This window comes from Benincasa hispida, chromosome 1 (genome assembly GCF_027475165.1).
Source record: "Benincasa hispida cultivar pf3 chromosome 1, pf3_genome.v1.1, whole genome shotgun sequence".
Classification (NCBI taxonomy): domain Eukaryota; kingdom Viridiplantae; phylum Streptophyta; class Magnoliopsida; order Cucurbitales; family Cucurbitaceae; genus Benincasa; species Benincasa hispida.
The window spans coordinates 98,055,396-98,127,484 of NC_143478.1; the positions used below are offsets into that span (position 1 = coordinate 98,055,396).

Sequence of the window (72,089 nt, forward strand, 5' to 3'; positions counted from 1 at the left end):
CGAGTATGGTACTAAGGATTTGATCCTTACTAGATACACTGACTCTGATTTTCAAACCGATAAAGATGCTAGAAAGTCTACATCTGGATCAGTGTTCACTCTTAACGGAGGAGCAGTAGTGTGGAGAAGTGTGAAGCAAAACTGTATTGCGGACTTCACAATGGAAACTGAATACGTAGCTGCTTGTGAAGCAACAAAGGAAACAGTATGGTTGAGGAAATTCTAGACAGATTTGGAAGTCGTTCCAAATATGCATCTGCCTATCACCCTCTATTGTGATAATAGTGGTGCAGTTTCAAATTCAAGAGAACCAAGAAGCCACAAGTGCGGCAAGCATATTGAGCGCAAATACCATCTAATCCGGGAGATTGTACACCGTGGAGACGTTGTAGTGACCTAGATATCTTCTGAGCAAAACATTGATGATCCTTTTACAAAGGCCCTTACGGCTTAAGTGTTTGAAGGTCACCTACAGAGTCTAGGTCTACGAAGTTTGTAAACTAGGACAAGCGGGAGAACTTTTGGGTATATACCCTAGTTTTTTGTATTCATATGTTTATTGTACTCATATGTTTCTCACTTAAATTCAACATTGTGATACTCCACTAGGAGTTTTAGTCCAAGTGGGAGTTTGTTGGATTTTATGTCTTAAAACACGTAGTTTGTAAATTAATGAACATATTCTGTTTTGTTTTTCGATAAAGTTGTTATTGAAATTGTAATCTTGAATCCAATAAACTAAGGTCCTAGGGCTATTTAATGTAGTTTGAACTTTATGTAGTGACATAAATGTGGATCAAGTTCTAATATATAGCCAAAATGGTCTATAGTATATGAATAAGGTTGGGCGCCTTATTCTGGGGACACTAAGGATGCGGCCCACTTTGTAGTTAGTACAAACGATGTGATCCTAAATCGTTCATATAGAGATATGTGCGTGGGGGCATCCTATGCAATGAGTTTACATAAGATTGAACCATGAAATAGTCCCTTTTTACGTTCTAAATGTCGTTTTATGTATAAAACTGACTCTTTCGTTAATTGATGACCTAGGTAACTTAATCTTAATCCTGAGCTAACTATGAACTCCTGTTCATTTGGAATTATCCTTAGATCTGCATAGGTGAGGTCAGCTCAATATCGCTGGCCCAATAAGCCTCCCATTTCAGGGGTAAGATCGGGTGGATAGCTGGAAACATAGGGTGCAAGACGGAATTCACTCCTACCCATTATAGGGATAGTAGATAGGTTGTTTCTTTTAGTACTGAATCCAGGTTTTGAACAAGGGGCCCCACCCTCTCCTTGGCCCGAGAGGGATTCGGTTTATAGGTTGGACCTTAAACCAATTGTTCATTAGAGGATTAGTGGAACTTAAGGAACAAGATGTAGTCTTGGGGGTAAAACGGTTTTTATGACCCAACCGAAATTACGAACACCTGTGAAGGATTAGCTTACTAATCATGGTTATATCAAATGGACACAAATATATTTATAGTGAGGGGAGTGCAACTACGGGACTCTAGTGGAATGACCCGTTAGTTAACGAATGTTGATTAGCTCCGTCTAAAGAGTTTAGCCAGCTAATCTTGGATCGTTAGAGCCCATGATCTATAGGTCCATTAGGTTCCCCTACTAGCTCATATGGAATAAACTTAAAATAGTATGATAGAATAAGTCGAATTGTTCGAATTAGGTGAAGAGAGAGAAACCAACAAGTATATGTGATATAGTGGTCGGGTTTTTCAGTTTAGAGATACAACTTTAATATTTAAATGTGATTTAAATATCAAGAATATGAATACGCTCATATTCAGAAGCTTGGAAATGATGGAAATGGTCAAAGATGTAAAAAGTCAAAGAGTCGACTTTTGACTTTGAAAAGTCAAACTTTGACCGACCTTATATTCAATGTGATTTGAATTTCGAGAAAATGAATGCGGATTCATGCTCGGGAGGTCAAAATTAGTCAACACGGATAAAATCATAAAAAGTCAAAATGTTGACTTTTTGGTCAAAATTTGACTTTGACCAAATGACTATTTTGCCCTTTGACTATAGTTAGTGGGAAAATCCAAACTTTTGTTGGATAATTCCACTAACAAAATAGTGGGCTAGGTGTTGGCTTATAGTGGAGACATTAAGCCCACTAAGATAGTTGATTATAGGTGTTGGGTTTTTATGGATTTGGTTCATGTAATTGTTGTATGGTTTTTTCTATAAAATGGGCTTTTGAATTTAAATTAAAAACTTTTGACAATTTGCCAATTTTGGTTTTCAAAATTGGGCTGGAAAAACAAACCCAAACCCTACCCAAATTCCATCTTATTTTCCATCTCTTTTCTCTCTCTTGGTTTTCTTCATTCCACCGGGTCCCACAACTCGGTTCTGAGTCTAGAGGATAGTAGGTCAACTCTAGTGGTGGTCTGAAAGAGTTCAGGTCAAGATTCAACGAGGGAAAGTGGTGTTCGGGAGCTACAAAGGTTGTATCCCATCCCTTTTAATTCACTTTTTTTTCCTTCAAATGCATGCTATTTTCTTTAAGTTAAAAGCAACTAAAGTGTAATTAGATCCTAATTCCACTGCTTATGTCTCGAGTTCCATCAAGCAGGTCAACTCAATCGATCAAACGAGCGCAAGTTGTGCCATTTGTGGAGAAAGCTATCCAATGGAAGAAAATTAAGAAAATGCGCTGATGAGCATCTCGAGGACAATAAAAAAGGATCGATTGAACTTCAATGCAGAATCAACCCTGTGATGAAGAAGGTCGTGAAGAAGAAAATAATCAAATGTTTGGACGTAGAGATTATCTATCCAATCGCCGACAGCACGTGGGTCAGCCCCGTACAATGTGTGCCAAAGAAAGGAGGGATGACGGTAGTCCCAAATGCAAATAATGAACTAATACCGATGAGGACCATCACTGGCGTGCGGATCTGCATGGACTACCACAAACTTAATGTGGCGACAAAGAATGATCATTTCCCCTTGCCTTTTATTGACTAGATGCTAGACCGCCTAGTAAGAAATGATTACTACTGCTTCTTGGATGGATATGCCGGTTATAACCAAATCATGATTGCTCTTGAAGATCAAGAGAAAACCACATTCACCTGCCCCTATGGAACATTTACATTTTGACACATGCTGTTCGGCCTATGAAATGCACTGAGCACATACCAGAGGTGTATGATGGACGTCTTTTCTGAGTATCTTGAAGATTTTGTAGAAATTTTCATGGACGACTTCTCGGTGTATGGGCAAACATATGAAGTCTGTCTCAATAATCTAGAGAAGATACTGAGGAGATGTGAAGAGACGAACCTTGTGCTTAATTGGGAGAAGTGCCACTTCATGGTGAAGGAAGGTATTGTGCTCAGGCACAAAGTCTCCAAGGATGGGCTGGAGGTAGATAAGGTAAAGATTGAGGCGATTGAAAAGCTCCCACCTCCAGCGAACGTAAAGGCTGTCAGGAGCTTCTTAGGACATGCAAGCTTTTATCGACATTTTGTGAAGGAATTTTCAAAGATTGTGTGACCATTGAGTGCGTTGTCGGAGGTAGAAAGAACTTTTGACTTTGATGACCAATGCCTCAATGCATTCAAGATACTGAAGAACGCATTAAGAACTGCACCTGTGTTGATCGCACCGGACTAGACATAACCCTTTGAACTATTGTGCGATGCAAGCAGTTATGCGATGGGGGCGGTGTTGGCGCAAAAGAAGAAAACAATACTACACCCCATCGCATATGAGAGTGGAACCTTGAACCCTGCCCAAACAAATTACACTACCACAGAAAAAGAACTGCTTGCAGTGATCTTTGCGTTGGAGAAATTCCGAGCTTACTTGCTGGAATCCAAAGTGATCGTTCACACTGACCACTCGACAATCAAATATTTGATGACAAAGAAAGATGCAAAGTCGAGATTGATTCGATGGGTTCTCCTCCTTCAAGAATTCAACATGGAAATCATTGATCGCAAAGAGACAGAGAACCAGGGTGCAGACCATTTATCAAGATTAGAAAAGCCAAAAGTCGACCATAACTTGTTGGAGGTGAACGCAACTTTCCCAGATGAGCAACTATTTAAAATTGAAGAATTACCATGGTATGTGGACGTGGTCAATTTTCTAGCTTGCGAACAATTTCCTGAGGACTACACAACCCTTCAAAAGAGGTGGCTCAGACATGAATGTAAATCATATTATTGGGATGAGCCAAATCTTTATAAGAGGGGATCAGACCAGATTTTGCACCTATGCGTACCAGATGTTGCTCACCAGCGCATACTATCACAATGTCATGACACGCCATATGGAGGACACTTTGGAGCCCAATGCACAACAGCAAAGGTGTTACAAAGTGGTTATTTCTGGCCAACATTATTCAATGACGCAAGAGACTATGCAATGAAATGCGACCGATGCCAACACACAGGAAATATTTCATGGAAGCATACGATGCCCATGAACATCATCTTAGAATTGGAACTATTCGACGTCTGGGGCATAGACTTCATGAGACCATTTCCACCAACAAATGGTCACAAATACATTCTATTGGCCGTCGACTACGTTTTCAAATGGGTAGAAGTGGTATCATGTTCGCAAGCGATGCGAAGGTAGTCTCCAAGTTCTTGAAGAAAAATATTTTCACTCGTTTTGGCACTCCACGTGCCATAAGAAGTGATGAAGACTCCCATTTTGTTAATCACATCATGAACAAATTGTTGCTCAAGTATAATATCCTTCATAAGGTGGCCACCACATACCATCCACAAACAAATGGTCAAGCTGAAGTGTCCAACAGGGAAATCAAGCTGATATTAGAGAAGGTGGTAAAACCTTCACGCAAAGATTGGGCAATGAAGCTGGACGATGTCTTGTGGACATACAGGACCTCCTATAAGACACCTATAGGCATGTCCCCATATGCGCTAGTGTTTGGAAAGGCATGCCATTTACCGCTTGAGTTGAAGCATAAAGTAATGTGGGCAGTGAAAAAACTCAATTTTGACTTAAAGGCCACAGGGGAAGCAAGGAAACTTCAGTTGGTCGAGCTTGATGAATGAGGAACTCACGCATATGAGAATGCCAAAATCTACAAGGAGCACGCAAAACGTTGGCATGAAAAACAACTATGTGAGAAGAATCTCCAAGTCGGACAAAAGGTCTTGTTGTACAATTCTCGGCTACGGCTCTTTCTCGGCAAGTTAAAATCATGATGGTTTGGTCCTTTCATAATCAGAGAGGTATTCCCGCATGGAGCGGTTGAGTTATCGAATGAGGACGGGACCAATGCATTCAAAGTAAACGGGTAAAGAGTCAAAATGTATCATGGAGAAGACTTGCATCGGTAGAACACCTCTGTGTATCTGAACAATTTCGACTAAAGACGAAGATGGTGGTCCCTCACAATCATGCGACTCAAATCTATTAGGGATGCAATTTTTTTGAAGTATCCTTTGAAATCTTCATGAACTCAATTCTACTTTTTTATATCCGTTATCATTTTTTTTCCGTTATTTGCATCTCTGAAAAAAAAAAAGAAAATTTAACTCTGTCGTTTATATTTTTGACCCTCTCAATGTTTTTTGCAACAATTGTGGTGAATGATTGTGGGAGAGCTACATGATAATTGAAAGACGTGACTAGTTTGGTCAGCTACCGCAATCAAAGCAATCGGCTCGCTGCAAAGAAGGATGCGATCACAAATGATGCGGGCAACAGAGAAAATTTGGTGGTTGTATCTATCCTTTGACTTTATTTGTTCCAAATTTTGCATTCTCGCATCTCATTTTTAACTTTAATAATTTTATCATTGCATCATTTTTAGTCGGCGCAATCATGAAATATTATTTACTTTAGTAAGTCACCGCATTGTTTTTCTATGCCAATTATGATTTCAATGATGAATCTCTACTTCTCATCGCATGTACTAGAATCAACTTAATTTTAGGACAGTCAATTCATGAAATATTTCTAGTAGATAGTGGTCCACTAGCTTTCTTTCAAACTAACTTTTACGAAACCTCCTAAGAGCATCGCAATGAGGACATTCCTGCGTTTAAAATTTGGGGGTGCGGTATTCATTTTCAACCTTACTACCTTGAGGCTTTCTGCAAAAAAAAAAAAAAAAAAAAAAAAAAAATCATAACGTTGTGATCAGATCCTACTTGTAGTTGGATGTCTGCATGACACACGTGAGGGAAAGCCAAAAGAAGGTAGGAATCGTGATCAACGCATAAATAAAATGATCGCAACTCCACTACCAAATGGCCATGAGTTTAGACTGAGAAAAAGTACCATGGTCGTAGTTGGATGTCCGTATGGCACACGTGGGGGCAAGCCAAAATGAAGGATAGGAACTTGGATCAGCGCAAGGTCATAGAAAGGATATCTAAACTACGCAAGGATAAAATTCATTTGAAAACTCCCCAGTTGAAAAATTTTTTTTATGAAATATTGCAATGCCCTGGAAACAAGTAAAGTTTTTTTGAAGGTTAAACTTGCGATCCCTAAATTTTAGAAATATTTTAAGAAGAGACCTGGATAGGAATTAAGGAGATTTTGGTACATAGGATTTGAATAAGGTAACCTTGAGAAATCTAGGAAAGAAGAAGGTGGCAAACTTTCTAGAGAAAATCTTTAGTTTATGCTTGAGGACAAGCATTGTTTTAAATTTGGGGGTGTGATGACGGGCAAAAATGCACGTTATTACAACACAAAGATATAAAACAATGTAGGATTGCGACGGTAAACATATGTAAAATCGTGTCCAAAAGCATTAAGTTAAGAACATTGCGATCGCATGCGTCCATCACATTAAAGAAGCTAATTTACGTATTTTGTGCAGGAAAATGCATTGGCACAAGGCAGAATCGCGATCCAAGGAATTCAGCGTCCAAGCACATTAAGAGATTGCGACAGCAAGGCTATGCGATCATATGCGTTCGTGAAGATCTACTTAAGAAGGTGACCGCATAGAGACGACACATCGAGGTGAAAGCTTAATAAATCACGATGGGATAGAAAGCTGATGATAGTCGAATCCGAATTTAGTTGACAAGCCGTTAACGACACACTGTAGCAAGTACACTCAACTTTTTCGTGACAATTAATCGGCATATCAGACAGAGATTTAATGACATCCCATCAGTGGAATCATTTAAGAGAAAAGCTTCTTCTCCTTGATCTCTATAAATACCGAAGGCCACTGTTATGTTGATTTCGTGATTTGAGCTTAGGAGTGTATTGTATAAAATAATTTGGAAAAATAAGTATGAATGATGTGTTGATGCGTTGATGCGTTAGTAACGTGTTGATGCATTAGAGATTTGCAGCAGGATGCATGACACTCCTCTACTGACGTTCAAGTTTTCCTAAATCAGATCCAAGTATAAATCCAATTTAGATTTCTGGTAAGTCTAGGGTCAAACTCAGGGATTTAGATTTAAAGCTAACGCAGACAATGTGTTGTAACTGTTGTAGGGATATCCTAAGTGTATGGAGAAATGAGTTATTTACACTAAGGTGTTGTGTGTGTGTGCAAGAAGATACAAAAGGGTCGAGTTGAGAATGATGGGTCGTGTGAAAATGGATTTTGATGCAAGTGATATGCGTCGATCTAAGTTGGATGTACACGAACAAGAATATGATGCGAATGAGATGATTTGTTTCTCCGTTTATGCGTTAGACTCTATTCGACACTTCTCAATGCGAATATCATACAATACCTATCTCTAGGATGTATGCGTCGAACACATGATGCAATAAAACACCAATGAGTCTCTCTCTAGATGTACTAGGCATTCTAACTTGATGCTGGCTTACTTATTCTCTCGAATAGTTTAAGCTAAAGATGCTTTTACCAATTGATTTAGTTGGCTGAAATTTTGCTTGAAGTATAGATACATCTAACATAAACAAGAAATAAACAATGGCAAAGTATGATAGATCAAATATATGAATTTATAAAGAAACCGATTGTTTTTACAAAACCAATACTTAATCAGATGAAAGGATGAAAGTGATAAGTAAGATGAAATGAAATGAGTCAAGCCGTAGAGTACAATCTCTTGTCCTCTTTGGCTCAATTTTAGTTGTGTACAACCACTTGTGTAAGAAATGGAAGAAGTGTCTCTTTCAAGCTCGGCTTCCTCTGCTCCTTGATCGGCGATGGTGGTGGTTCTCGTCCCTCTTGCTCTTCTCGACACCACAGCACAGCTCTAAAGATCTAAAACTAAGACTAAGCTAACACTGAGACTAAAACTGAGAGTTGAGAACTTGAACTTCTGAACCTTTAACTCTGGTGGGATTTCTTCTATTTATAGGCGTTGGTCTTCTCCAGCTTGATGATGGCAGCATTAAATTCCATACCCTGGTTTGTTGTCTGACACCCAAATGCTTTTCAGACGCCTTCGCTGCAGGTGCCCATGCTTACAAGTTGTGATTTAACACAAACAGCCCGAATAAATGAATCTTCCTTGCGTTAAATCCCTTCGATGCATGGCCCATGCGTTAGTCTTTGCTTGCAACGCTTTTCTTAATCATACGTTAGCCTCTTGTTGAAATCCCGCAATATCATGCGTTATTGCCGCAGTACTTTAGCAATAAACATTCTTTTGCATGAGTTTGATAATGTTCGAGTAATTCCATGCGTTTCTTTTAAAAATGATGAGATTTTATCATTATAGATCCTAATTGTTCCAACTTATGAGCCACAATAACTTGTATTTCTACAAGTTTTCGCACCCCCAAATTTGAACAATGCTTGTCCTCAAGCATTCCATAAATAATTCAGATCCTAATTGTTCCAACTTATGAGCCACAATAACTTGTATTTCTACAAGTTATCGCACCCCCTAAATTTGAACAATGCTTGTCCTAAAGCATTCCATAAATAATTCTTTGTTATCTCCCTTGTCTTTAGTGTGCAGTGTTCACCTCTCATCATATTCACTTATAAGCTTGAGACTGGAGTTTCGAAAAATGTAACGCAGATTGATTCTTTTCTAAAAGGAATGATGTTTTATTTCAGGTGCAGCAAGCTTTTCGTCAATAACTCCTTTCGTTCCTCAAAACATTCCCCTTTTTTTCTAAACCATCAATGCGTTAGATGCTTTTTAAAATAGATGCCGGTTAAAAAGAAAAAGTATAAATTTTCAATTACCCATGCGTTTTTCCAGGTGTCCCACTTTCGTTTTGGCTTGCCCCCACGGGTGTCATGCGAGCATCCAACTATGGATGAGAGCCCTTCACAACTAAACTCATTTCTAGCATTCATGCGTTTCAAGATATAGCTTCTTTAAACTAGATAGAGGAGTTTTTGGGACCATTGGCCTAGGAGACTTAACTTCATTTTGGCTTGCCCCAACGGGTGTCATGCGAGCATCCAACTATAGCTAAGTGCCTGTTCCAATTTTTCAACTCATGCCAATTTAAGGTTTTTCTTTTAGAGAAATGACAGAGGAGTTGCGTTTAACATTTTTCTATTTTGTTTCATTTCTTTTTGATGTACTCGATTAATGCATCTTAACTTGGATTTCCCTCATCCCCAAATTTGGAGATCAGCTAAATCCTCATTGCTAAAAGAGAAAAAAAAAATTGAAAAGGCTTTGAGAGTTTCAAAAGAAGTTTTGATTTAAAACTTGAATGCATTAGAAAGAAAACATGTAGTCTTTTTAGAGAAGTTCAGGCTTTGTTGATTTTCCTAACGCCTACTCTGTACTTATAAATTTCATATTGCTAATATCATTGAGGTAAAGCAATGCATAAGACTAGAAAAATAGCTAAAGAACAAAAAAAGTATGCTAAGGTTAAAGCAAGGAAAAATGATAGAAATTTTCATTCATTTTCATTGGATAACTAATGGAATAAACAAACAAAGCAAACGAATACAAAAGATTATCAAATAAAACAAAGTACAAAATAACCAAAACCCCGAAACTTATTGTGCTAGCACGTCATCCCTACATTCTTCTGCAGGGTCTTCATCCATAAATCGTAGAGGGTTCCTAAGGTGAGCAGGTAGCGGTGGCAGGGCAAACATTCCGACCAAGACCTGATTAATATACTGCGTTGTGTAGACAAACTGGTCTTGCATTCTTCTTGTTTGCTGCTGCAATTAATCCCTTAGAAGCCTATTTTTTTGTTGAAGACTTTCAATGGACGCGACCAGTGGTTTATGTTGATCACCAATGAAAGTTTTCAACTCGTCAATATCAGTGCGTTGTTGTGGCGATGCTGGCTCTTCACTTCTTTCAACTGGGTCTTCAATATTTCCTGCATTGACCCTAACCCAGTTGGTTAAGAAATGACTGAAGAAGGCACAACAGTTGGAATTGGAATTGGTGAGGGCGAAGGAAGGGGACTAGGGATTTCTTGATCTACATTGGTGGGCTCTTGGTGCATTGGGTCAAGACTCCCTTCTTGCGGGGCCAATGATGAGTTTGGGATAGGAATGTTTCGGTCTGGCCGCGCTTCTTCATCAGTAAATGCATACTCTGCTTCGTAATCTTCATTCTCCGAAGCTTCATCGCTACGTTCAATCACCAGGACGTATCTTCTTTTGGGGGCGCGTTTGGAGGGTCGAGGCCTGGCTGCCGCTTCTTTGCGAGGTAGGGCAAGCGGGTGCGACGAACCGCGAAGCAAACGTCTGATCAACTTGATGTCCATTAGACCATCGATTTCCTCGTAGTCATTCCCCAGAGGGATGCCCCCACGTTCTGATAACTTGTAGAAATACAAGTTATTTACGCCACCTTATCTAGATATTGTAGCCAAAAGTTAGTAATTATGCACCAATTGTATGATAATTAGCATGTTATTGCAATAATTATAAATGTTTGCGATTACACCTACTAACACGAAAAAGATGGAAGGTAAGCCGAACTTTACTCTATTTTGCAGGAGACTAAGTCACCGCTTGTGTTCAAGGCTCACGAGAGACTAATCAACGCATCTTTGTCACATTGCGCCCGTCAATCAACAATGAAGAGACGATTACCGCAATGGCAGCATAATGCGATAGTATATCCGAGGGCCATGCTTCAACCACATGCGGTAATAAAAACAGACATCACATGCGAACCTATGATCGAAAGATGCAGTTAAGCAATGCAAAAGCGGAGGATTGAGACACGTGTACAACTAACGGTTGTGCAGAATTGATGGTCTGATTGCATAACAGAAGGAATAATATCCCTCCATCTTCGAAATTACCATAACCATGAGTGGGGACCATAGGGCCGGAGTTAAAGATCTACACCTATACATACCCCATTGATTTAAGAAAAAAAGCATACTACTTGATACAGGGCTAAGTGCTGCTAGATTGTAGAGAAAATACTGAGCTGAGTGCTTGAGTGAAGAAATCCGAGAAGAAGACGAGATAAGGCCAAGAGGTGAATCTTAGATCCAACCTGCCAAACACCCGATCGAAAGCTCTGTGCAAAGATCCTTGCTACCGGTAGAGCAAGCCTGAGAGGGAAGCTCTTCCTACCATTAAATCCATCCTATCCGGCAAGCAGATCTCTATCGAATCAGTGCCAAGACATTGGCACTTGTTTGTATCTGTTCTATCTGCCTTTCATTGTGTATTTCATGTTTTCTTTATCTCTTCATTCACACACCATGTATCAAACACTTAGTAGAAATATTAAATGTTTCGATAAATTCCATTTACCATTCTCTGTCTATTTTCGTTCACCCACCAATCACTTTCTCCATGATGTCTCTTAACCCCCTGATGAGCAATATGAATCACTAAGAACTTAATCTGTATTAAAAATATAAAATACGTTTAGCTAAAGCATGCTAGACGACATCTTCATCTGTGAGAGCAGAAGTGAAGGTGTCATTCTGATCTATCGAGAGAAGGTCAGAAGAATGCGTTAACTAAAGCGAGTAGTACTTCCAGACATGGAAGCAACCTTGCATTCACTACGTTAGTCTCTGTTTCACCACAAACATGTGAGAGCACGACCGATCACTGAGAGGTGTACGCCAAGAGAAGAGCGGAACAGTATTTGTATCTTCAATCCAATTAAGAACTTGCGTTATTTGTATTATTTTTCTTTCTCTTTCTATTATTTTCATAAGACTTGTCGCCGCATCCAATGTCTTTGCATAACTTTCATAGCCAGGCTTAATCCCAACATCTTGTACATGAAGTCTGTATCTTATATCATCTAGCTTAGGTTTACTGTATTTTTATATTTTTATCGCATCTTTACTACTTTCCTTATTTTATTGCAATTTATATACTTATACAAACTCATTTTTAAAGATTGAAAACTTTGTCGCATATATCATGAACGTACCACAATAACCTAAACCAGTCCCCGTGTTCGACCTCGGATCACACCGAGAAACTTGCGGTGGAATTACACTTGGTTCCATCGTAAGGAAACTTGTGACAACGCATGGCATACTACATAAACATCCATAATTAATGCATAACTAGAAGTAGTATCATATCATTGTGAGCAATTTATATCATCAATCCAAACGCATTATATGTTCACACAGCGTGCAGATCAACCAAGGGAAATAAAGTTGTCCTTGTGGTTTGGCTTAAATGGCTTTGATCTGGTCTCTTATTATCTTCCCTACATCTAGAGGAATGCGCTGCATGATACAGTAAGTGGCCAGGACACGTTCTCTTGACAATGTCTCATCATGCATTGTAGGCATGATGATTTTCTTAATTAGATAATACCACAAGTTCGAGTCTGGCTTCAGGTTCCTGGAAGCTAATATCTTTACTCCATTTCTTGACGTTTTCCATTCGCTTCTAGGCTTGGCCACTACTCTTAATGCATCTTCTACTTGGCTCGGAGTCAGATGTTCCAAGATGCAGGTGCCTTTTGCATTTGAGTTACTTGTTATATCGAACACTTCATTAATCTTATCAGCTGAGAAGCGCACCAAAACACCATCAATAAATGTCGTACTTTTCTCCATATCGATCTCACTACTGTAAAATTGGCGGATAAGGTTGGGCCAAATTCTTGTATGCCCAACGCATAGCTGACCCCAGCCCATTGCTTCCACAGTTTCGGTTATGTATGCTGACAATGGGTTGTGTTCGGGGAAAAAGCTCTTCTCTTTAAGAATGTCACTAAACTGGCGCTTCCTTCCCATGGTCTTTTTAGGTAACCCGTCAGTTACCTTGCGCTTGCCTACCTCATGTGCCTTGGCTTCCCACGCCAACTCCCTTAATTCATTTTCCAATTCTTTTTAGAGAGCTGGCTTTTTTCGCCCTTGCCTTGCAGGCTGATATTGTTCCAATTCCTTCTCTAACACGATATGCCTTGAGCAGCTCTCATGCGTTGCACCTCAGGACTGGATGCGAACTACTTTTCTTCTTCCTCCAAAATTAATTTTCTTTTTCTCATCACTCTCTTTGCTTTCGATGGCCCTTCATTCGCGTCAGATTGGCAAGGTTGTGACACATCAGGGCCAACTTCCATTTCTTCATCATCTTCTTCTTCTTCTTCCAACTCAGCTTCAAGAATCATTGCATAGTCCTCCGCTTCATTGATTTCAAGTGATGCGTTGGTTGGGTCAGGACGCATCACTTGTTCCTCTTCTTGGCCCTGATTCAAACTTGCCAAGATTGCTCCGAAGACTTCTTGTCCGTCTCTCTGAGCCAATTTCGCTAGTTCCTTGATGTTTCGCTCTGACACAAGACTATCAGAGTTGGGCCTTGGTGGAGTGATTGGTGGGGTGCCGGATGGGGTATGCGGCGACCTAGGTGATGAAATGATAATGGATGAACGCGGCGGAAGGGGTTGGCTGGTTACTTCTACTTCAATCGGGTAAATGGTGGCTAAGGGTTGGATGGATAGTGGGGGAGGTGATGCACTGCGGGCGATGGCGCGTTATGGAGATAAGCAGGGATAGGGTCATGCGTTGCACCCACCGGAGTAATATTTGGAATGAACGGTGGTGGGGCAGGTTTGGTATAAGGTTTCTTGGCAGCCGTGGAGGAAGAAGGGCACTGTTGCCTTGGTTTTGAGGGAGTTTTGGGTTTTTGGGTGGTTTTGATGGGTTTCGACCGCGATGGTCGCTGGGAAGTAGAAGAGGGCCCGCCATGTGTCACAATCGCTCTTTCGGAAGCTTCTCTTAGCGATTGTTTGGCACTTGTTCCCACTCACAAACAAGTCAGCCAACTCGAATACGGACTGCCGATGGCACACCGAGTGCCTCTCGCAACCTCCACCCCCATTTTAGGGAAAACGGTTTTAGAAAACGGGTTTAGAGAAAAGGTTTTCGTAAGAAGTTTTGTGAGTGTGAATAAAGAAAGAAAGATTGTAGTGGACTAGAAAGCAATAAGCAACAACAACAACTTTATAGAGTACTACTCCGGGTATGAGGAAGTGATGGTTAGTCTTATCCCCATATAGTGCATTCTGAATAAAAAGCCAACTGGCGCCCTTGCATATGCAAAAGGGTGAGTGGTCACTTACAATGAAAATGTAAAGAAAGCAAGCTAACTAAGCTAATACAATACAAGATATGAAAGTATGCTAGAAGGGGGTCGGATCGGGCATGCGGCCATGGGCAACAAGCCCTGGACAAGCATGACCGTGACATTCTCCCCCACTTAATTAGTTGACGTCCCCGTCAACTGACCTTGTTCAAAATGTACGATGGCTGGAGCTGCATTCTTCAAATCTTCGGCCCGCTCCCAACTGATCTCTTCGTCTGGGAGATCCTTCCATTTCACTAAGAACTCTGTCAATTCTCGTCTGGGTCTTCCAATACGGCGCGTACGTTTATCCAGGATTTGTGTAACTTCTTTCTCAGCAGAACTCTTCATTGTGACTGGTGGGCGCCTTAGCATGTTTCTTTGTTCATCCTCGGGATCGGGATGATAGGGCTTCAGGATACTCACATGGATGACAGGATGAATCTTCATCCATGAAGGTAACTGAACCTTATATGAGGTTCTCCCGACCTTCTCAATTATTTCCACTGGACCTTCATATTTCCTTACTAGCCGTTGGTCTCTCTGGCCTCGGAAACGAAACCGTTCTGGTCGTAGCTTGATCAGGACCTTGTCCCCGGCTTGAAACTCGAGGGCCCTCCACTTCTTATCAGCCCACTTTTTCATCCTTCTTGATGCTCTTTCTAGGTAGGCGCGAGCTATCTCAGAGGTTTTGCTCCACTCTTTAGTGAAGTTATGTGCCTGAGGACTTTTCCCTGCATAAGGGTGGTCCACCAAGTGTGGCATGAGTGGCTGTCTGCCGCACACCACTTCGAAGGGCGTTTTTCCGGTCGCGGAACTCTGTTGGCTATTGAAGCTGAACTGAGCCACATCTAACAACTGGACCCAGTTCTTCTGCCTAGCGTCGATAAAGTGATGCAGATATTCCTCGAGCATACTGTTGAAGCGTTCCGTCTGGTCGTCAGTTTGGGGATGATAGCTAGAGGAGATATTCAGTGTTGACCCCAATATTTTGAACAATTCGGTCCAGAATGTCCCAGTGAATCTTCCGTCTCGATCGCTAACAATGCTCGCGGGGACACCCCATAATTTCACGATGTGTTTGAAGAACAGCTGGGCAGTCATCACGGCTGTGCACATTTTCGGCGTTGGGACGAAAGTGGCATATTTTGAGAACCGATCGATGATAACAAGGATCGATTCGAACTCTCCTACCTTAGGCAAATGGGTGATGAAGTCGAGAGACACGCTCTCCCATGTCTAGAGGGCACAGGTAGGGGTTCCAGAAGACCCGCTAATTTCGCCCTTTCGACCTTATCTTGTTGGCAGACAAGGCAAGCCTTGGTAAATTGCATGACATCGTCCCTAAGGCTTGGCCAATAGTAGCCTTGTTTCAGAAGGGCATAAGTCCTCTGCCAACCATTATGTCCTGCCCACAGTGTGTCGTGGCACTCCTTCATCAGTGACCTTCGTAACTCCCTGGATCTGGGGATGTAGAGGCGATTGCCCTTGGTGTATAGTAGGTCATCTTCCACCCAGAACTGGCGTGTTTTCCCCTCTCTGGCCAACTGTAGGATGGCCTGTGCCGCTGTGTCGTTTGTCAAGTGAGTTTTGACAGTTTCTCGTACTGTTGCACTCAACGTACTTGCTTGTAGGCGGGCGAACATGCACAGGGCCGCATGTTCGCTCTTTCGGCTAAGAGCATCGGCCGCTTGGTTACTTTTCCCCGATCTATGTTCAAATTGGAAGTCGAACTCCGCTGGACACTCCTGCCACCGTGCCTGTTTCGACGACAACTTCGGTTGGTTGAAGAAGTGACAAATGGAGTTGTTGTCGGTCTTGACCACGAACTTGGCCCCCAAGAGATACTGTCTCCAGACCCTCAAGCAGTGAACTACTGCTAACATCTCTTTCTCGGAGGCGGCATACCTCCGTTCGGCATCATTTAGTTTCCTACTCTCATACGCGATGGGGTGTCCGTCTTGGAGGAGGACACCGCCCAATGCGAAGTCAGAAGCATCAGTCTCTACTTCAAATGGCTTGGTCACGTCGGCAATTCTGAGGACCGGCCCCTCAATCATCACTTTCTTCAAGCCCTCAAAGGCGGCTTGACATTCAGGAGTCCAGCTCCATTGGTTATCCTTCTTCAACAGTTCGGTTAATGGCCCTGTTCTTCTCGAGAATCCTTCTACGAACCGCCTATAGTAGTTGGCTAGTCCGAGGAAGGATCGTAGTTCGGTCACGGATGATGGTACCCTCCAGTCTCTATCGCGGCTACCTTGCTCTCTTCCATACCAATCCGACCACACTCAATCACGTGGCCGAGGAAATTTATGCGCTCTTGGGCAAAGAAGCACTTCTCTCTCTTTACATACAACTGATTTCTCCTTAGCTTTTCAAAGACTAGTTGGAGGTGATGTCGATGGTCCTCCAGCAAGGCACTATAGACCACAATGTCATCAAGATACACTATGATGAATTTGTCGAGGTATTCGTGAAACACTTGATTCATTAAGGTACAGAACGTTGCTGGAGCATTGGTGAGGCCAAAGGGCATCACGAGGAATTCGAAGGCTCCATATCTCGTGACACAGGTCGTCTTAGGTTCGTCTTCTTCAGCAATTCGAACCTGATAATATCCAGACCGTAGGTCCAGCTTCGAGAAATACTTAGCACCGTGAAGCTGATCAAATAAGTCAGTAATGATAGGAAGGGGATATTTGTTGCAGACTGTGAGCTTATTCAAGGCCCGATAGTCGATGCACAACCGGAGGCTCCCATCCTTCTTCTTCTGGAACAGTACTGGGGCTCCGTAAGGGGCCTTCGCCGGTCTGATAAATCCTGCATCTAACAACTCGTCTAACTGTTTTCGGAGCTCAGCCAATTCTGGCGGGGCCATACGATATGCATTCTTGGCAGGCGGCTTTGCCCCTGGTAACAACTCAATCTCATGGTCAATCCCCCTTCATGGGGGTAAGGACTTGGGCAAGCTTTTCGGCATGACATCCCGATACTCTTCCAAGACAAATAGAATGTCTTGGGGGATCTCTTCTTCAGCGGACTCAACTGATTCTATCGGGATGGCCATGAACGTGGGTTCGTCGTGGGCCAGGCCTCTCTTCAATTGAAGGGCTGAGATCATTCTCACCCCATTTGGCTGCTTGATACTGGCTTAGACTACGGTGGGTGTAGATCCGGTAATGACTAAGCATTTGGCGAGGGGCATTGGTATGACTTTATGTTCAAGTAGGAATTCCATCCCCAGTACCACATCGAAATCATCCATCTTGACAATCACGAAGTCAACGAAGCCCTTCCAGTCTCCTAACTTCAACGGAGTTCTCTTCGCTATCCCCGTAATCGGTAGGGCTGCGAAATTCACAGCTTTTATCTTCCCTGCATCTCTTTCCCAAATCAAGTTCAGGTGGCGAGCTTCCGTTTCAGCCATGAAGTTATGGGTAGCCCCAGAGTCAACCATAGTGGTTTTGGTCGATCTTTGGTTGATCCAAGCATCCACATACATGAGACCTTTCTCTAGTGGCTCCGTCGCCTTTCCCATATTCTTCTGGAGTGCAGATAAGAATTTCAATGCCCCCATTCTGGGATTCTCAATTTCTACAGCTGGCTCGGTTACTGTCTCCTCTAGTTCAGCCTTGTCTTCGGAGGTAGAGGCTAACGTGGCTTGAAAAGCATTGAACGCGGTTCGATTTGGACATTTGCCCGCCCTGTGTGGCCCTCTACATATGAAACAAGACAGGGGGCGATTGTAATTGTTATGCTGTTGCGGCAGCCCCCGCCAGTTGTTTTCTGATCTCGGTTGGGATGATTTACGGTCCCCCCCCTATGTTCTTGTCTCCTCCCCCAGGTCTGGGAGGACTGGAACGGCTGTTTCTGTTTCTCCCATTTGAGGAAGTTGATTGCTTCCTCACATCCTGTGAGTCAGTGCTAAGGTCGTATAGTCGTTCAGCTGCCGCATAGGCAGAGGGGAGATCCTGTACTCTCTGTTCATATAGTTTTGATTTCGCCCACGGTTTCAGCCCTTCTACAAAGCAAAAGACCTTGTCTTTTTCAGACATATCTCATATGTCCAACATGAGTTCTGCAAACTGTTTTACGTAGTCCCTGATGTTATCTGCTTGCTTTAGCTCTCGGAGTTTTCGTCGAGCCAAGATTTCGACATTTTCAGGGAAGAACTGCGAACGGAGTTCTTGTTTCAATCTATCCCAAGTATCAATAGTGCAGCGTCCTTCCTGTATGTCTGTAAATCGTGATCTCCACCACAATTTCGCATCTTCAGCTAGATGCATCGATGCTAGTGTGACTTTCGACTCTTCAGTCACTGTGTTCGTCGCCTTGAAGTATTGCTCAAGGTCGAAGATAAAATTTTCCAGGGCTTTCGCTTCTCGCACCCCACAGAAGGGTTTCGGTTCTGGGATTTTTATTCTGCTCACTGCCATTGCTCCCCCAGAGGGGGCTTGGTTTCCTACCGCTCAGATGGTGAGATTCACCCTAGCACTCACATCCGCTATCTCGGCTCTGACGACATCAAGGGCCGACCGAAAGTCTTCAGACAAATCGGTTACCATCTGAAGTATTTCTTTTTGGGAGCTGTCCAGCTCTTCGACACGCTCCTCTATGTGGGCAACAGAGCCCGAGGAGCTATCGCCTCGTTCAAAGCTGCCGGACCGTACTGTTTTGGTCTCGAGGGTCTCTACCCTCATCATCAATTCTCTGACGGGTAATCCGTCTAGGCGACCTACCACTGCATCAATTCCATCGGCTTTCTCAGCAACTTCTTGTAGCCGAGTCTCTAGGAAACGGAAATTATCTGGGACCTCTCTCAGGTAGAGCATTTGCTCTTCCATCTCTACCAATCTGTCCACATGGGACTTGTTTAGGTTCTTCGTCGCCGACATGATCATTGATCTTCCCTCTATAAGCCAACCTGGCTCTGATACCAACTGTCACAATCGCTCTTTCGGAAGCTTCTCTTAGCGATTGTGCGGCACTTGTTCCCGCTCACAAACAAGTCAGCCAACTCGAATACGGACTGCCGATGGCACACCGAGTGCCTCTCGCAACCTCCACCCCCGTTTTAGGGAAAACGGTTTTAGAAAACGGGTTTAGAGAAAAGGTTTTCGTAAGAAGTTTTGTGAGTGTGAATAAAGAAAGAAATATTGTAGTAGACTAGAAAGCAATAAGCAACAACAATAGCTTTATAGAGTACTACTCCGGGTATGAGGAAGTGATGGTTAGTCTTATCCCCATATAGTGCATTCTGAACAAAAAGCCAACTGGCGCCCTTGCATATGCAAAAGGGCGAGTGGTCACTTACAATGAAAATGTAAAGAAAGCAAGCTAACTAAGCTAATACAATACAAGATATGAAAGTATGCTAGAAGGGGGTCGGATCGGGCATGCGGCCATGGGCAATAGGCTCTGGACAAGCATGACCGTGACACCATGCAGGTTCTTGGTCGGAACGGAGTTTTTGAAGTTTGGCGATGGTTTGGAGGAGGTGACATTGAAGCAGACGAAGAAGAGAAGGAGCTTACCGGCGACTTCGTAGCTCATCGATTGGTTTTGGTTTTGGATGCTGAAGGCATTGCTACCGAAAAGTGACTAAAGAAACAAGCTTGATCGAGCGGCGGTGAAGGCTTCAACCGCTAGTTTTTTTTTTTCTTTCGAAGAGAGTTGTGAAGGCGATGGAAGAAGAGAGAAAATGAAGGGTTGCGCACTTTATAGGTCTGGGGAGAGAGAGTGGTGACGTCAGGCAGCGCCTGATGTCCGCATTTATTGCGAAGTCGAAAAGATGTGCCTAGGGCTTCCAAGCACTCGAGTGTTTTGCGTTTTCGAGATGCGTCCTTTCGATTTGGTTCATGCATTAGACTTTAGTTCAACACGTCAGTTTATTCCCAACCTAAGCTTCTTCCGATTGTACACAACATTTTTTTTATTTAAAATAAAATTAAATAATACTCTTAAACTAGAAAGTAATAACATTCATTAATCAACTTAAAACGTAGAGACAAGCAACAATGAGTAAACACAAACGCAGTGCTAAAATACATAATGCAAAAGAAATGAAGATAGAAGAAGCGTCCCTAGAATATGTGTCGATGTGAATGTAGGGATGCTTCGACGCAAGCCTCAATTGGCTTCGCGTAATACGAGGGATGAATTTTGTCGTTCTACACCATCTTCAAAGTATGGCTTCACTCCTCGCCCATTTACCTTGAGCGTACTTATGCCATCCTCCCGCGTCAGCTCTACTGCTCCTTTGGTATTCCTCGAGGTTTCCCTGCTGCTGAGCAAGACTCTAGGCTGCCGATTCTTCAATTCACTCAAAATCTGCCCCACTTGTATCTCCAGAGTTCTGATGGAAGACGTCTGACTTTTTAGCAATGTGTCGTTTGGGCGATATACTCCTTTAAGAAGTTCTTAAGCGGAGATCTTGAACTCGACGCATAGCCTCCTCGATTAAAGGGTTGTTGGTGCGACTGTTGCATTGGCTGGAATCCAGGCGACGGTCCTTGCCTCTGCTGCTGGTTTACCCCTGAGTGGTGTGGCTCATGTTGATTACCTGCCCAAGAAAAATTTGGATGGTTCCTCCATCTTGGATTGTATGTGTTTGAGAATGGGTTATTTTTAATGAAGCATACCGATTGCGGATTTTGTGGGCAATCAGAATAGGAATGGGGATCTTCATAGCCCACACAGCTAACAATGGGTTATGTGAATGTTTCTACCTGATTTACCTTTTGCTGATTTGATGCATTCCCTAGTGACATATTCTGCAAAAGGTTTGTCGTAGTAGCCATTTGTGCAAAGAGTGTGGCTATTGCGTTAGAATCTATAGAATTCACATTCTGAGATCGCCTCTTCCTTTCTACTCTTGCATCGTAAGTGTCATCCACCCATTCCATATTATGCTTGGCAATGTGGTCCAATATTTCCTTAGCTTCAGTATTATATTTGTCCATGATACCACCAGCTGCAGCTGCCTCGGCTGCCATCTAAGATGCTCTGTTTAATCCGCCATAAAAAGTCTCCATCTGGATGGTTAACGGTAATCCATGATTGGGGCAATTCTTGACTAATCCTTTGAAACGCTCCCATGCGGCGCTCAAGGTTTCAGCTTCTTCTTGCTCAAAGTTCATGATCTCTCTCCACCTCCTTGTGTTGGTGGTGGTGGGAAGTATTTCTACACGAATTTCTCCACCAACTTTTCCCAGGTTGTGATCTCACCAGGCTCCAAAGAACTTACCAATTTCTTTGCGTTGTCACGTAGAGAATATGGGAATAAAGATAGCCTGATAGCTTCTGGGGTGATTCTAGGAATCACAAATGAGTTGCACGTTTCCAGGAAACGTTTCATGTGGGCATGAGGGTCTTCTCCCTGAGCACCCCTAAATTGTCCAGCTATTTGGAGCATTTGTAACATCACAGATTTCATCTCAAATCTTGTCCCATCTAGCGTTGGATATATGATCCCGGGTGAGAAATCATACAACACAGGAGATGCATACTCCTTCATGGGACGCGTGCTACTGTTGGCCATTATGATAGGATTTTGCGAAGCGTGGGCTAGTTGTTGAGCTAAGTTTTGATTTTCTTGTTTGTCAACCATTTTTTGTTGCCTGGTTTGTTGTCTGAGCAGTTGTTGCCTTAACCTACAATGACGATTAGATCAATTTCTTCGTCGGAAGGTCCTTTCAACTTCGGGGTCTTATACAAGTTCAAGAGTGCTCTCTTGGCTCATAAACGTTTACAAGCTTTGGCTTAGCTCATAATACTCCCTCAGTTGAAGTGTTCCTACAAAAGATACAAGAAAAATTTCAAGTTAGTTTTGTTGCTGAATCCCCGGCAACGGTACCAAAAACTTGTTCCATTGATTTCATGATTCAAGCATAAGAGTGTATTGTATAAAATAATTTGGAAAAATAAGTATGAATGATGCATTGATGCGTTGATGCGTTGATGTGTTGATGCGTTAGTAATGTGTTGATGCATTAGAGATTTAGATTTAAAGCTAACACAGACAATGCGTTGTAACTATTGTAGAGATATCCTAAGTGTATGGAGAAATGAGTTATTTACACTAAGGTGCTATGTGTGTGTGCAAGAAGATACAAAAGTGTCGAGTAGAGAATGATGGGTCCTGTGAAAATGGATTTTGATGTAAGTGATATGCGTCGATCTAAGTTGGATGTACACGAACAAGAATATGATGCGAATGAGATGATTTGTTTCTCCGTTTATGTGTTAGACTCTATTCGACACTTCTCAATGCGAATATTATACAATACCTATCTCTTGGATGTATGCGTTGAACACAAGATGCAATAAAACACCATGAGTCTATCTCTAGATGTACTAGGCGTTCTAACTTGATGTTGGCTTACTTATTCTCTCGAATAGTTTAAGCTAAAGATTCTTTTACCAATTGATTTAGTTGGCTTAAGCGTTTGAAATGAAATTTTGCATGAAGTATAGATGCATCCAACATAAACAAGAAATAAACAATGGCAAAGTATGATAGATCAAATATATGAATTTATAAAGAAATCGATTGTTTTTACAAAACCAATACTTAATTAGATGAAAGGATGAAAGCGATAGGTAAGATGAAATGAAATGAGTCAAGCCGCAGAGTACAATCTCTTGTCCTCTTTGGCTCAATTTTAGTTGTGTACAACCACTTGTGTAAGAAATGGAAGAAGTGTCTCTCTCGCGCTTGGCTTCCTCCACTCCTTGATCAGCGATGGTGGTAGTTCTCTTCCCTCTTGCTCTTCTCGACACCACAGCACAGCTCTAAAGATCTAAAACCAAGACTAAGCTAACACTGATACTAAAACTGAGAGTTGAGAACTTGAACTTCTGAACCTTTAACTCTGGTGGGATTTCTTCTATTTATAGGCATTGGTCTTCTCCAGCTTGATGATAGGCAACATTAAATTCCATACCCTGGTCAGCCGTCTGACACTTAGACGCTTTTCAGACGCCGCCCGCTGCAGGTGCCCATGCTTGCAAGTGTTGATTTGACACAAACAACTTGAATCAATGAATCTTCCTTGGGTTGAATCCCTCTGACGCATGGCCCATGTGTTAGATTTTACCTGCGACACTTTTCTTAATCATGCGTTAGCCTCTTATTGAAATCCTGCAATATCATGCGTTAGTGCCACAGTACTTTAGCAATAAACATTCTTTTGCATGAGTTTGATGATGTTCGAGTAATTCCATGCATTTCTTCTAAAAATGATGAGATTTTATCATTAAAGATCCTAATTGTTCCAACTTATGAGCCACAATAACTTATTTCTACAAGTTTCCAGCCACCATAGAAAAAGGAGCTTAGCCATATAAAGAGTTCACCATACAGAAGATAGTTAGTCGTTGTTCATAGTTTTCTTACACTTAGAAGGCGAAGGTGAGTGAAGAGAGAAGACGACGGAGGATCGTTCCTAGTCAGCTCGAGAGAGTGCCAGGAAGCGTCCAGAATGGAGAGAGGGTCAACTCTTGCAAAAACAAGATTATTCTTTTGGGCAGAGTAGAGAAAAATGCAATGTAAAAACCTTGGGAAGCAAGACATTGCTACCAGGCTCCCTATCCCTACTTCCCATTGTTATTTTGTATTTTGATTTCATTTGTAAAATGGAAATTGCATCTCTTATCTGTTCACTCTCTTTACATTTCGTATGAGTAACTCCGGATGGGTTGAGAAAGCACATAGCTAGCATGACCTAAGATCTTCATTGTATGCGATCATCTTGTCTTATGTATGCATCCATCACCCCTTTAGAGCTCATCAAGAGAGAGTCTAAAGAAAGAATCTAGGCTTGAGAGAGCTAAGTTAGAATCTAGGCTTGAGAAAGTTAGATAGAACCACATAAGCAAGAGATTAAATCTTAGAGATAAGTTCTGTTTGCTAACATGCATCGCATGCACCGTAGAAATAGGTTATGGTAGTATGCGGTTGCCTTGTGTATGTGTGTGTCATTCATCATTGCATAGACAAGAATAAAGGCTTATACGTAAGTCCTATAGACATCATCACATACATCGCATGCATCTTGAAACTAGGAGTTGTAACATTTTCATTGAGAAATGATTTACTGTTGTATGTGTGTAGCATGATTGCATAACGTGAACGCAATCTTAGGAAGTGTTAGCTAAATCCCTTCTCAACCCGTTCCCTTGCATACTCATTGTAACTTTCATTCTTATTAACTCATTCTCAATTCCGCTGCATGGAGTCTATATCTTAAACAAACATACCAACCAACTCATTGTTTTATTTGTCACCGCAAAGAAAATCTGAAATCACCTTCGCATACTATCTCTATAGTCCCTGTGTTCGACCCTGGGCTTACCAGGCAACTTAGTAGGATTTATACTTGGATCTTGCTAGGAAAACTTGCATGCACAACGCATACACCACCAACGGAATATACACCATTATTTCATCATATTCACAACGCATCTATCTATAGGGTGCATGAATTGTGTATTAGCAAATAGAACTTATGTCTAAGCTTCTATTCTTGCTTATGCGATTCAATCTGACTTTCTCAAGCCTAGATTTAGTTTTTAGACTACTCTCTCGAGTATGTTCAAATGATGAATGATGCAGTCATTAGACAAGGTAATCACATAAAACATGGTTGACATAAGATTATTCCTATCTCTAGGAACACTGCTTACTTCGCTTAGTGAGTTCCATTAGTTACCCTCTCGGGCAGTTAGTCGCCACTGATCATCTCATAAGCAAGCATTGTGATCACTCATAGACAAGTGTTGCTTCAGCCTCACAATAAGCAAATAGGATTTTCTCAGAATACCCGTGCAACGCACACCTCTCTGTGGTTTGCTACATGCTTCATATGTCTATGCCGCATGATTAAGTATGCGATACTCTAGCAATCTTACTTAGTCATTGCAATGAAAGTAAAGGATGATAAGAAGAGGTAAATGAAGATGGAATCGAAGGAGATAAAGAAATGCATTGAATGATTGAAGGTCTCACGATGCAAACCAATGAAGGAGACCGTATGATATGTTAACACATATCTCTCTCCCACTTACTATAAATACTCTCTATATTCACCTTGATATTAACTCATGCAAAACCATCCGAAGGGGGACGCTCCCAAAGGCACCTCAAGGCCAAGCACGAGTCTCACAGTATGAACATTAAGGGAAAAACATGAGTGGAAAAATTGACATATCAAATACACCTTTATCCTCCCACTCAGTATTTTTAAACCTAGGATTTCTTTCTTAGATAAATTTGGCTAATTAATTTATCTAAGTGATTGTTCACGTTGTCCAACATAACTCTTACATTCGATAGTGAATAATAATGATTCTTGTTTATTAAAAAATTTAATAAATCCTAGTCATTCATTGAATACTTATAACAAATTTATCTAGTTCACCTTCCAGGCCAGTTCCCAGGTAGGGATGTTCCATTTCTATCAACTTAAAAATCTCATCCTAGTCAAAACCTTCCTTAAACAAAGTTTCCTTATTGATAAATTTGTTATAAATTTAATCTTTTATTTAATCTAATTTAATCCTATTAAATAGAATTAAAAGATTAAACATATTTCTAATCGTATTAGAAAATTGATTAACATAGGTCTAATGGTGAAATCAATTTTAAACTATTTAAAACTGACATTTAAATGGATATATTTATGTGTCCATTGGATATAACTAATCAACAATTGTTGACCCTTCATAAATTGCTTGTATGTACATTTGGATCAAAATTATCGTTTTTCCATTGTAATTACCTATAACTCCTTAACTATCACTCATCCCTCTAATAAATAATAAGTTAGAGTTTAACTATAAACAAACCCCTCTCTGATCAGGAGAGGATGTGGTGCCACATTGTTCAAGCCCCAGAATCAACCCCTAAGGGAGCAACTTCTCTACTTACTCTATCAATAGGGAAAGAGTGAATTTCTTCTTGTGTAGCTGCATTCTTAGCTCCCCAATCAAATGAATCCCCAAAATGGTAGGCATATTGAGTCGGCAAAATTAGCCACTCTCACTCATGCAAAACAAAGGACCATTTTCATATACAGGAGTTCATAACTTACTCAGGATGTAGTCAAGTCACCCATGGTCATCCTATGAAATCTATGTCTCTTCTAGCGACAGTGTTATAAAAAGAGACTATTCATTTTGTGGTCTGGTCTTATACAAACTCTTTGTATAGGATACCCCCGCTCGCATGTCTCCACATGAATGATCAGTGATAACTATTAGAAATGCAAGTTATTGTAGCCTTTTACTTAGAATAATGAGATTAGAAAAGCAGAATATGCATTAATCTTAATAGGAATTCATGCTTAAAAGGATACTTGCATTAAATACATTCAAAATCCCTACTGACCAGTTATCATGAGTTAACATGCGCCGAAGTCTATATTTTGAAGTTATCGCAGGAGTTGATCACATGTGCTGATCTTGATGAAGAAAAGCTGATCGTATGCCTTGGGATCTCTGACACTGACTTAGTGGATATTCTGCCTTAGCTTCAGAAGGTTGACCATGATGACATCGCTGACATTCTCACCTATCTTATCAGTGATGGTGACTTTCTAAGAGTAGTATTGCCAAAGTAATCTGTGGATGGCTCTATATAGAGCCTTGATGCGCGAGACAAAGGCTCCGGATTTTGCCTGAGCTCTCCACTTAAGATAAATTTATATGATCACAAATGAAAAAAAAAGAGAGATTATTTTCTGAGAGTCCTTCATCTCCACCATTCCCTCTAAGTGTCAGCCGAAATCTCGCTGGACTAGAGCTTAAGAGAGCCTCTCCACTTCATTCTGCCATCAAACACCAATAGCCTTGACAATCACCTATTTGAAGCAAGAGATTGTTGATAACACCTTTTCATTCATTTTGTTTCTCATCTTTATCAATTGCATTACATTTCGAACTAAAAAATTATTTCATTTGTAATCGACACTTCTAGTTATATATATATATATATATATATACTTCATATATTTCTACACATCATGACTACATCTATTGTCTTTTTTCTTTTTGCCATCTTCTCCTTTATTGCCATGAGTAACTAATTCTCTATGGGGTAAAGGGGAAATTCAATATCATGAGCTAAGTTGAGAGTTCCAAAAGTTAATCTTGTTTTCTTATTGTGAGGCTATGAAAATGCTTGCCTATGATTATTCATATAATCAAGTAGCTATAACTAACTACCCGAGAGGGTAAGTAGTTGTGGAACTCACTAAACAATGTAAGAAGTAGTTCTAGAGATAGAAATAACCTTACGACTAATGCAACATCATCCATGCATCATAGAGAAATGACAAATGTGGCTGACCACTAAGAGGTGTGCGATGGACGGATGACGTAGTCCTGAATTACTTTTGATGTCAACTTAGGGACTTGATATTGGCTTCCACCAAACCCTATCTTCTCCATTCATTTTTACACACGTCAAAAGCTACTGACTATCGCAACATTCTCATATCTAGTTTCTATCTACTCTTAGTTTGTTTAGATAATAATAGCATAGTCTTTATCGCATGATTTCTCCCTTTATGGTACATTGTTAGTTTTCGACCAGGGATCATTCTGAGAAACTTGTGACCTTGTTATACTTGGCAAGTCACAAGAAAACTTGTGATAGGAATGCATACTTGCATACATTAGCGCATTGTCCGTTGAGCTTAAATGTACACAAAATCACATAATTACAACAAGTTTAGCACAACGAGATTTTTAAAAGCAACAACCAGGATCAGATTATTTGTAGCACTTTATAACACTTGTAAGAACTACAAAATGGGTCATATCCGTAGACTAGGATAAGGTACCCAACCTTATCTATCTACTATAGACCATTTAGGTTTTATTTAAACATGATCCACCTGTATGTCTCTACATACATGTCTAAATTGCATAAAATAACCTAGGATCTTAGTTTATTGGATTGAGTGAATGCACATTAATTAAGTTGTGTTAATCAAAATATTTTAGGTTAATCAACGCATGTGTTACTGCCAAAGAAGCATAGGAGATTCTGTTGTGGCTTATAAGGGAACATCGAAAGTAAAAATGTCAAAGTTGCAGATTTTGACAATGAAATTTGAATCTCTCAAAATACATGATGATGAGAGTGTGTCTGAGTTTAATGTTCGTCTTCTTAATATCACGAATGAATCCTTTGCTTTTGGTGAAAAATTTTCTATAAAGAAACTGGTTTGTAAAGTTCTTTGCTCTCACTCCAAAAGGTTTGATATGAAAGTTACTACAATGAAAATTGATGAGTTGTTCGGGTCTCTACAAACATTTGAAATTACCTTAGGTGAAAAAATAGAAAATAAGGTCAAGGGAATTGCACTCAAATCCTCTAAAAATGATGACAACTCAGCATGTAAGTCCAAAGATTCTGATGAGAATCTTGTGGAATCCATATCTCTTCTGGAAAAGCAGTTTGGTAAGGCACTTAGAGATTGGGACAAGCGTACCTCTTCTCGAGGTCCTTATGCTCCTCCACATGCCAAAGACATGAGTAACACCATCATTAATAATGTTCCAAGGCCTAGTAATCAGATGAACAAGAAAAACGAAAATGATAAAGGAGGCAGTAGTGGTCAAGGTTCTTGTGAAAGAAACTTTATATGTCGGGAGTGTGAAGGGTTTAGACACTTTCAGGCAGAATGCCCCAATTTTCTTAGAAGACAGAAAAAGGGATTCTCAGCTATCTTGTCTAATGAGGAAACTGACTCAAGCAGTGACTCAAACGAAGAAGTTTGTGCTCTTGTAGGGAGTCTCCCCATTGATTGTCTTAAAGATTCTATCACACTATTAATTCTGATGATCTTAATTCGAGGCCTTTATTGGTCTTAACTTTCTCGATTCAAGGCAAGCTTCCCTATGAGGAAGTCTATCAAATGTGGATTAAAGACTCTAAAATCTTTAACTATAAAAAAAGAAAGAATTGATAAATTTACTGATGATAACTATCGCCTACTTAGCACCATTTCTGATCTTAAGAAAGAGCTACAAGTCACCAAGAAAGACCTTGACAATATGTCAAACTCAGTTTGAATGCTCAAATCTGGCACAGATAATTTGAATAAAATTCTTTCCTCTGGGAAAAACATTACTAACAAACAAGACATTGGTTTCAAAAAGACTGAAAAGCAAACCTTCAAAGGAGAAACATCTCATTAAAATATTTGTTCCAGCCAAGGATACTATGATATCTGATCCTTTGGCTGAGTTAACCAAGAGACCCTTATATGCTCACGATCAGTTTGTTAAAAAATGGTGGATCTGTCACCATTGTGGGAAAGAAGGTCATATTCGACCTTTTTGTTACAAATTATTGAGATGTCAGAGTTACTTACCTTGGTAGAATTGTTCATGGATCCTTTCTTCATGGAGGCATCATTAAAAGGCTAAATTGATGTGGAGAGTTAAACGATGTCCGGATCGCTCTGATGCAAAATTTCATGTTGTTTTTACTTCTCTTCGAGCCTCATCTAAAGAAAATTGGTACTTCGATAGTGGGTGCTCAAGACATATGACAAGTGAAAGATCATTTATTAAGAATATTCAAACTTGTGGGTTTGGTCATGTTAATTTTGGGGATGGAGCAATCAGTAAACTCCTAGGTAAAGGGCAACTTTCCTACTCAGGTCTTCCCTCTTTAGAAGACATGTTCCTTGTTGAAGGATTGACTGCATACTTAATAAGCATAAGCCAATTTTGTGATTAGGGTCTTTTTGTAGAATTCTCTAAAGATCAATGTCTTGTAGTATCTCCAAATGACAAGACCATTATGACAGGAACTCATTCATCTAATAACTGCTACCTCTGGTCTCCTAATGTTGGAACCAAAGTCTATCGTATTGTGAGAAGCAATGATGCTGATATTTGGCATAAGTGGTTAGGGCATGTTAGTCTCTATTCTATCAGAAAGTCTATTGCTAGAGAAGCTATTTTAGGGATACCTTCCTTGTCTGAAGATGGTGATGTTATTTGTACTTGAGCTTCTTCACATGGATCTAATGGGACCCATGCAGGTCAAAAGTCTAAGAGGTAAACAATATGTTTTTGTTTGTGTTAATGATTTTTGTCGTGTGACCTAGGTACAATTTATATGTGATAAATCCAACACTTTTCAAGTCTATTAGACTCTTTGTCGTCAACTTCAACGAGACCAAGGGTTACAAATTTTACAAATCTAATCTGATCGTGGAAAAGAGTTTGAGAATTCTCAATTTGAGATTTTATGCCATACTAAAGGTATTCAACATGAATTTTCATCCCCCACAACTCCTCAGCAAAATGGAGTTGTTGAAAGAAAGAATAAAACTCTACAAGAAATGGCCAAGAACTATGTTACATGCAAAGAACTTGCCTCTACACTTTTGGGTTGAAGCCCTAAATACAACATGTCATATTCATACTCACATCTCTATTCGTCTTGGCACCATAAGCATGAATTATGAAATTTGAAAAGGGTGCAAACCAAATGTAAAGTATTTCCATGTTTTTGGAAGTCTGTATTATATTCTTCCTGCTAGAAACTTGAGAAAAAAATGGGATTCGAAGTCTGACAAAGGCATCTTTTTGGACTATTCCTCAAACAGTCGTGTGTATCGAGTGTTCAATAAACGCACTTGAAGTGTGATGGAATCTATAAATGTAATTATTAATGATATGCAAAATTTAGAGGGTTCTCGCGAAAAAGATGAAGATCAATGTGACATGATGCATGATATCACTGTTGTCAATGACATTGTGTCCCCTAAGATTCCTTGTAATGACCTTAATGGAAACAATGATCCAATTATGTTTGACAATGAAGTCGTTCCAATTTCCAGTCACATCCAAAAAAATCATCTACTAAGCAACGTAATTGGGGACCTTGATACTAGTGTCAGTACTCGCAAAAAGGAGAAAATTGATTACCTTAAGATGATAGGGAATACGTGTTTTACATCTCCCATTGAGCCCAAGAATGTTAATGAGGCTCTGAAAGATGAATTTTTGATGAATGTCATGCAAGAAGAGTTAAATCAATTTCAACAAAATGAAGTATGGGAATTGGTCCCGCATCTAAAGTGTCACAATCGCAATTTCGGAAGCTTCTCTTAGCGATTGTGTGGCACTTGTTCCTGCTCACGAACAAGTCATCCAATCCGATTACGAAACATTGATGGTACACTGGTGCCTCTCACAACCTTTACCCCTATTTTGGGGAAAAGGTTTTAGAAAACGAGTTTGGAGAAAAAGGTTTTCACAAGCATTTTTTAGTATATGAATAGAGAAGAGAAAGATTGTAGTAAGCTAGAAAGCAATGAGCAACAACATCAGCTTTATAATGTACTACTTCTTGTATGGGGAAGTGATGTTAGTCTTATCTCCATATAGTACATTCTGAAAAAAAGTTCAACTGGCATCCTTGCATATGCAAAAGGATGAGCGGTCACTTATAACAAAAATATAAGGAAAGAAAGCTAACTTAACTAATGCAATACATGACATGAAAATATGATAAAGGGGGGTTGGATTGGGCATGCGGCCATGGGTAACAGGCCCTGGACAAGCATAACCGTGACATTCTCCCCCACTTAATTGGTTGACATCCCTATTAACCGACCTTGTTCAAACTCGATGATCGTTGGAGCAACATTCTTCAAGTCCTCCGTGTGCTCCCAACTGATTTCTTTGTCGGGGATGTCCTTTCACTTCACCAAGAACTCTGTCAGTTCTTGTCTTGGTTCTCCAATACAACAAGTACATCTATCCAGAATTTGTGTGACTTCCTTCTCAGCTGAATTCTTCATCGTGACAGGTGGGTGCATCAACATATTCCGCTGCTCGTTATCAGGATCGGGGTGATAGGGCTTCAGAATACTCACTTGGATGACAGGATGGATCTTCATCCACGAGGGTAGCTGAACCCTATACGAGGTTTTCCCTACCTTCTCAATCACTTCCACTGGCCCTTTATAATTTCATACGGGACATTGGTCTCTCTGGCCTCGAAAACGGAATTGTTCTGGTTGCAACTTGATCGGCACTTTGTCCCCAGCTTGGATCTCGAGGGGCCTACGCTTCTAATCAACCCACTTCTTCATTCTTCTTAACATTTTTTCTAGACAGGCGCGTGCTATCTCAGAGGTTTGACTCCACTCCTTGGTGAAGTTATATGCTTGAGGGCTTTTGCCTGCATAGGGATGGTCCACCAGATGTGGCATGAGTGGCTGTTTGCCACATACTATCTCAAAGGGCATCTTTCCAGTTGCGGAGCTTTGCTGACTGTTAAAGCTGAACTGAGCAACATCTAACAATTGGACCTAGTTCTTCTGTTTAAAATCGATAAAATGATGCAGATATTCTTCGAGCATGCTGTTAAAATGTTTAGTCTGGCCATCTGTTTCGGGATGGTAGCTGGAGGAAATATTCAGCATAGATCCCAATATCTTGAACAATTATGTCCAAAAGGTCCCAGTGAATCTTTCGTCCCGATCACTAACAATACTCGCGGGGACACCCCATAATTTCACGATGTGTTTGAAGAATAGTTGGGCAGTCATCACAACTATACACATCTTCGGCGTTGGGATGAATGTGGCATATTTTTAGAACCGGTCAATGATAAAAAGGATCGATTCAAACTCTCTAACCTTAGGCAAGTGGGTGATGAAGTCGAGGGACACACTCTCCCAAGGTCTAGAGGGAACAGGTAGGGGTTCCAACAGACCTGCTAATTTTGCCCTTTCGACTTTATCTTGTTGGAAGACAAGGAAAGTCTTGGTAAATTGCATGACATTGTCTCGAAGGCCCGACCAATAGTAACCTTATTTTAAGAGCACATAAGTTCTCTGCCAATCATTATGTCTTGCCCATGGTGTGTTGTGACACTCTTTCATTAGCGATCTTCGTAGCTACCCAGATTAGGGAATGTAGAGGTGGTTGCCCTTGGTGTACAATAGGTCATCTTCCACCCAAAATTGGCGTGTCTTCCCCTTCTTGGCCAACTGCATAATAGCCTCAGCTGATGTGTCATTTGCCAAGCATGCCTTGACAGTTTCGTGCACTGTTCCATTCAACATACTTTCTTTTAGGTGTGCAAGCATGCATAGGGCAACATGCTCACTCTTTCGGCTAAGGGCATCAGTTGCTTGATTGCATTTCCCTGACCTATGGTCAAATCAGAAATCAAACTCTGCTACAGACTCCTGCCATCATGCCTGCTTTGACGATAACTTTGGCTAATTAAAAAAGTGGCAAATGGAGCCGTTTTCTTTCTTAACTTAGAATTTGGCCCCTAAGAGATACTGTCTCCAGGCCCTCAAGCAATGAACTACTGCCAACATCTCTTTCCCGGAGGCAACATACCTCCATTCTGCATCATTCAATTTTCTACTCTCATATGCAATGGGGTGTCTATCTTGGAGGAGAACACCACCTAACACAAAGTCAGAAGCATCAGTCTCAACTTCAAAAGGTTTGGACACATCGGAAATTCTGAGGACTGGTCCTTCAATCATCATTTTCTTTAAGCCCTCGAAGACGACTTGACATTCGGGTGTCCAACTCCAGTGGTTATCTTTCTTCAACAGCTCGGTCAATGGTCATGCTCTTTTGGAGAATCCTTCTACAAACCTCACATAGTAGTTGGCTAGTCCGAAGAAGGATCGTAATTCTGCCACGGATGTCGGCGCCTTCCAATCTCTTATAGTAGACATCTTACCCTCTTCCATGTCTATATGACCACATTCAATCACGTGGCCGAGGAAATTTATGCGCTCTTGAGCAAAGGAGCATTTCTCTCTCTTTACGTATAGCTAGTTTTTTCTCAGTTTTTCGAAGACTAGTTGGAGGTGGTACCGATGGTCTTCCATTGAGGCACTATAGACCACAATATCGTCCAGATATACTATGACAAATTTATCAAGGTATTTGTGAAACACCTGATTCATCAGAGTACAGAAGGTTGTCGGAGCATTGGTGAGGCCAAAGGTCATTACGAGAAATTCGAAGGCTCCATACCTCGTAATGCAGGTCATCTTTGTTGGGGTTTGTGCCCTAGAGTCTCGTGTTCTGTAGTTTGTAAACAAATTTGTACGAACACTTGTGATGTATAATATATATGATATTTATTTCACTTCTTAACTTTGCACTTTTAGATGTTTTTATTTTACCACAAACCAATAAACTTAATATCCTTGGTTGTCTTTATATAACTTAAGCATGTATGTAGTGACAAACAAGTGGATCATGTCTTAAGTGACAACCAAAATGGTCTGTAGAATATGGATATAGGTGGGAAACTTTATCCTGGTAACACTACGGAACCAGCCCACTTTGTGGAATAGTTACAAGTGTTGTGGCTTGTCACAGATGGTCTGATCCTGATCATTTGTGTAGGGGACATGCGAGCAGGGACATCCTATACAAAGAGTTTGTATAAGACATGACTCGAAGTGTTAACGTCTCATCATATAACTCTGTTCATGACAGAGACTTCACTTCACTAGGATGACCATAGGAAACATGACCTCAATCCTTAATGAGTTGGGAACTCTTGCCATTGAGGGCTATACTTTGATTTGTATGGGTGCGAGTGGCTAGAACGCCGACTCAAACCTACCACTTTGGGGATTCGTTTGATTTGGGAGTTGGAAATTCAGCTTCACAAGATGGAGTTCACTCTTTCCCCGAAGAAGGGGTAATTAGATAGATTGATCTCTTAAGGGTTGATCTCGGGACTTGAACGATGTGGCACCACACAGCTTCTCATGGCTCGAGAGGTGTTTGCACATAGTAGGACTATGTTGTATTGTTCATTAGAGGGATCAGTGGTACTTATGGAGTAAGATGTAACTACAGGGGCAAAATGGTAAATTGGTCAGCTGTACTTACGAGCATCTGTGATGGGTCATCGTACTGATGATTGGTTATATCCAATGGACATAGAAATATCTATGGTAAGAAGAGTTCAACTGTCGATCTTTAGTGGAATGCCTGGCAGTTAACGGATGGTGGATATCGTGGCTAAAGAGTTTAGTCAACTATTCACGTACTGTTGGAGCTTCAAGCCATAGGTCCATAAAGTCCCCTTGGTAGCTTGGATACAAGTTAAGAGTCATTTTTTGGGTCATTTTGAAATGTTCAAATTGACAAGAGAGAGTTTGATTATATATGATATAATTTAACTAGTTAATTATATATGATATAATTAACTTTATGTATGAGATACATTAATTTAGAGGAAATTGGATATGAATATGATTTATATCTAGTGGAGGAAAAATACTATGATTAATATATGATATTAATTCATAGGTTATGAATATGTTGTGATGATATTCATTGTCTATTAATTGGATGGTTAAAGGGGTAATAGGACGACGTCTCTTCTGTTTTCATAACGGATGAGTAAGTTGAAAAATCACTTTGAGACACTTAAATAGCTCACGGTGTGTTAAGCATTGTATGCACGGACATTGTGTTGAAGAGTGTCATCACTTAGCAAAACCTGTGCCTATATGATAGTGCTTGAATGATTGCTTACCTAAACGATAATGCTGAGCGATCGCTTAATGATTACACCCGCGTGTGATATTTACTAAACGATCGTTTACCTTTTCCTAAGCGATTGTTTAGCCCCCGATATTTACTAAACGATCGTATAGACAATCACTTAGCTTTTCTTAGATGATCGCTTACCTTTTCCTGCATGATCGTATATCTCAACTAAACGATCAAGCATTTTTGTCTATACAATAGACGAGCCTATCTCCCACTTGCTTGATCGTTGTATACGATCTCCTTTCCTCCTTCCCTTTAACAAATCCGAACAAAGCCCACCCTTTGGATTCTCACTCCAAGAATACTGAGGGCTCTGAGGGTTGGTGTCATCCTCATTTCCTTCTGTTCGTGTGGAGACTGTTCGAGGTAGACGATTTTTTTTTGTTGAGCGATTGCTTATCGTCTTAGCAAAAGCGAGTTTTGTTGTGAAGAATAAGTCTTCAACTGGTATGATCTCTCGAACTCTTATTTATTATTCTTTTGAGCATGTTAATAATTTAGCATTATGAATGCACATTAGTATGTTTGAATGTATATGTGGAAATTCTGTCACAATGAATTGGAAAGATCCACTTCCTCTTGTAGGTACTCTTGAATAAGAGTTCCTTCAATCTTTGGTTCGTCTTCTTCAACAATTCGAACTTGATAGTACCCTGATTGTAGGTCCAGTTTCAAGAAACATATAACGCCATGAAGCTGATCAAATAAGTTCGTGATGACGGGAAGGGAGTACTTATTACGAACTGTGAGCTTGTTCAAAGCTCAATAGTCGATGCATAGCCGAAGGCTTCCTTCTTTCTTATTTAGAAACAACACTGGGGCCCCATAGAGGGCCTTTGCTTGTCTAATAAACCTTGCATCCACTTTCGGAGTTCGGCCAACTCTGGTGGGGCCATATGATATGCATTCTTGGTGGGTGGCTTCGCCCCTGGTAGCAGCTCGATTTCATGGTCGATCCCCCTTCATGGAGGCAAGGACTTGGGCAAACTATCGAGCATGATATCTCGATACTCTTCCAAGATATATAGGATATCTCGGGGTACTTCTTCTTCTGCAATCTCGACTAATTCAATCAGAATGGCCATGAACATGGGCTCATCGTGGGCAAGGCCTCTTTTCAGTTGGAGGGTTGAGATCATTCTTACCCCGTTCAGCTGTTTGATACTGGCTTGAACCACGACGGGTGTAGATCCAACAATCACTAAGCATTTAGCGAGGGGCATCAGTATAACTTTGTGTTCGAGTAGGAATTCCATCCCCAACACTACATCAAAATCGACCATCTTAATAATTACGAAGTCAACGAGGCCTTTCCAATCCCCTAACTTCACTGGCAATCTCTTCGTTATTCCCATAATGGGTAGGGTTGCAGAGTTCAAGGCTTTCATCTTCCCTGCATCTCTTTCTCAGGTTAAGTTCAGACGACGGGCTTCTGTTTTAGTCATGAAGTCATGGGTTGCCTCAGAGTCGACCATGGTGCTCTTAGCCGATCTCTGGTTGACCCAAGCATCCACATACATGAGTCCTTTTTCCAACGGCTCCTTCGTCTCTCCCATCTTCTTTTGGAGTGCAGATAAGAATTTCAATGCCCTCATCTTGGGGTGTTCACTCTCTGCGGTTAGCTTAATTTCAGGTTCGCATTTTTCAGCCTTGTCTTCTAAGCTTGAGGCCAACGTGGCTTGAAATGCATTAAAAGCAGTTCGATTCGGACACTTGCCTGCTCTGTGTGATTCTCTACATATGAAGCAAGACAGTGGACGATTGTAGTTGTTATACTGTTGTGGAAGCCCTCGCCAATTGTTCCCTGATCTCGGTTAGGAGGACTTATGGTTCCCTCCAGTGTTCTTGTCTCCTCCCCCAAGTCTGAGAGGGCTTGAACGACTGTTTCTATTCCTACCATTTGAGGAAGTTGGTTGTTTCCTTGCATCTTGAAAGTCTGTGCTAAGGTCATATAACTGTTCCACTATCGCATAGGCAGAGGGGAGATCTTGTACTCTCTATTCATACAGCTTCGACTTTGCCCACAGTTTCAACCCTTCGACAAAACAAAACACTTTTTCTTTCTCGAACATGTCACGTATGTCTAATATAAGTCCCCCAAATTGCTTCACATAGTCCCTAATGTTGACCATTTGTTTCAACTCTCAGAGTTTTCATTGGCCAAAATCTCGACATTCTCAGGAAAGAACTACAAACGAAGCTCTTATTTCAACTTATTCCATGTATCTATCGTACAACACCCTTTGTTTATGTCTGCAAATCGTGATCTCCACCACAACTTTGCATCCTCAGCTAGATGCATGGTCGCTAGTGTGACTTTCAACTCCTCTGTCACGGTGTTCATCGCCTTCAAGTATTGCTCAAGGTCGAAGATAAAGTTCTCTAAAGCCTTTGCTTCCCGCACCCCACAGAAAGGTTTCGGTTGCGGGATTTTTATCCATCTCACTTGCATTGCTCCCCCAAATGGGGCCTGGTTTCCTACAGCTCAAATGGTAAGATTCACCATCATGCTCACATCTGCAATCTCGGCTATGACGACGTCAAGGGCCGATCGAAAATCTTCTGACAAATCAGTTACCATCTGAATTATTGCTTTCTAGAAGCCGTCCAACTCTTCAACACGCTCTTCTATGTGGGCAACAGAGCCCATTGAGCTATCCCCACGTTCAAAATTGCTGGATCGTGCAACCTTTTTCTCTAGGGTCTCCACCCTCATCATTAGTTCTCTGACGGGTAACCCGTCTAGGCGGCTAACTACCGCATCAATTCCATAAGCTTTCTTGGCAACTTCTTGCAACCGTCCAAGAAACGAATACTATCAAGGACTTCCCTCAAGTAGAGAATTTGCTCTTCCATCTTTACCAGTTTGTCCACATGGGACTTGTTCAAGTTCTTTGTCGCCGACATGTTTACTGATTTTTCCCTATTTGAGCTGACTTGGCTCTGATACCAACTGTCACAATCGCACTTTCGGAAGATTATGCGGCACTTATTCCCACTTAAGAACAAGTCAGCCAATCCGAATACGGAACGTTGATGCCACACTTAGTGCCTCTCGCAACCTCCACCCCCTATTTTTGGGAAAACGGTTTTAGAAAACGGGTTTGGAGAAAAAGGTTTTCGCAAGAATTTTTTAGTACATGAGTAGAGAAGAGAAAGATTGTAGTAGGCTAAAAAGCAATGAGCAACAACAACGACTTTATAACATACTATTCCTTGTATGGGAAGTGATGATTAGTCTTATCCCCATATAGTGCATTCTGAACAAAAAGCCAACTGGCACCCTTGCATATGCAAAAGGACGAGCAGTCACTTACAACAAAAATACAAGGAAAGCAAGCTAACTTAACTAATGCAATACATGACATGGAAACATGATTAAAGTGGGTTGGATTTGGCATGCGGCCATCGACAACAGGCCTTGTACAAGCATGACCATGATATAAATCATGCCAATGTTATTGGGACTAAATGGATCTTAAAAAATAAATCAGATGAACATGAAGTTGTCACGTGTAATAAAGCTAGGTTGGTTGCTTGTTGGTAGGAAAAGAAGGAGAGGAAAATATGTTTGTCTTATGCTATGCGTTAATCTTCATGCATCGACGGTCATGCGTTGGACTGAAAAATATGCAATATGCGTTAAGCTCGTATGCAATGACCATGCATTCCTATCACAAGTTTTCTTACGTTCTCGCCAAGTATAGCAAGAATGCAAGTTTCTCGGGATGATCCGAGGTCGAACACAGGGACTTGTAACTAAATAATGTTTGTGAAGTAATATGTTTGAGGTGATGAATAAAAGTAAAAAGAAGAAAGTTAAAGGATTATGCGCTACTCCTACTCCTAACTAAACAGATTGAGCAATGGAAGTTTAAATATGAGAATTGGTAGAGATGCAGCAACTGCTAATGCATAATAAGGTTCATTATGTTAGGTCGCTCGAATAATCCCAACTCGCCACCCTAACGCATCGCACACCTCTTGGTGGCTAGTCGCATGCTTATATCTCTATAATGCATGGTTGCGTCGAGCATAAGATTGTTCCTATCTCTAGCAACAAAGCTTACCTTACTTTAGTGTGTTCTACTACTTACCCTCACAGGCAGTTAGTTACAGCTATTCAACTCATAGACAAGCATTGCTACAGCCTTACACCAAACGAAGAGGATTAACTCAATATACTCATGCAATGTACACCTCTCGGTGGGTTGCTACATGCGTCCTATCTTTCGGCTGCATGACTGAGTATACGGTTATCTTCGATTCTTGACTAAATGATGAATGTAAACGATGAAAAAGAAAAAGAAGATGATGAAGATGATGCTGAAGGAACTAAGCGATGCATTGATTACAAAATGTATTAATGTCTTAAGCTAAAATGTAATATAATACAAAGATAAGAGGAGAGGTGGAAGGCTAGATGTAAGCAATCTCTTTCTTTTCATCCGAAATGCGTCAAGGCTGTCGGTGGTGCTATGGATAGATGGTGAAGAAGTCTTTCTCGAGCTTTATCTCCAGCAAAACTCCGATCGTCACTCAGAAGGGGCTGTGGAGGTGAAGAATCCTTAAAGAGTGTCTTGTTCATGCTCTCATCGTGATCACAAGAATTTGCCTTAAGGCAGAAACTCGGATGATTTGAAATGCAGATCCGAGGTGCTATTTATAAAGCTCAAACGCCGACAACATTGATGATTGCGTTTTGACTCACTGCTACCTTTGTCACGGTATGGGAAATGTTAGCATCACCTTATCTTGTTGATACTCCCAAGGTATGCGTTCAAGCTTGTTTCTTTTGAAGTGTCAACGCATTCCACCCACTTGGCGATCAATCTTCCATTACGATTATCACTCTGTGGACGTAACATTCCATGCAGCGAACTAGTCTTTATGAACCTTTGCATACAGTTACTTTTGTGGCGGTCTGAGGTCGACGCATGTGGTCAATTCCTGCAATGGCTGCAAAAATAGACGCTTTGATGCATAATAACGCATGATATAAGGTTAGTGAGGATTTATAGTGCTGGTCGACGCAAGCTTACATTTCCACATCAATTCTTGGTATTATTAATGCATATTTTGCTTATTAGCTCTAATAATTCTAAGTAAAATGCTACAATAGCTTGTATTTCTACAAGCTATCACACCCCCAAATTTAGAATCGTGCTTGTCCTAAAGCATGTCTTATACTTAGGAAATTCAAAATATAATTCACTCGGTAGCAACACTCTCCTCAACTTTGGCTACTTCTTCTAAGAGATATTTTCTAAGTTTAAATCTGGTAGGCCTCTGTTAAAAAACCTTTTACTCATTTTAGGCAACTTTGCTTTTAACTTTTTACAATGCATTTGTTTAATATGATTCACAGCTTCGGGATACATTATTGTATTAGGGCATTGAACCTGGTTACGCTCTTCGTTTTGGCATTCTCCCATGGGTGTCATGCGGGCATCCAACTTCAGTTGCATGTCATATTCAACTCAACTCTTGTATTAGCTTATTTGGGTTGAGTCATATAGAGGAGTTGTTATTATGCGTTGATTTTGGTCACCTACCTTCGTTCTGGCTTACCTGCACGGGTATCATACAAAGTATCCAACTTCGAATAAGTGCCTTTCACAACTTTAACTCTTATCAGCTTGGGTCTCCCCTTTACGCTGATAGTGAAGCTCTTATTATGAACTTTTTTTTTTAAATAAACATCGCAATGCTTAGACTGGACACATTTGCCCGGACCACTGCCATCCCTAAATTTAGAGAGTGGTAAGGGCCTTGCCAAAAAGCTAAAAACAAACTCGTTCAGGAATGCGGTAAAAGATGTTTGAGCAGAGGTTTACACATAATAAAACTTAGACGTCAAACCTCAAAGAAATTACTAAATTAAAGTGAGCCCTGCGACGTTTAGTTAGTTGATGTAGTGAGTTATAAGTATCATCATGGATGCGAATCTATCAACCCAAAGGAAAGTAAGTAGACAAAAGAGAATTTCAGAAGGACAATTGTTTATTAAAAATTTGGAAGCATATATGATGCATGTCTTAGGCTATGCATATGTTCTCATGCATCGGTGGTCATGCGTTGGAATGGAAAGTATGCGTTAGTCTCGTACGCAATGACCATGTGTTCCTATCACAAGTTTTCTTGCTCTCTCGCCAAGTATAACGAGATCGCAAGTTTCTCGAGTGATTCGAGGTCGAATCAGGGACTTGTAACTTGTGTTTGTGAAACAATGCATTTGAGGTGATGAATAAAAGTAAAAATAAGAAGTTAATGGATTACACATTCCTCCTCCTAAATAATCAGATTAAGCAATGGAAGACTTGCAATGAGAATTGGTAGATATGCAATAACTATTAACGCATAGTAATGTTCATTATCTTAAGTGGCTCGAGTAATCCCAGCTTGCCACACTAACGCATCACACACCTTTCGATGGCCAGCCGCATGCCTATATCTCTATAGTGCATGGTTGCGTTGAGCATAAGACCGTGCCTATCTCTAGGAACAATACGTACTCTGCTTTAGTGCATTTAATCTCTTACCTTCTTAGGCAGTTAGATGCGGCTAGTTAGCTCATCGACAAGCATTGCAACAGCCCATAGATAAGCATTGGTACAGCCTCACACCAAGTAAAGAGGATTAACTCACTATACTCACACAACACACACCTCTCAGTGGGTTGCTACATGCATCTTGTCTCTAGGCTACACGATTGAGTATGCGATTGCCTTTGATAATTAAACGATGAAGGTAGACAATGATAACGATAAAGAAGATGAAGAAGATGGCATTGAAGGAATTAAGATATGCATTGATTACAAATGTCTTAATATCTTAAGCTAAAATGTAATACAACAAAGAGATCAGAGAAGAAATGAAAGACTCTGCGTCAAGGCTGCTGGTGGTGCCATGGATGGATGGTTGAGACGTCTCTCTTAAGCTCTATCTATGGCGAAAGCTCCAGTCTTCACTCAGAATGGTTTATGGAGATGAAAAATCCTCATAGAAAATCTCACTCATGCTCTCATCTGTGATCGCAACGCATTCCATCTACCTTACGAGCAGACTTCTATCGATCTGTGGACGCAACATCCCATGCGACGAACTTAATCAACTCATGCGTTCAACCTTGCAGTGGTTGGGACCGACGCATACGATCAACTCTTGTAATATCTGCAAAAATGAACACTTTGGCTCGAACCATAATGCACGGTATAGGGTTAGTGAGGATTTTTGGTGCTGTTTGACTCAAGCTCACTTTGCACATGAATTCTTAGAATTACAACACATATTCTTGCTTATTGGCCCTTATAATTCTAAGTAAGAGGCTGCAAAAGCTTGCATTTCTACGAGCTATCAATAATGCATAAAAGATAACAAGAAAAGAAACCTACGAGCAGACTATCAATTGTGTTAATACTTTAGAATTCATGCGGAGGAAATAGTCATGTGTTGAATGATTGAGAGGATTCTTCCTTTGAAACAATGCACCGAGAGGAATTATTATCGCACCCACAAGGAGCGAACGCACACCACATCCAAGAAAGCAGCCGCAAATGCAAAATGGCAATAATCAAATAAATAAACTCAAGTTAACTAGGAAAGCAAAGTAAAGATAGAGTAGAAAACGTCCCTGGAGAAATTGGAGTGAAACAACCGCAAGGAGTCTTCCATGCAGGAGATTGAACTCGACTGCTTAGGTCAAGGAATTCATTGTCCTGACCATCGAAGCTTCCAGCATTTTTGGCCGCATGTTGGTTAACATGCTCCTAAGACTGCTTCCAGCTTGTACGACAGATAGCCTTTCTATCTCGGGGTCAATATTGACTTTCGGCGCATCACCTTCACTCAAATATCGTTTACAACTTGGTTGCACAAGCTACAATATGCCCAAGACTAAAAAGGGTGCCTGCGAAAACACAAAACTTAACAAACTATTTGTTGCCAAGTCCCCGACAATGGTGCCAAAAACTTGTTGGTAGGAAAAGACGGAGAGGAAAATATACTTGTCTCATGCTATGCATTAATCTTCATGTGTTGATGGTCATGCCTTGGACTGGAAAATTTGCAATATGCGTTAAGCTCATATGTAATGACCATGCGTTCCTGTCACAAGTTTTCTTACGTTTTCGTCAAGTATAGCAAGAATGCAAGTTTCTCGGGATGATCTGAGGTCAAACACAGGGATTTGTAACTAAATAATGTTTGTGAAGTAATTGATGCATGGTTAATGTGATAAAATAATGGTGTAGAATACGATGGTGGAATATGCGTTGTGCAAACAAGTTTTATTAGCATGATCCAAGTATAAATCCTACTAAGTCGCCTGGTAAGCCCATGGTTGAACACATGAACTATGGAACAGTATGCGACAGTGATTTCTGATGACTTTGTGATGACAAATGAAACAATGCATTGGTTGGTATGTTTGTTTAATGTATAAAGTCTATGCGGCGGAATTGAGAAAAGAGTCAATAATAACGAAAGTGCAATGAGCATGTGGAGGAACAGGTTGAGAAGGCCTTTAGCTAGCACTTCCTGAGATTGCGTTCAAACTATGCGATCATGCTACACACATGCAATAGCAATTCATTTTCCAATGCAAATGCGATAACTCCTAGTTTTAGGACGCATGCGATATATGCGATGATGTCTATAGGACTTATTCCTAAGTCTCTATTTCTTGTATATGCGATGATGAATGATGCACACAGATACAAGGTGACTGCATACCATCATATCCTATCTCTAGGGTTCATGTGATATGTTAATAGCAAACAGAGCTTATTCCTAAGTTTTTATCTCTTGATTATGCAGTTCTAATCTGACTCTCTTGAGCCTAGATTCTAATCTGACTTTTCCGAGCCTAGATTCTATCCTTAGACCCCCCCCCCCCCCCCCAAGTATCTCTAATGGATGAATAACGCATACAAAATACAAAATGATCGCATAGAATGAAGATCTCAAGTTATGCTAGCTAAATGCTTCTCAACCCATTTGACAGTTTAGTTACTCATGCATAATGTAAAGAGAGTGAACAAATATAGATATGCAAATTCCATTTTATAAATAAGTTCAGAATACAAAACGGAAATGGAAAATAAGGATAGAGAGCCTGGTAGAAATATCTTGCTTCCAAAGGCTTTTACACTAAGTTTTCTCTACTCTACCCAAAAGATATTCTTGCTTTTACAAGAGTCGGCCCTCTCTCTATTCTCAATGCTAACACTCTTCCGAGTTAACCAGGATGATTTCTCGGTGTATTCTCCCTTTACTCGCCTCCGCCTTCTAAGTATATAAAATTACAGACTACGGCTATCTATGATGAAGAAAAACTCTAAATTCTGAATAGCGGAACCGAACTCTTTTAACGAAGGTGGCCTTCAAAATTTATAGACCTTCAGGGTGAAGAGATTTTTCTCTCAAATGATTGCACTGATGGAATGTCATTAATTCTCTGTCTGATGCGCTGAATATTTGTCAATGAAAAGTTGAGTGTACTTGCTACAGTGTGTCATTAAAAACTTGTCAACTAAATTCGGATTCGACTGTCATCAGCTTTCTGTCCCATCATGATTTATCAAGCTTTCACCTTGATGCGCCAGCTCTATGTGGCCACCTTCTTGAGTAGATTTTCGCGAATGCATATGATCGCATAGCCTTGCGGTCGCATCCTCTTAATACACTTGGACGCTAAATTCTTTGGATCGTAATTCCGCCTTGCGCCAACGCATTTTCCTGCATAAAATACATAAGTTAGCTGTTTTAATACGATGGACGCATGCGATCGCAATGTTCTAAACTTAATGCTTTTGGACGCAATTTTATATATTTTTACCGTCGCAATCCTTCATTGTTTTATAACTTTGCACTGTAATAACGTGCATTTCTGCCCGTTATCACACTCCCAAATTTAAAACAATGCTTGTCCTCAAGCATAAACTAAAGATTTTCTCTAGAAAGTCGACCGCCTTCTTCTTTCCTAAATTTCTCAAGGTTGCCTTATTCAAATCCTTTGTACCAACATCTCCTTAATTATTATCTGGGTCTCTTCTTAAAATATTTCTAAAATTTAGGGACCGCAAGTTTAATCTTAAAAAAGACTTTACTAGTTTCCAGGGCATTGTATGATTTATTTCATAAAAAAAAACTTTTCAACTGGGGTGTTTTCAACTGTCCTTGTGTAGTTTAGACATATATTTTGTCTATGACCTTGCGTTGATCCGAGTGCCTAGCTTTCGTTTTGGCTTGCCCCCACAGGTGTCATGCGAGCATCCAACTACGAGCAAGGCGCTCTTTCTCAGTCTAAACTCATGCCTATTTGGTAGCGGAGTTACGATCATTTTATTTATGCATTGATCACGATTCCTACCTTCGTTTTGGCTTGCCCCCACGGGTGTCAAGTGGGATCCGATCGCAACGTTATGATTTTTTTTTATAGATACCTAAAAAAATAGCAAGTTTGAAAATGAATACCGCACCCCTAAATTTAAATGCAGCAATGTCCTCATTGCTAAAAGATTGAAAGAAGTCATGCGATGCTCTTAGGAAGTTTCGTAAAAGTCAGTTTGAAAGAAAACTGGTAGACCACTAACTTCTAAAAATATTTCATAAGTTGACTTGTCCTAAAATTAAGTTGACTCTAATACATGTGATGAAAAATAGAGGCATGCATTTCATTATTGAAATCATAATTGGCAAAGAGAAATAATGTAGTGACTTACTAAATTAATCAATGTGTAATGATTGCGCCGACTAAAGAGGATGCGATGATAAAATTATCAAAGTTGAAATGCGATGCGAGAGTGCAAAATTTGGAATAGACAAAGTCAAGGAAAGATACAACCCCCAAATTTGCTTTGTCGCCTGCATTATTTGTGATCCCATCCTTCTTTGCAGCGAACTGCTTTCTTTAATTGTGGTGGCGGAATAAACTAGTTGCGTCTTTCGTGTAGCTCCTCCGCAATCGTTCACCACGATCGTTGCAAAGAAAACATTGAGAGGGTCAAATAAAAGATAGAGTTAGCAAAAATATATTTTTTTTAGAGATAAAGAGAAAAGACAAATAAACGATAACCGATATAAAAGAAGAGTAGTGAGAGTTCATTAATCAATGGTAGGAAAAGGATACTTCCAAAAGACTTGCAACCCTGATGATTTTTTGCCGCATAACAAAGCAAGGGCCACTCGATTTTTCTTCATTCAAGATTTCTCAAGTCCATAGAGGTATTTTTCCGATGAAAATCACCTCTGCGATATCTCTTGACTCTTTGCTCGTTAACCTTGAATGCGGGGGTCCCTTCCTCATTATCAACTCGACCGCATCATGCGAGTATACTTCTTTGATTATAAAGGGTCCGGACCAGCGTGACTTTAATTTATCGGGAAAGAGTTGTAGCCGCGAATTGAATAATAGGACCTTTTGTCTGACGTGGAGCTTCTTCTCGCATAGCTGTTTGTCATGCCATCGTTTAGCGTGCTCTTTGTAAATTTTGGCATTCTCGTAAGCTTGTGTTCTCTATTCATCAAGCTCGACCAACTGAAGTTTCCTTGCTTCCTCTACGGCCTTTGAGTCGAAATTAAGATTTTTCACCACCCACATTGCTTTATGCTCAGCTCAAGCGGTAAATGACATGCCTTTTCAAACACCAGTGCATACGGGGACATGCCTATAGGTGTCTTATAGGCGGTCCTGTATGCCCACAAGACATCGTCTAGGTTCATTGCCCAATCTTTTCGTGAAGGTTTTACCACCTTCTCTAGTATCAGCTTGATTTCTCTATTGGACACTTTAGCTTGCCCATTTTTTTGTTGGATGGTATGCGGTGGCCACTTTATGGAGGATATTATAGTTGAGCAGCAAATGGTATGCGGTGGGAGCCTTCATCACTTATTATGGCACGTGGAGTACCAAAACGAGGGAAAATATTTTTCTTTAAGAACTTGGAGACTACTGCCGCATCGCTTGCGACGCACGATACCACTTCTACCCATTTGAAAACGTAGTTGATGGCCAATAGAATGTATTTGTGACCATTTGATGGTGGAAATGGTCCTATGAAGTCTATGCCTCAGACATCGAACAATTCTAATTCTAAGATGATGTTCATGGGCATCACATGCTTCCATGAAATGTTTCCCGTGCGTTGGCACCAGTCGCATTTCATTAAATAGTCTCTTGCGTCCTTGAATAATGTTGACCAAAAATAACCACTTTGTAACACCTTTACTGCTATGCGTTGGCCTCCAAAGTGTCCTCCATATGGCGAGTCATGACATTGTGATAATATGCGTTGGTGAGCAGCACGAGTATGCATAGGCGCAAAATCTGGTATGATCCCCTTTTATAGAGATTTGGCTCATCCCAATAATATGATTTGCATTCATGTCTGAGTCACCTCATTTGGTGGGCTGTATAGTCTTCAGGAAATTGTTCGCAAACCAGAAAATTGACAACATCCGCATACCATGGTAATTCTTCAATTTTCAATAGCTGCTCGTCTGGGAAAGTTTCGTTCACCTCTGACTGGTTGCGGTCAACTTTTGGATTTTATAATCTGGATAAATGGTCCACAACCTAGTTCTCCATCCCCTTGCGATCAATGATTTCCATATTGAATTCCTGGAGGAGGAGAACCCATCTAATCAATCTCGGCTTCGCATCTTTCTTTGTCATCAAATATTTTATTGCCAAGTGGTCAGTGTGAATGATTACTTTACTTCCCAGCAAATAAGCTCTGAACTTTTCCAATGCAAATATCACCACAAACAATTCTTTTTCTGTGGTCATGTAATTTGTTTGAGCAGGGTTCAAAGTTTTACTCGAATATTGATGCGTTATTTTATATGATGAAATTATGGAATGAGATGTGGTGATGGAAATGCGTTGAGCAACAAGTTTTCTCGATGGAATCCAAGTATAAACCCCGCTGAGTTTCCTAGTAAGTCCAGGGTCGAACTCAGGGACAAGGGAAAACAGTATGCAATGATAATTTCTTAGAAGACTTTGCAGTAACCAAAGAAATCAAAGTTGTTTGGGTTGTTGTTTACGGTATAAAAAAAATGTATGCGGCAGATTTGAGAAAAGTTCGATTATGCAGTAGATACACTGAGTATGCAGAGGAACGGGTTGAGAAGGTCTTTAGCTAGCGTTTCCTGGGAATGCGTCAAAGTATGTGATCAGGCTACACTCATGCAATAGCAAATCATTTTCCAATGCAAATGCGATGCTCTTAGTTCTAGGATGCATGTGTTGAATGCAACAATGTCCATAGAGCTTATTCCTAAGTCTCTACTCTTTTCCTTATGTGATGATGCAAGATGCACACAAAGACAAGGTGACTGCACATAATCGTATCTTATCTCTAGGATGCATGCGATGTGTTTATAGCAAACAGTGCTTATTCCTAAGCTCCTTTTTCTTGATTATGCGTTCTAATCTGACTCTCCCGAGCCTAGATTCTAACCTGACTTTTCCAATCCTAGATCTTGTCCTTAGACTACCCTCCCGAATATCTTTAACGGACGAATGAAGCATACATAATATAAGATAATCGCACAGAGTGAAGATCCCCAGTTATGCTAGCTAAGTGCTTCTCAACCCATTCAATAGATTTAGCTACTCATGTGTAATAAACAGAGAGTGAAAAAATATAGAGAAGTAAATTCCCTTTTTATAAATAAGTTTGAGTACAAAATGACAATGGAAGATTATGATAGAGAGCCTGGTAGCAATCCCTTGCTTCCCAAGGCCTTTACACTATTAACTCTATTATGTTCAAAAGATATTCCTGCTTCCGCAGGAGCTGGCCCTCTCTTTGATCTTGAAGCTTCTGGCACTCTCCCAAGTTCACCGGAATGATCTATCGGCACAATCTCGCTTCTCTCTCTTCCGCCTTGAAATAAAAGAAAATCTAAGAACAAGGCTAAACTATCTAAGGGAAAATTCTCTAACTCTCCGAACTTGTTGAACTAGCTGAACCCCTTTTTTGAAGGTTGCCTTCGGTATTTATAGAGCTTCAGGGTGAAAGGTGACTTCTCTCTTATGATTGCACAGATGGGATGGGTTTAATTCTCTGACTGATGCGCCGAATATTTTTCACCGAAAAACTGAGTGTACTTGTTATCGTTAGCGGCTTGTCAACTTAATTTAGATTCGACCGTCATCAGCTTTCTGTCCCATCATGATTAATTATGCTTTTCACCTAGATGCGACCACCAAGTTGTGCCGGCTCTATGCGGCAATCCTTCTTGAGCAGAAGTTTGTGAGCACAAATCACCGCAAAACCTTGCGGTAACGCTATGCTCGTCCATTGATTTCTTGTGATCGCACTTTCTGCCTTGCGTCAACGCATATTCTGCATAAAAATACAAAAGCTAATTGTTCTTTTGCGATGAACGCATGCGACCACAATGTTATGAACTTAATGCTTTTTGGACACAATCTAACATATTTTATCGATGCAAACTTGCATTGTTTAATAACTTAGCACTGTAATAACGTACATTTCTGCCCGTTATCACACCTCCAAATTTAAACAATGCTTGTTCTGAAGCATAAGCTAAAGATTTCCTTTAGAAAGTCATCCGTAATCTCTTTTCCTAAAGGATACTTCATTCAAATCCTAAACACCAAAATTTCCTTAAGTCTTATTCAAGTCTCTTCTTAAAATATTTCTAAGACCTAGGGACTGCAAGTTTAACCTTCAAAAGGACTTTATTAGATTCCAAGACATCGCATGATTTATTTCAAAAAGAACTTTTTTCACTGGAGTGTTAAATGATTTTTATCCTTTCATATTTTTTACATTGTTATTTTCCTCTGACCTTGTGCTGATCCAAGTGCCTCGCCTTCGTTTTGGCTTGCCCCACACGTGTGTCATGCGGACATCCAACTACGAGCAAGGCGCTCTTTCTCAGACTAAACTCATACCTACTTGACAACGGAGTTGCGGTCATTTATTTATGCGTTGATCCTGGCGACTTACTTTCGTTTTGGCTTGCCCCCACGTGTGTCATGCGAACATCCAACTACGGGTAAGTGCCCTTCACAACATAACTCTTATCAATATGGGTTTCCCCATTATGTTGACAGTAGAGTTGTTATTCTCAAAATTTTCCTCTTTTTTTTTATTTTTTTTATAGAGCTAAAAATAGCAAGGTCGAAAATAAATACCTCACCCCCAAATTTAAAATGCGGCAATGTTCTCATTTCCCAAAGATTTAAAGAAGTCATGCGATGTTCTTAGGAAGTTTGGTAAAGAGTCAGTTGAAAGAAAGCTAGCAGACCACTAACTTCTAGAAAAATTTCATGAGGTGTCTGTCCTAAAATTAAGTTGACTCTAGTATATACGAAAAAATAGAAGCATGTGTTTCATCATTGAAATCATAATTGGCAAAGAGATAGCATGCGGTGACTTACTAAATTTATCAATGTTAAATGATTGCAGTAATCAAAGAGAATGCAGTGATAAAACTTTCAAAATTAAAATGCGACGCGATAGTGCAGAATTTGGAATAAAGTGAAGGAAAAATACAACCCCCAAATTTGCGTTGTCACCCGCATTGTTTGTTGACGCATCCTGCTTTGTGGCGATCAACTGCCTTTGGATTGCGGTGACGGAATAAAGTAGTTGCATCTTCGTGTAGCACCTCCGCAATCGTTCACCTCGATCGTTGCAAGAAAAACATCAAGAGGGTTAAATATTATAAAAAAAAATAAAGTTAACAAAATCCTCACTGCAATCGTTTAGCGCGATTGTTTTTTTTTTTTTTTTTTAGAAGAAAGAACAGAAGTAGATATGCGATGATAGATAATAACAAGATGATGAAATTTCATGAAGTATTGATGCAGGAAAAAGGATATTCAAAAGGATTGCATCCCTGATGAGGTTGAGTCATATATTAACTCAGGGACCACTTATTCCAAGCTAGGCTTTTCACATCCACGACGGATTTTTCTTCCTTTCTTTGTCCTCTAGAATCTTGACAGCCTTAATCTAGAGCTTTTCCCCGTTAATGTTCATCACAATCTTCTCCTTGCGCACATCAATTTGAGCGCGACCGGTCGAAAGGAAAGGTCGTCCCAATATGGTGGGCGCATCTTCGTCCACTTTATAATCCAAAATGAGGAAGTCTGCTGGCAAGATGAATTTATCAATTGAGATTGCGGAATTTTTCAACTGTCCTTAAGTATATATTCGAGATCTGTCCGTAAGTAGGAGAGTCTCTGTCGTGGGTGTGAGTGTGCCAATATTTAGCTATTGGAAGATTGATAGCGGCATTATGTTTATACTCGCCCCAAGATCACATAGCGCTTGGCCACTGTAGACCCCTCCAATGGAGCATGGTATCGTGAAGATTTCTGGGTCGCACATTTTTGGTGGGATGATAGTATTTTGCGTTACTGCCACTGTTGTGATCTTGTCTTCATCATTTTGTTTCTCTTTCAATCTTTGGGGAGCTGGTGGTAGCTAGACTTCTTCTGTCTCATGTTCTGAAGGCTTGAGGGTGGACGCAACTTCAGGGTTCATCTTCTCGGGATTTTCCGAATTATAAGTCAACGGGTCCTCGGTTGTCACCGCATTCAAGTTGGTCACGATGGGCTCTTCCCTTACTTCCACAGTCATTTTGTCACTTAGCAAGGAGACTGCTAAGCATTGTTCCTTCCCGGTACCACTAGCGTTGCGAGGGAGCTCAGTTGAGCTCAGCAACGCTCCTTGCGGTCTATTTTTTAGCTCGCCCATAATTTGTCCCAGCTGAATTTCGAGATTTTGAAGGATGTTGCTTGATTCTGAAGCACTGATTCATTCTTCTAAATGTACTGCTTCAACAAGCTCTCTAAGGACGATGATTGCGGTGGTTGCGAACTACTGGCTTGACTATGTGTTGGACCATTTGTTTGTGGGAAAAATCTAGGTGGCTCTTCTTTTTGCACCACTGGTTGAAGGCTATGTTGTTGATTTTTCCACGCAAAATTTGGGTGGTTTCTCCACCCGGGGTTGTATGTATCAGAATAGGGATTATTCTTTATGAATGACTATGGATTTTCTGGGCATTCCTCCATCGAATGAGCGTCTCTGTAAATGACACAACTTGCGGTCGATTAAGCAATTGCGTTAACCTGTCCTTTCTTCGCTCCCATGTTTTTAATTGCGATGCCTTGAATCAAACTCATCATCGCAGTCATTTGATTTTGCAGGGATGCGATGGCCCCTTGTTTGTGTCATTATCTTTTATTCTTAACCTTTGATCGCTCTCTCTCTAGTCCTCATGATTTTTAGAGATGCGATCGAGGATATTCTTAGCCTCCTCATATGTTTTGTCAAGCAGACCACCAGCTGCTGCCGCATTGGCAACAGTCTGTGAAGCAAGGTTCAGTCCTTGATAAAAGATCTCCATTTGCAAGCAGCCTGGTAATCCATTGTGTGGACAGTCTCTTACCAACCTCTTCAACCTTGCCCAGGCATCGCTGAGCGATTCATCAGCTTCTTGTTCAAAAATTGTTATTAATTTTCTTCTCCTGGCATTCTTGGTTGGTGGGAAATACTTCTTCATAAACTTTTCCACCACTTGTTCCCACGAAGTTATCTCTCCCGGTTCGAGAGAATATGCCCATTTCCTTACCTGATCAAACAAAGAAAACAGAAATAGAGTTAGTCGAACTTCTTCGATAGAGATATTCGGGAACACAAAAGTGTTGCAGATTTCTATGAAGCTCTGGAGGTGGGCGTGCAGGTCTTCGCCATGCCTCCCTCCAAACTGCCTAGCAGCTTGGATCATTTGCAGCATTACTGGCTTCATTTCAAATCTCGATCTGTCTAACGCTGGCCTCATGATTCGTAGAGAGAAATTGTAGAGGTTGGGCGACGCATATTTTTGAATGGGTTTATTGCGGTCATTCGCCAGAAGGATAGGGTTGGCCATTATATTGTTTGCATTTGTGGCCCTTTCTTCTGGTTGTTTCGCCATTCTTCGGGTTAGCTTTTTGTTGGCGGTTGTCTTTTAATCTTCGTCTGAACATCCTCTCAATCTCTGGGTCGTAATTCTCTAGAGATTGAGAGTGAAAAGAAATCAGAAAAACTACCGTTAGCACACTAATTTTCCAAAGTCCCCATTGTCATGGTCATGCTTGTCCAGGGCCTGCTGCCCATGGCCGTATGCCCAATCCAACCCCCTTCTAGCATACTTTCATATCATGTATTGTATTAGCTTAGTTAGCTTGCTTTATTTATATTTTCATTGTAAGTGACCACTCGCCCTTTTGCATATGCAAGGGTGCCAGTTGGCTTTTTGTTCAGAATGCACTATATGGGGATAAGACTAATCATCACTTCCCCATACCCGGAGTAGTACTCTATAAAGCTGTTGTTGTTGCTTATTGCTTTCTAGCCTACTACAATCTTTCTTTCTTTATTCGCACTCACAAAAACTACTAACGAAAACCTTTTCTCTAAACCCGTTTTCTAAAACCGTTTTCCCTAAAACGGGGGTGGAGGTTGTGAGAGGCACTCGGTGTGCTACCGGCAGTCTGTATTCAAGTTGGCTGACTTGTTCATGAGCAGGAATAAGTGCCGCATAATCGCTAAGAGAAGCTCCCAAAAGAGCGATTGTGACACCCGCCAACAATGCCAAAAACTTGATGTGTTATTTTATGTGATGAAATTATGGAATGAGATGCGGTGATGGAAATGCATTGAACAACAAGTTTTCTCGACGGAATCCAAGTATAAACCCCGCGAGTTTTCTAGTAAGTCCAAGGTCGAACTCAGGAACTCGAGAAAACAGTATGCGGTGATAATTTCTTAGAAGACTTTGCGGTGACCAAAGAAATCGAAGTTGTTTGGGTTGTTGTTTACGATATAAAAATAAATGTATGCGGCAGATTTGAGAAAAGTTCGATTATGCAGTAGATACACTGAGTATGCGAAGGAACGGGTTGAGAAGGTCTTTAGCTAGCGTTTCCTGGGAATTCGTCAAACTATGCGATCATGCTACACTCATGCAACAACAAATCATTTTCCAATGCAAATGCGGTGCTCTTAGTTCTAGGACGCATGTGTTGAATGCAACAATGTCCATACAGCTTATTCCTAAGTCTCTACTCTTTTCCTTATGCGATGATGCAAGATGCACACAAAGAAAAGGTGACTGCATACAATCATATCCTATCTCTAGGATGCATGCGATGCGTTAATAGCAAACAATGCTTATTCTTAAGCTCATTTCTCTTGATTATGCATTCTAATCTGACTCTCCCCAGCCTAGATTCTAACCTGACTTTTCCAAGCCTAGATCCTATCCTTAGACTACCCTCCCGAGTATCTCTAATGAACAAATGAAGCATACATAATACAAGATAATTGCATAGAGTGAAGATCCTCAGTTATGCTAGCTAAGTGCTTCTCAACCCATTCAATAGATTTAGCTACTCATGCATAATAAACAGAGAGTGAACAAATATAGAGAAGTAAATTCCATTTCTCTAGATAAGTTTGAGTACAAAATGACAAAGATAAAGATAGAGAGCCTGGTAGCAATCCCTTGCTTCTCAAGGCCTTTACACTGTCAACTCTATTCTGTTTAAAAGATATTCCTGTTTCCGTAGGAGCTGGCCCTCTCTCTGATCTTGAAGCTTCCAACACTCTCCCAAGTTCACTCGAACAATATATCAGCATAATCTCGCTTCTCTCGCTTCTACCTTAAAATAAAACAAAATCTAAGAACAAGGTTAAACTATCTAAGGGAAAATTCTCTAACTCTCCGAACTTGCTGAACTAGCTTAACCCCTTTTTTTAAGGTTTCCTTCGGTATTTATAGAGCTTCAGGGTGAAAGGTGGCTTCTCTCTTATGATTGCACAGATGGGATGGGTTTAATTCTCTGACTGATGCACCAATATTTGTCACCGAAAAGCTGAGTTTACTTGTTATCGTTAGTGGCTTGTCAACTTAATCTGAATTCGACCGTCATCAGCTTTCTGTCTCATCGTGAGTAATTATGCTTTTCACCCAGATGCGCCAACCAAGTTGCACCGGCTCTATGCGGCAATCCTTCTTGAGCAGATGTTTGCGAGCACCAATCACCGCAAAGCCTTGCGATAACGTTGCGCTCGTCCATTGATTTCTTGTGATCGCACTTTCTGCCTTGCGTCAATGCATTTTTTGCATAAAAATAAAAAAGTTAATTATTCTTATACGATGAACGCATGCGACCGCAATGTTATGAACTTAATGCTTTTTGGACGCAATCTAACATATTTTATCGATGCAAACCTACATTGTTTAATAACTTAGCACTGTAATAACATGTATTTCTACCCGTTATCACATATGCGATGGGGTGTAGCATTGTTTTCTTCTTTTGCGCCAGCACTGCCCCCATTGCATAACCGCTTGCATCACACATTAATTCAAAGGGCTGTGTCCAGTCCGGTGCGATCAACACAGGTGCGGTTGTTAATGCGTTCTTTAGTATCATGAATGCATTGAGGGGCATTTCTTTCTGCCTCCAGCAACGTACTCAGTGGTCATGCAATCTTTGAAAATTCTTTCACAAAACGTCTATATAAAAATTCTTTCACAAGCCAGCATGTCCTAAGAAGCTCCTGACTGCCTTCACATTTGCTGGAGGTGGAAGATTTTTAATTGCCTTAATCTTTATCTTGTCCATCTCCAGCCCAACCTTGGAGACTTTGTGCCCAAGCACAATGACTTCCTTCACCATGAAGTGGCGTTTCTCCCAGATTAGCACAAGGTTCGTCTCTTTACATCTTTTCAATATCTTCTCCAGATTGTTGAGACAGACTTTGTATGTTTGCCCATACACCGAGAAGTCATCCATGAAAATTTCTACGGAATCTTCAAGATATTCAGAAAAGATAGTCATCATACACATTTGGAAAGTGCTTAGCGCATTACATAGGCCGAACGGCATGCGTTGAATCACAAGTGTTCCATAAAGGCAAGTGAATGTGGTTTTTTCTTGATCTTCGAGAGTAATCATGATTTGGTTATAGCCAGCATATCCATCCAAGAAGTAGTAGAAATCATTTCCAGCTAGGCGATCTAACATCTGGTCGATAAAAGGCAAAGGGAAATGATCCTTCTTTGTCGCCGCATTCAATTTGCGGTAGTCCATGCAAATCCGCCAGCCAGTGACGGTCCTCATTGGTATCAGTTCGTTATTAGCGTTTGGGATTACCGTCATCCCTCCTCTCTTCGGCACACATTGCACGGGGTTGATCCACGTGCTATCGGCAATTGGATAGATAATTCCCGCGTCTAACCATTTGATCATCTTCTTCTTCACGACATTCTTCATTGCAGGGTTGAGTCTGCATTAATGTTCGATTGATCCTTTATGATTTTCCTTGAGACGAATCCTTTGCATGCAATATGTGGGGCTGATTTCTCTAATGTCTGCTAGCGTCCAACCAATTGCTTTTATATACTTCCTCAAAATGCTCAGCAATGCATTTTCTTGATCTTCATGAAGTGCAGAGGAAATTATAACTGAAAACGTTTCATTCTCCCCTGGAAAAGCATACTTTAGGTGGTTTGGAAGGGTCTTCAGCTCTACTATCGGTGGTTGTTCCAAGGATGGTTTTGTTGTTTTCTTTCTTCACAAGTTGTCAGCTTGTCTTCTTTGGATGCGATCATCTCATCTTCTTTGGTTGTTTTTTCTGTGATTGCATTGCAGGCTACTATGGATGCGGTCGCATCCCCATCTTCATTTTCATCTCTAGAATTTTCTTCTTCATTCAAAATTGGTTCATCATCGGATTTAGTGAGGTCTTCTTCTTCAGGATATTTCATGGCTCGGATAATATCAAACTTGAGCTTTTGTCTATTCACACTCAATATAATCTCTCCCTTGTACACATCAATCTGAGCGTGACCACTGGATAAAAATGGTCGCCCCAGTATGATGGGTACATCCTTGTCTACTTCGTAGTCCAGGATGATGAAGTCTACTGGTAACGTAAATTTGTCAATCATAACTAGAACATCCTTCACCTTCCCTTCTGGATGCACAAGGGATCTATCAGCTAATTGGAGAGTCACCATCGTGGGTGCTAGTTGGCCCACATTCAGCTGCTTGAAAATTGAAAGGGGCATTAGGTTGATGTTGGCCCTAAGATTGCAAAGCGCTTGACCAATATATAATCCTTCGATCGAGCAGGGTATTGTGAAACTTCCAGGGTCGCACATTTTTTATTGAATTATGGATTTTGAACTTTGCGTCAACGCCACCGTTGCGAACTTACCAGTGCTTCTCTTCTTTGTCACCATGTCCTTTAGAAACTTTGTATACTTAGGCATCTGTTTAATCGCTTTAGTGAACGAAATGTTAATATGCAACTGTTTTAGAATGTCCATGAAGCGTTGATATTATACCTCATCATTTTTCTTCTTTTGAAGTCTCTGAGGGAATGATGGCAACTATATTTTCACGGTTCCCTGTTCTTTTGGCTTCAAAGTGGATGCAATCTCTGATTTCATCGCCTTCTTTTCTCCTGTTCTTCTTAAGTCAATGGGATCTTCGGATCCTTCGCAATTGGAGCGGTACTACTTGGCTTCTTCTTCTCCTCTGCCACAGTCTTTTCGCTTTGCAACGTCACAACCTGACATTGCTCTTTTTCCGTACCCCTTGGGTTGCGCAGGAGTTCTGTTGAACTTGGCAGTGCCCTTTGTGGTCTATTCTTGAGTTCGCCTGCAATCTGTCCTATATGAATTTCCAGATTGTAGATAGACGTTGCTTGGTTCTGAAGCACTGTCTCATTCTTTTCAATATATTGCTTCAGTAAACTCTCTAAAGATGAAGATTGCGGTGCTTGTGAACTGCTAGCTTGGTTTTGAGTTTGACCGATTGTTCGCGGAAAAAATCCTGGTGGCCCTTCTTTTTGTGCCACTGATTAACAATTTTGTTGTTGATTTTTCCACGCGAAGTTAGGGTGGTTTCTCTACCCAGGGTTTCACGTATTGGAAAAAGGATTATTTTTCATGAAATAGACTAACTATGGGTTCCCTAGACACTCCTCCATTGGATGGCCTTCACCGCAAGTAGCACAACTTATGCTCGTTTGGTTGATCGCATTGACTTGTCCACTATGCGTTTCCGGGCTATTGATTGCGATTCCTTATATCAAATTCATCATCGGAGTCATTTGGTTTTGAAGGGATGCAATGTCCCCGTTGTTCGTTTCACTGTCTTTAATTCTCAATTTTTGATCGCTTTCTCTCTAGTCTTCATGACTTTTAGAAATGCGATCAAGTATATTCTTGGCCTCGTTGTAAGTTTTATCAAGAAGACCTTCAGCTGCAATCGCATTGGTAGCCGTTTACGATGCAGGGTTCATTCCATGGTAGAAAATTTCCATCTGTAAATAGTCTAGTAAGCCATTATACGGGCAATCTCTTACCAGCCTCTTAAACCTCGCCCAGGCGTCACTGAACGATTCGTCAATATTCTATTCAAAATTAGTGATCAGCTTCCTCCTTCTGGCATTCTCCGTCGGGGGGAAGTACTTCTTCATGAAGTTCTCAACTACTTGTTCCCATGATGTAATCTCCCCTAGTTCGAGAGAATAAGCCCATTTTCGCTATCTTTTGTCTCGAGCAAGAAAAGGTACTGAAACTGGATCTCAAACCTCTTTAGGAAGGATTCAAACGAAAGAATACAAGAAAGAAAGTAGGAAAACAAACCTCTTTTGAAGGAGGAAATGCATCGAGGCGGCAAACAACAAGACTACAACTCAATTTTGGCTACTTCTTTTTTTTTCCCTTCCGGAAAGAATGAAATGCATAGCGAAGTTCTCCAAAAGTATGAAAAGCTGGAACATAATGTTTAGAAATCAGGGTCGAAGTCGTGCCTGGTCACACAACGAAAATGGGAACAATGTTAGTCGAACCTCCTCACCAAAGATGTTTGGGAACACAAACGTATTGTAGATTTCAATAAAACTCCGGAGGTGGGCGTGCGGATCCTTGCCACGTCTACTGCCAAACTGTCCGATAGTTTAAATCATCTACAACATCACCAGTTTCATCTCGAACTTCAATCCGTCAAGAGCTGGCCTCATGATTCCTGGTGAGGAATCATAGAAGTTGGGCGACGCATAGTCCCGGATGGGTCTATTGCGGTCGTACGCCAAGAGGATGGGATTCGCCATGATATTATTTGCATTTGGTGCTCTATCTTCTAGTTTCTCCGCCATGTTTGGATCTTTCTCTTGTTGTTGTTGTTGGCGATTGTTTCTTCTTCTTCTTCGAAAAGTTGACTCAATCTCTGGGTCATAAATGGGCTCAGGATTTCATCCTTCACTCATACGATGCCCGCTTCTTCCCTTACATAAGAAGAAGCAGTGCACAGAGATGTAGAGTCTGCAAAGAAAATAAAAAAGTTACCGTTAGCACAATGTATTGCCGTAGTCCCCAGCAAAGACGCCAAAAACTTGATGCATGGTTAATGTGATGAAATAATGGTGTAGAATGCAATGGTGGAACATGCGTTGTGCAAACAAGTTTTATTAGCAAGATCCAAATATAAATCCTACAAGTTGCCTGGTAAGTTAGGGTCGAACACAGGGACTATGGAATAGTATGTGACGGTGATTTCTGATGACTTTGTGATCCTCCTTTTGCCACCTAAATCACTTAAATACTTAACATATTTCTCTATTTAAATTGTTTAAGACTTATGCTCGTATACCATTGGCATGTTCCCTTGAAGTTTTCCATCAATTAGCCTTACCTTTTATCCTTAACGCAGAGCAACTCACCTTTCCTTCATAAAAGTTTTAGGATACTCGGGAGGGTAATCTAAGGACAGGATCTAGGCTTGGGAAGGTCAAGTTAGAATCTAGGCTCGAGAGAGTCAGATTAGAACACATAATACAAGAGATAGGAGCTTAGGAATAAGCACGGTTTGCTATTAACCCATCGCATGCATCCTAGAGATAGGATACAATTGTGTGTGGTCACCACAGCATTGTGTGCATTTTGCATCTTCGCATAGGAAAAGAGTGGAGACTTAGGAATAAGCTCTATGGACACTTTTCATTCAACACATGCGTCCTAGACTTAGGAGCACCACATTTGCATTGGAAAATGATTTGACATGCATGAGTGTAGCATGATCACATTGGTTTGCATTGACTAGGTGTAACATCCCGCACCTTTTTTTATATTATTTATTAATGATGTAATTTTTCTTTTTCAGTAATTGTCCTTAATTGAAGGGCTTGTTTGGAATTTTTGAATTTAAAGTTAAGCGTAAGGATTTAAGTGTTGGTATGGAAATTATTCAAATTATTCAATTTTTCAAACTCAATTTGGAAATTTATGGCAAGAATTTATTTTCTTTGGAAAAAGAAAAAAATTAAATGGTATAAAGTGGATTAAGGAAAGATTTAATTAGAGTTATACTATTTTCCTTTTTTTTTTTTTTTATTATTATTATTATTATTATTGTTATTAGTATTGTTGTTATTATTATTGTTATTATTAGTTTTTCAAAAATAAAAAGGAGCACCCACCCCCCATCTCCTTCACGCAATCTCTCTCGCTCGAGCGCCCCTACCCTCGCTGCCTTCCGACCGTTGCACTTTCAACGCCCCTCACAGTTGTCCAACCACCGCCGAGCCCTCCTCACAACCCAGACTCGCCTCCCTCACCGGATCCGACAGGCGCACCCTCTTCACCAGATCCGGTAGGTGAACCCTCATCAAATCTGGCAGACGCACTGTCGCCCATCGCTCGAGCTAGACCTACCACCGACTGCCACGCCTCCCTCACCCGCCTCCTTTCACCGCCCATCGTGTCGATCTTGCCCAGCCGGTCTAAATCACCGCTGCCACTCCAGCCCCTAACTGTTGCACTCCACCGCTGTCTACTAGTAGCTTGAGCCTCTACCGCCTCCAGCTGGGTTCTCCACTGTCCATCGTCGCGTTGCCTATTTTCTGCTGTGTGGGTCTTCGTCGGACGCTTAGTTTTTGGTAAGATTTATTTTGTGATTGGGTTTCTTGAAAGATTTTGGATGCCCACTAAGTTTTATTAAAGGTTAAATTAGTCACATTATTTTGATTTTAGATTTGAGCTTGGAAACTATAGCCACGACTGTCCAGGGGATTCAAGATCTTTCGACAAGAGTTTTGGTAAGAGTTATATTCCTTATTGTTGGCTTTTGGGCACGCTTTGATTACTGAATTAAGTTGACTTAACCCTTGTATCTTTAAGGTTCCAAGTTGTCATCCATTGGGAGTTAAAATCTGTTGGAAGGAGATTTTGGAGTGGTTGTTAATCAAGTTCCTTGGGTAAGCGTTTGGGTATTGTGGTTGACTCTGAGATGTCGCAATTATTTTTTGGACTGAACCTTAATGGTTGTATTCGTATGTTAGGGTCGTTTCTTCAAACTGCGGTCATCGTTTGGTTGTCTGAGTTTATCTGTGGATTTTCGATTAAGGTAAGTAATCTTACCACTAGAACTACCCACGGGCCAGGCTTTATTTGTATGCTAGCATGTTGAGTGTATGTTATGGTAAATGTTAGCATGTTGACTGATAGTATGACCTGAATCAAGTATGTTCTGGCACGAGTTCTGTTTTGTTTAAACATACACCTAGGCACTTGATTGTTAGTATGAGGTGGTATGTGTTTCCATATGTTGATATCTGATCTGTTGATGTTGAGGCATACTTGTATGTTGTGGAACTATGATGTTAAAGTATACAGGAATGTTGTAAAATATGTTGTTGAGGATTATGTGTACGTGGTAGGGCCATGGTATCGAGGATTACATGTATGTCATAGATACGTACGGTGTTGATTTTTTAATGTTGAGACTGTGGGAATATCCTCACTGATTAGTTAGATGCTCACCAGTTTGTGTTTCCTTCGGGATTCACCAGTTTTGTGTTTCCTTCGGGATTCACCAGTTTGTGTTTCCTTTGGGATTCACCAATTTGTGTCTCCTTCGGGATTCACCAGTTTGTGTTTCCTACAGGATTCACAAGAGGTAATGGCCATACTTAACTACAGTAGGATAAGACTCAATCTCTTACCTGTTTCATGTGTGTATATGTGCCATAGGTGGGTATCTAGAGGACATAGATGCCTAGCCTGACCCCAGTGATAGGGTTACTTACTGAGTATTTCATGCTCATTCTTTCTTATATTGATGTTTCAAGTAAGAGTAGAGATGCACCGGCGATGGCGCAGCGGAATTCGTGATCGTGCCACTGGGACTAGTTTTTTACGCTTCCGCATCATGACATTTAAAGTCCTTATTTTTCCCTTAATGTTTAGTTTTACTGTTTTAAACTTATTATTAAGGATTATTTCTTTTATATACTTTTAATAGTCTTTACGAATTATGGGTACCCTATTATTTTTTTAACAATTGCATTTAATAAATGTCTTTTGAACTTCTCTTGTTTAATTTACATTTATTTCAACATAACTGAGCGCCGTTTTAAATTCTATGCATGCATTTATTTTAGTAACGGCCTAACCTAAGTCCTAGGGGGTTGGGTCGTTACACTAGGGTTGCCCTTGCGGTCACTCTTAAGGGTTGTAATGAAAATATCTCCGCATTTTATCTATTTTTTCACGCATTTATTTCATGTCAAGGTTTTTCATATCTCTACCTTTCATGCATATTCTCATTGCGTTGTCTGTTAGATAGGAGTAGGAGTAGGATTAACTTAGCAACATCACTTCCATTCTTTTATTCAAACCGTTGCATGCACATTACCGCATACATATAGCTACAAGTCCCTGTGTTCGACCTCGGATTACCCAAGAAACTTGCGTTCACATTATACTTGGCGTGAGTGCAAGAAAACTTGTGGCAGGACGTATGGTCATCGCATACATTCATTAACGCATTATCATTCCAATGCATGACCATCGACGCATGACTATCAACGCATACTAATGGGATCAACGCAAGGTAGGTGAAATGAACACATTTTACCTACCATGCCATTAGTGGCAGAGGTTCAGAAAGGACTAACGTGTCGAACGTCGGATTCAGAGCAATCCAATTAATGTTGTCGACGACTCAAGCTCTATAAATAGAAGCTGATGAGCAGAAATCATAGTTATCCAAGATTTTCGCCTGAGGTTCGCCTAGGGCGGATCCTAGCAATCCAGACAAATGCGTGAGAAGAAGTTTGAGAGTTCTTCACCTCCTTCATCCATTCTGAGTGAAGATCGAAGCTAGATCTCGAGAGAATCAGCTCCTCCGCCCATCCATGGCACCACTGGCAGCTTTGACGCACATCCACTGGGAGCAAATCTTTGCTTCCAGCCGGTCACTTCCTTTTCCTTTCTTTTCTCATATTGTATTGTATGACATTTTGGAATTAAGGAATTAATACAATTTATTTTCAATGCATTTCTCTATTCCTTCGACTCCATCTCCATCTTCTTTGCTTAGTATCTTTACTTTCATTGCAACACTTAATGGGATTGCTTGGGTATCGCATACTTTGTCATATGGATTAGGGATATGAAACATGTAGCAACCCACCGAGAAGTGTGTGTTGCATGAGTGTGTGGGTAATCTTATTTGCTTAGTGTGAAGCTGCTGCAACGCCTGTCTATAGGCTAACGCATTGCTTGTCTATGAGTAAAGTCAACAACAATCAACTGCACAGGAGGGTAAGTGGTTGGACGCATTAAGCAATGTAAGCATTGTTCACTAGGGATAGTAACAATCTTGCATCAACCAAGTTCATGCGATTGTCTTGTATTATGTATGCTTCATTCGTCCATTAGGGATACTCGGGAGGGTAGTCTAAGGATAGGATCTAGGCTTAGGAAGATCAGGTTAGAATCTAGGCTCGGGAGAGACAGATTAGAATACATAATACAAGAGATAGAAGCTTAGGAATAAACACTGTTTGCTATTAACCCATCACATGCATCCTAAAGATAGGATACGATTGTGTGCGGTCACCGCAGCGTTGTGTGCATTTTGCATCTTCGCATAGGAAAAGAGTAAAGACTTAAGAATAAGCTCTATGGACACTTTTGCATTCAACACATGCATCCTAGACTTATGAGCACCGCATTTGCATTGGAAAATGATTTGTCGTGCATGAGTGTAGCATGATCGCATTGGCTTGCGTTGATTAGGGTGGCCCTTGCGGTCACTCTTAAGGGTTGTAATGAAAACATCTCCGCATTTTATCTATTTTCCCACACATTTATTTCAAGTCAAGGTTTTTCGTATCTCTACCTTTCATGCATATTCTATTGCGTTGTTTGTTAGATAAGAGTAGGAATAGGATTAACTTAGGAACATCTCTTCCATTCTTTTATTCAAACTGTCGCATGCACATTACCGCATACATGTAGCTATAAGTCCCTGTGTTCGACCTCGGATTACCTGAGAAACTTGCGTTCGCGTTATACTTGGCATGAGCACAAGAAAACTTGTGGCAGGACGCATGGTCATCGCATACATTCATTAACGCATTATCAGTCCAAGCATGACTATCAACGCATATCTTAAGAACATGCATCGCTTACTGTGTCCAGGGGATTTTGATTGTTGAGTAAAATTGACTTCTAAATTTTTTTCATCATCATGTTCCTTTAAGTTTTTTGGGTTAAAATTATTTTGATGACTATAGCTTCTTAGTTTATTTATTCATGATTACAATTTTTTGTAGGTAAGAATTACATTGCAACTCGTTCCTTCTAAGGAAGAGATTCAGTTTACGAATCATGTTATGGAGCCACCCATCCCTCCACTTGTACCACCTGCATAACTAGAACTACCTCTACCCACAAATGATGGCGATGTTGCTGGACCTTCGAACACTAAGGAGGTTGATGACAGTGATAATCAAAAAAGAGATGATGGGAAGTCCCAGAAGAAATGGAAGAAGTATTGCAAATTGATTAACTTAGTCAAACGTCTTGATCGTCGCGTGGAAAGTTTAGAACGTGACCTAAAAAGCATTAAGAAGTACTTGCGACGATTATCAAAAGTAAAGATATACCATTATGATCCTTCTTGTATGTTCTCTTCATAACTAAGTACGATCCCCTTGTTGACATACCTAAAGATCTTAACATTAAATTTCAAAAGTGGATGGACACGTAGACCCTGCTACGATGATTCAGAGAAATGCATATGCTCAAATGGATAAAAAAAATGATTTAATAGTCTATTAACATCGTCCGAATGGATGAATGACGAGGTATATAACTTTTAATAAAGATTCTCGTGTCTGTATATGTGTCCCTATTTAATTAAACACTCTTATCATGTGGGTAATAGACACATTGTTTATGTTCATAAAAACGAAAATGAAAGCCCAACCGAACTTGTGTCGTTGAAAATTTGCTATAGCTGATATTGTAGTTACGATACGTTATCTGACATTGTAGTTATGCTATATATTAGTCCACAGGTGCATGCACTCAACGTTGTCTAATTTTCTCGTTGTTTTAGAACTTCCTAGGACGCGATCGCCATACTATCGATTGGAGTAAAGCGACAAATGTATTAAAGTACGTTCATGGTAAACACATTGACTACGATGTACCTTAGAGCAACGTCGATGTTGTTTACATGCCTTTCAACCTCTCTGGGATGCACTGGGTGCTTGTTTGTATGGACTTCCAAGTTAGAGAATTAATCGTGTTCGATTCATTGATTGCATTACATTCAAATACAGACTTCGAACGTGAAATGAGATCAGTGTGCAAAAACTTTTCCAGTATGCTTATTCTTGGTGCGGTAAGGGAGTCTCATAATCTTCTAATTGATCGTTGGACTCTACGCCGAGATTTTTTTCGTGCCTCAACAACATGCGAGTGGTGACTGTGGTATGTTCACATGTAAATTTTTCAAATATTGATGAAACACGAGACATACGCAGTGAAATAAGGATCTAATTACACTCTAACTGCTTTTAATTAAAAGGAAATAAGCATGAAAATGAAGGAAAAACAGTAAATTAATATGGATAGCATACAACCTTTGAAGCTCCCGAAAAATGCTTTTCCTTGCTGAATCTCGACCCGAACTCTTTCGGACCACCACTAGAGTTGACCTACCATCCTCTGGACTCAAAATCGGGTTGTGGGACCCAATGGATGAAGAAAATCGAGAGAGAAAAAGAGATGGAAAATAAAAGATGGATTTTTCTTTTGGGTTGGGTTTTTATTTTTCCAACCCAATTTTAGAAACTAAAATTGGCAAAATGTCAAAAAAAATTCATTCAAATTGAAAGCCCAATTTATAGAAAAAAGTCATGCAACAATTGCATGAAACAAATCCATAAAAACCCAACACCTAGAATCCACTATCAAAGTGGGCACGAAAAAAATTTTTGAGGCAACAACTTTTGTTAGTGCAATTATCCAACAATTGGAGATCGTTGGACTCTCCACTATAAGCCAACACCTAGCCCACTATTTTGTTAGTGGAATTATCCAACAAAAGTTTAGATTTTCCCACTAACTTTAGTCAAAAGGCAAAATAGTCATTTTGTCAAACTCAAACTTTGACCAAAAGTCAACATTTTGACTTTTTATGATTTTTTTTCCATGTTGACTAATTTTGACCTCCCGAGCATGAATCTACATTCATTTCTCGAAATTCAAAACACATTTGAATATAAGGTCGGTCAAAGTTTGACTATTCAAAGTCAAAAGTCAACTCTTTGACTTTTTTTTATCTTTGACCATTTCCATTATTTTCGAGCTTCCGAATATGAACGTATTCATATTCTTGATATTTAAATCACATTTAAATATTAAAGCTGTATCTCTAAACTGAAAAACCGACCACTATATCACATATACTTGTCGGTTTCTCTCTCTTCACCTAATTCGAAAAATTTGAATTATTCTATCGTACTGTTCTAAGTTTATTCCATATGAGCTAATAGGTGAACCTAATGGACCTATAGATCATGGGCTCCAACGATCCGAGATTAGCTTGCTAAAACCTTTTTAGACGGAGCTAATCAACATTTGTTAACTAACGGGTCATTCCACTATAGTCTCATAATTGCATTCCCCTCACTATAGATATATTTGTGTCCATTTGATATAACCATGATTAGTAAGCTAATCCTTCACAGGTTGTTTGTAATCTCGGCTGGGTCATAAAAACCATTTTACCCCCAAGACTACATCTTGTTCCTTAAGTTCCATTGATCCTCTAATGAACAATTAGTTCAAGGTTCAACCTATAAACCGAACCCCTCTCGGGAAAAGAAGAGGGTGGGGCCCCTTGTTCAAGACCTGGATTCAGTACTAAAGAGAACAACCTATCTACTATCCCTATAACGGGTAAGAGTGAATTTTGTCTTGCACCCTATGTTCCCAGCTATCCACCTGATCTTACCCCTGAAATAGGAGGCTTATTGGGCCAACGATAATGAGCTACCATCACCTATGCAGATCTAAGGATAATTCCGAGTGAACAGGAGTTCATAGTTAGCTCAGGAATAAGATTAAGTTACCTAGGTCATCAATTAACGAAATAGTCAGTTTTATACATAAAACGGTGTTTAGAACGTAAAAAGTGACTATTTCATGGTTCAGTCTTATGTAAACTCTTTACATAGGATGCCCCCTTCATGTCTCCACATGAACGATTTAGGATCACATCGTTTGTACTAACTACAAAATGGGTCGCATCCATATTGTCCCCAGAATAAGGCGCCTAACCTTATTCATATACTATAGACCATTTTGGCTATATATTTGAACTTGATCCACCTTTATGTCACTACATAAAGTTCAAACTACATTAAATAGCCTCAGGACCTTAGTTTATTGGATTCAAAATTACAATTTCAATAACAATTTTATCGAAAAACAAAATAGAATATGTTTATTAATTTACAAACTACGAGTTTTAGGACATAAAATCCAACAAATATGATGTAACAAGGTCCAAAATGGACACCTTAACACAAGATAGAATGCAATATTTTCGTAGACAATATGCCATTCAGATTTGGTAAATAGAGCATTGTTTTAGAACTTTGTAAACTTTTTCTGTAATTAATGGTTGAAGTAATGAATGAAAATTTATAGTTAAAATTTATAGTTGGAAGTGGTTTGCTAGTCGGAAAAATCATCAAAGTATACCAATTCTTGGTCGGGCACATGCAAATTGGTGCCAAATCCCAACTGTGCACATGCAAAAAACAACACATACATACCAATTCCCTGTCAAACGCATGCAAATTGATGCTAATTCCTAGTCGGGCACATGCCCAAAAACAACACATATATACCAATTCCCGACCGGGCGCATGTAAATTGGCGCCAATTCCCGGCTGAGCACATGCAAAAACCAACACATATATACCAATTACCAGCTGGGCGCATGCAAATTGGTGCCAATTCTCGGCGGGCGCATGCAAAATGTTGGGTTTTTGGTCCTAAAAACTCACAGTTTGTAAAATGATAAACATTTTCTATAATTAATATACTTGTTATTGATTTCATAAATTGTATGAAAGTTTAAATCCAATAAACTAAGACCTAAGACTATTGTATGAGTACTTGAACTTTATGTGGAGACATAAGTGTGGATCAGGTTCAAGTAAATAGTCAATATGATCTATGGTACATGAATAAGATTGGGCACCTTATTCTGGTAACACCATTGGATGTGGCCTACTCTGTAGTTATTACAAAGAGTTGTAAGGTGCTACATACGATGTGATCCTAATTCGTACATTTTATGACATGAGGAGTGAGGGCATCCTATGCAATGAGTTTACATAAGATCAAGACCAAGAAACAAGTCACTCTTACTTTATAACGATGTTTATTGTATAAGACTAACTTCCACCTGATCTTACCCCTAATATGGGAGGCTTATTGGGCCAGCGATAATGAGTTGCCCTCACCTACGCAGATCTAAGGATAGTTTCGAGTGAATAGGAGTTCATAGTTAGCTCAGGATTAAGATTAAGTTACCTAGGTCATCAATTAACGAAATAGTCAGTTTTATACATAAAACGGTGTTTAGAACGTAAAAAGTGACTATTTTATGGTTCAGTCTTATGTAAACTCTTTACATAGGATGACCCAACTTTCATGTCTCCACATGAACGACATCATTTGTACTAACTACAAAATGGGCCGCATCCATAATGTCCCCAGAATAAGGCGCCCAACCTTATTCATATACTATAGACCATTTTGGCTATATATTTGAACTTGATCCACCTTTATGTCACTACATAAAGTTCAAACTACATTAAATAACCTCAGGACCTTAGTTTATTGGATTCAAGATTACAATTTGAATAACAATTTTATCGAAAAACAAAACAGAATATGTTTATTAATTTACAAACTACGAGTTTTAGGACATAAAATCAAACAAACTCCCACTTGGACTAAAACTCCTAGTGGAGTATCACAATGTTGAATTTATGTGAGAAACATATGAGTACAATAAACATATACATACAATAAACTAGGGCATATACCCAAAAGTTCTCCCACTTGTCCTAGTTTACAAACTTCGTAGACCTAGACTCTGTAGGTGACCTTCAAACACTTTAGCTGTGAAGGCCTTTGTAAAAGGATCAGCAATGTTTTGTTCAGAAGATATCTAGGTTACTACAACGTCTCCACGACATACAATCTCCCGGATCAGATGGTATTTGCGCTCAATATGCTTGTCGCGCTTGTGGCTTCTTGGTTCTCTTGAATTTGCAACTACACCAGTATTATCACAATATAGGGTGATAGACAAATGCATATTTGGATCGACTTCCAAATCTGTCAAGAATTTCCTCAACCATACTGCTTTCTTTGCTTCTTCACATGCATCTACGTATTCAGCTTCAATTGTGGAGTCCGCAATAAAGTTTTGCTTCACACTTCTCCACACTACTGCTCCTCCATTCAGAATGAACACTGATCCCGACGTAGATTTTCTTGCATCTTTATCGGTTTGAAAATCAGAGTCAATGTATCCAATAAGGATCAAACCCTTAGTACTATATACAAACATGTAGTTCCTCATTCTCCTAAGATACTTAAGGATATTCTTAACGGCAGTCCAATGATCATATCCAAGATTGGACTGATACCTACTGATTATCCCTACTGTGTAGCATATGTCAGGTCTAGTACATAACATTGCATACATCAGGCTCCCTACTGCGGAAGCATAGGGAATGCGTCTCATATCCTCTACCTCTTGAGGTGTCTCAGGACATTGATCCTTTGACAAATTAATTCCATATCTGTAAGGTAATAGACCTCTTTTGGAATTCTGCATCTTATACCTAGACAACATTTTGTCTATATAAGTTGCTTAAGACATGGTTAGTGTTCTGTTCTTGCGGTTCCGAATAATTTGAATCCCCAGAACATACTACGCATTTCCTAAATCTTTCATTTGGAACTACGTTGCTAGCCATTTCTTGATGTCAGTTAGGTAACCTACTTCATTCCCAATGAATAGAATATCATCAACATATAAAACTAAGAACGCTATAGTAGAATTGATGATCTTCTTGTAAACACAAGGCTTGTCAACATTCTGTACAAAGCCATAAGATTTGATCACAGTATGAAATCTTATATTCCAAGATCTAAAAGCTTGTTTCAACCCATAAATGGATTTTTGAAGCTTACAAACCTTTTGTTCTTGACCCAGTGCAATAAATCCTTCTGGTTGAGCCATATAGATACTCTCTTCAAGATCGCCGTTTAGAAAGGTTGTCTTGACATCCATCTACCAAATTTCATAGTCATAAAAGGTGGCAATGTATAAGAGTATTCTAATCGACTTAAGCATGGCAACGGGAGAGAAAGTTTCTTCATAGTTCACTCCCTCTTTGTAGGTATAACCCTTTGCCACAAGTCGAGCCTTAAAAGTTTGTACTTTACCGACTTGGTCTTGTTTTCTCTTGTAGATCCACTTACAACCAACTGGTTTTACATCATTTGGTTGATATACAAGTTTCTAGACAAAATTGAAGTACATAGACTTCATTTCGAGGTCCATGGCTTTGACCCACTG

The 72,089-nt window shown here is 40.3% G+C and overlaps 1 protein-coding gene and 2 non-coding genes across 3 annotated transcripts; 2 read left to right on the forward strand and 1 right to left on the reverse strand.

Annotated features, from left to right (window-relative positions):
- Positions 1 to 21,526: 21,526 nt before the first annotated feature.
- On the forward strand, positions 21,527 to 21,630 carry LOC120070475 (small nucleolar RNA R71). The gene has a single exon (XR_005479969.1). It is a non-coding gene; the product is annotated as a small nucleolar RNA R71 (small nucleolar RNA).
- A 29-nt stretch (positions 21,631 to 21,659) lies between these two features.
- Positions 21,660 to 22,016, reverse strand: LOC120080236 (uncharacterized). Its single transcript, XM_039034825.1, has one exon. The coding sequence runs from the start codon at positions 22,014 to 22,016 to the stop codon at positions 21,660 to 21,662; it is 357 nt and encodes a 118-aa protein (XP_038890753.1).
- Positions 22,017 to 59,455: 37,439 nt separating this feature from the next.
- Positions 59,456 to 59,562, forward strand: LOC120070379 (small nucleolar RNA R71). The gene has a single exon (XR_005479875.1). It is a non-coding gene; the product is annotated as a small nucleolar RNA R71 (small nucleolar RNA).
- Positions 59,563 to 72,089: the final 12,527 nt, after the last annotated feature.

What these genes read in the sequence shown, in the direction of transcription:
- LOC120080236 (XM_039034825.1), bottom strand. Translation starts at nt 22,016, where the DNA reads ATGGCCAACAGTAGCACGCGTCCCATGAAGGAGTATGCATCTCCTGTG.